Below are 68,730 nucleotides of genomic sequence, written 5' to 3'. Positions count from 1 at the left end.
ACTTGAACTTGATTTAAGCAGATGCATATTCTTTGTGATATGACCATATGGGAAACAAATGATCATTTAGCCATTTATTTTTAGCTCAAAATGACAACATTAACACAGTAAAACAGGTCTCTTTCTTAAACAGAAGCCTGTCATGCTTAACTTTTGAGAATATAAGTAAATCTTTCTTTAAAAGAACTCTGTCCTGCTTAACTTAAAATTATATAAATTAATAGAAAGCAATAGAACGAAAAATATTCTTGTAACAGTGCACATATAGTGCATTTAGTACAATTGGCTTCAGTTGAGGTATTATTTCAGCTTTTCTGATGCTAATCAGCTGCTCCTGTTTGTAAACCCGCTTGTTCCCATGATTACGCATCATAACTCATCATCATTATTCATCTATGTATTACTTTTATGTATTAGTGATCTATTTGTTGTAATCATCTATCCTTGCAGTTGTTTATTACACAAAATAAATGATATTATTACACTTCTGGCCACATAGCGCTGATATTCACTGCACATGCCCATATTAACCTTAACCAGAGGGTTTAAACAACAAACCAGTGTTTACATACCATATCTGCTTCTGCCGTGGCCTGGTGGACAAGAAATTGGTTAAGGGTTCCCCGAGCTTTCACGCCCCTCGTGTTCTTCATGTGCCCACCATTAGAAGCATGCCTATGGAAAAAGTGCGCCAGCACACAGTGCAATGCGCTTTATAGTGCACTTTTCCAGCCAGGTGTTTTCCTTTTCCCATTCCTCCCTGTACTTTTGCAGCCTTTTTTTTCTTTCTCTGAGCGAACAAACATTGCTGCTCTAATGCTGGGCTTACACTGTGCAATTTTTGGCCCATTTTGAGCCGATTTTTGAGTCGTGCGACCGATTTGGTGATCGGCCCGATTTTGGCCTTCATCGTGCATCGTGTAGTATACGTGGGGTAACGAGAAGCGATTAACACCTCACGACCAGCTCCCGATCATCAGTGTTGGGGAGTAACAGAATACATGTACCGCCGTTACGTATTTAAAATACAAAATATGAGTAACTGTATTCCGTTACAGTTACCGTTTAAAAAGGTGGTATTCAGAATACAGTTACTTTGTTGAATGGATTACACTGCGGTACTTTCCTGTTTCATTTTGTCGCGGGTCAGGACTGTTTGGGTTTGTTTGACAGCTACGCTCTGTTGTTCCAGGCGGCAGCGTTACGGTTGCCATGGTTACAGGGCGACACTCTCTCTCTCTCTCTGCGACTGTGTGTTTCCTGGGTGAGAGAGGCCTTTTCGTTGTTGTTGTTGTTGTTGTGCTAAGCTAACAGGCAGAATGCTACAAGCATAGCTCTAAAGAATGTAGCATCATGGGTAGTGTAGTCCGTGTTGCAGGGAGAATGGACTGCCATACACGTTATGTGTCTGTGAGCGAGGAGGGAGAAAAAGGGGAGTGGAAAGGTACGAGTTGTCGTCGAGGAAAAACGGGAGCTGGAAGCATGTAAATATAATAATTACTTCAGCCAATAAGAGTGCCTGACGAGCCCAGTTGTAAGTAAGCTATCCGGTTGTTCAGTGATGACGCGACGAATCCTACTTCCGGGTCTAAAGTAGTCTGCGTTTAATATGGCTTTTGTGTTGTTAACATGTTTAATGTTATGTATTTTCTTCTATTTGATCTCAAAAAGCTCCTAAAACAGTCAGTGATCACTGTTGACCTCCCTCGGCTTTTATTACCACTAATCATTTATTTAAGCTCAGTTTTTAAAACCTTAGGATGTAACTACAGCCCAGCCCATGCAGCAGTATATGAATGACTAACCTCGTATTGTGGATGGATTATCTCAGTTGTTCTCCTGGCTGAAGTTTGGTCCTTTTACAGCATCCTGCCATGTGATTACATTTGTTTCTGACCACCGAGAACACTCACGTTAACTTTTATCGAGTGGAAAAAAAGTTAGCTTGTTTATATTGTAACGTTCACAAGAACCAGACGGTTGGGGTCTCAGTTTGTCCGTTTATTCGGCACATAAGCCAGCGGGTTGTTAACTCAGGGGGAAGCACTCTCGAACTACACCTCTCTTCAGCCTGGCACACACACAGAACAACCAGGTCCCCCCACCCCTTCCTGTACACAACCCTCACTACTTCCTGCAGCCCAACCAAACATGAATCTTAAAGGAACAACAACAGTGTGCAGAGAAAACCAACATGTCACTGTCCAGTAACACTTAACCATCGTTACACTGCCCCCCCAGCAATAAGTTCCTCGTCCCCGAGGGAACGACACAGTCTCTGAGGCGGGGCGGTAGCCTACGTTCCCTCCTTGACCTCCTGAGCCCCTGAGGAGGACGCGGAGCTTCGGGGCTTTGGGGTGAAGAGTCCGAGGGGGGGGAACGCAGCCCCGGTCGGGGGCCCCTCTGAGCAGGGTCATGGACGCTCTGTACACGTCCCTCTGGAAAGGAGGGGAGGGACTGTCCTCTGTAGGGGGCCATCCGGTCTCTGTGCAGCGCTACTATCCTCCCCCTAGGAGGCAACTGCACCCTGTAAACAACCTCCCCCACTCGCTCTAGGACGCTGCAAGGCCCCACCCAGCTGCTATCCAGTTTAGGACACCGTCCCTTCTTCCTCTTTGGGCTGTAGACCCACACCAGCTCCCCAGCACGGAAGTGCCTCCCTTTAGTGGTGATGTCGTAATTCCTCTTTTGGCGCAGGCCTGCCTTCGCCAGCTGCTCTCGGGCGTAGGAATGTGCAGAATCCAGCCGGTCCTGCAGCTTCCTTGCGTAGTCCCGGCCCGGTGGTGCCTCTGGCGCGTCCGGGGGTTTCCCAAAAGCCAACTCTGCAGGAGTTCTCAGCTCTCTCCCTAACATGAGCAGGGCAGGCGTACATTGGGTGGAGTCCTGCACTGCCGACCTGTAGGCCATGAGGGTAAGGGGAAGATGGTAATCCCAGTCCCGTTGGTGTTCTGAGGTAAGGATGGCTAGCTGCTGGGCCAGCGTCCTGTTAAACCTTTCCACCAGCCCATCGCTTTGGGGGTGAAGTGGGGTGGTGCGGGTTTTCTTAGTCCCAAGGCGTTCACACATGGCAGCAAATACCTTGGACTCAAAGTTACGCCCCTGGTCACTGTGGAGGGTCTCTGCTGTTCCAAAGCGGCTGAACATCCCCTCCACTAATACATCAGTGACCGTCTCAGCCTCCTGATCTGGGATGACGTATGCTTCCGGCCACTTGGTAAAATAGTCCATGGCCACAAGAACATAGCGGTTTCCTCTGTCTGTGCGAGGAAATGGGCCCATGACGTCCACAGCTACTCGCTCCATTGGGGCTCCTGCTGGTTGCTGCTGAAGCTGAGCCCGGGACTGGTCTTGTGGCCCTTTGTGTGAGGAACATGCATCACAGCTGCGGCAAAAGTCCTCCACATCCCTCCGCCCTCTGCTGTTGACCCCAGTAATAGCCCTGGCGGAGGCGGCGAAGAGTCTTGGAGACCCCAAAGTGGCCAGAGCCAGTGCTCCCATGGCAGGCTCCCAGCACAGCTGACCTCAGCGACCTTGGCACCACAACCTGCCACCTCTCCTCCCCCGTGGCAGGATCCTTCCAGGCACGCTCCAACACCCCCTCCTTCAGCCTGAGAGCTGCAAACTTGGCCCACAGCCCCCTGGTACAGATGGAAAACCCAGTGACCTCATCCCAAAGGGGTTGCTCCCCCTTCTCCAGCCACTGCAGGACCGGCAGCAGGTCTGTGTCTTGTTCCTGCCGTGCCCTCCACTCCGCTGCATCCACCACCAGAAGAACCCTGCAGGCGAGCTGTGCTGCTCCGTCTATTGTCGTGAGTTCCCGCTCTATTTCCTCTCGCTTCTCACAGTAACGGCAGCCAGCTGCAGCACATGGGCGGCGAGAGAGGGCGTCTGCATTAGAATGGTGCGTCCCTGCTCTGTGCTCCACGGTGAAATTGAAGGCTTGGAGCTCCTCCAGCCAGCGAGCCACCTGTCCCTCTGGCTCCCTGAAAGACATCAGCCACTGAAGGGCAGCATGATCAGTTCTGACAACAAATGCTGTGCCGCACAGGTAGTATTTAAAGTGTCTCACCCCCGCCACCACAGCCAACAGCTCTCGTCGTGTGACACAGTAGCGCCGCTCGCTCCTGTTCAGGACCCGGCTGAAGTACGCCACCACCTTCTCCCCTTCCGGTCCAACCTGCGACAACACCGCTCCCAGCCCCACATTACTTGCGTCAGTGTCCAGGACAAAAGGCAGGGCGGGGTCAGGGGGGGCAAGGACTGGGGACTCTGTCAGCGATCTGCGGAGGGTGTCGAACGCCTGCTGACAGTCCTGGGTCCAGATGAAGTCACGGTCCTTCTGCAGCAGGTGGAAGAGTGGTGCGGCTATGGAGGAAAAGCCCTTCACAAACCTCCTGTAATAAGACGCCAGTCCTAGGAAGCTTTTGAGCTGTTTCTGGTCTGCTGGTGTGGGCCACTCGGTAATGGTGTGAATTTTTTCCTCCAAAGTGCTGATGCCCTCACGACCCAGCTTGTGGCCCAGAAACTCCACCTCCCTCCTCATGAAGTGGCACTTGTCGGGATGCAGCTTCAGGCCTGCAGCCGCCACCCTCTCCAACACTTGTCTCAGGGCATCCAGGGCAGCATCAAAGGAGCTCCCGTGCACTAGAAGATCATCCAGGTAAACCAGACACCGTTGCCGTGGGACGCCAGCCAGCACACTGTCCATGAGCCTCTCGAAGGTCGCAGGAGCGTTGCAAAGGCCAAAACTCAGGACTTTGAACTGCCATAGTCCCCTGTTAGTGCAGAAGGCTGTCTTCGGTCTGGATTCCGGGGACAGTGGCACCTGCCAGTAGCCACTCCGCAGGTCCAGGGTGGAAAACCAGGAGGACCCGGCTACTAAGTCGAGGGACTCATCAATCCTGGGAAGGGGGTAAGAGTCTTTCTTCGTCACTTTGTTGAGTGGTCTGTGGTCCACACAGAAACGCATCCTAGGACTTTTTTTCTTAGGCACCATCACCACCGCGGAGGCCCACGGGCTATCAGAAAGTTCTATGATGCCCGCCTTCATCATTTCCCTGTCTGCAGCCTCCTGATGAGCCAGGGGCAGGCGGCGGGGGCGCACTTTAATAGGCTGGGCATCCCCGGTCTCAATGACGTGCTCTACCAAGTGTGTCAAGCCAACATCACTTTCTTTCAGGGCAAAAATGTCACTAAACTCTTTTAGTACCTGCCATAGACTCTCTTGCTGCTGTGGAGTCAGCCCCTCACAGTTCTTTGACCAGATACTCCTCACTGCTGAGAGCCTCTCCTCCTCCTCCTCCTCCGCTCGCTGTTCTGCTGGCGGGTCTGCAGGGGTCTCTGCGGTGGAGGTGGACGCCGCGGCAGATGCTGTGCAGACCGGGGGAGGAATAAGCGGCACCTTCTTCCCATCAGGGAGTACGAGGAGGCCTTTGCCTAAGTCCAGTACACCACCAATGGCTCGTAAAAAATCCAGCCCAAGGATGCAGGCGTCCTGCACGTCAGCCACCCAGGCAGCATAAGACACACCGAGGTCCCCCACCTTGAACTGGAACACTCCCTTCCCTCTCATTGGGGCCAGATCACCGGTCACAGTCTTAAGTTGCACGTTAGTCGGTTGTACAGCAGCTCCGGTTGGGACAATATTGGGTCGGACCAGCGTTGCATTGGATCCCGTGTCCAGCAGGGCCGTACAGGACACCCCCGCAATCGTCACTGGAACATGGCAAAAGCCGCCAACCTGGGTCCAGCCCACAGTGATGGCCGCACCGGGTGGAGGTGGCGGTGGTGTGGGGATGTCGTTCTCCCAGGCCCATGTACTCCCGCCTACACGGGCCCGTGGGCGTTTCCCTGAACCGCTGCAAGCTTGGGGCACTGCCTGATGAGGTGTCCGACTTGTCCACATCCCCAGCAGCTCTGAGGTCGGCGGTGTGGGCCAGCCCGAGGGGAAGGCGACTGCAGCGAAGCTGTCTGCACCAAACTGCACAGGCCCGCTGGCGTCTCCATCTGTTCCACAGGTGCTGACACAGCCCTCACCACGTGTGCGTCGTCAGCGCCCCCAGAGGATCCTGCAAGCATCTCCCTCTCCAACGCTAGCTCCAGGGCTGCACTGAGTGTGGCCGGCCGAGCAAGCTGAGTTTGCATGCGGAGCTCTTTAGGGCTCAGGGCCTGCAGGAACTGGTCCCGAGCTAACTCCGCCTGCACTGATGGTGGCATGCTGTCATACGCCCTCCGGCAAAGGCACTCGACTTCATGGGCCAAAATGCGGAGGGGCTCACCTGGCAATCTGCGTCTGTTGTGGAACTCCGACCTCAGCAGCACTGGTTGGTTATACTGCCCGAAGCGCCTCTGAAGTGCTCCGACCAGAGCATTATAATCTCCCCTCTGCTCCTCGGTCAGCAGCAGCAGGCATGCAGCTGCATCCTCACACAGGCACAAAGCCAATTGGAGAGCTTTATGTTCCTCAGACCAGCCAGCTGCAACAGCTAACAGCTCGAACTGTGCGATAAACACTTCCCATGGCATCTTGCCGCTGAACTTAGGCGTTTTTATATTCGCTGCAGCTTGCTGGGCGCCGCCATGTTTGTTTACATCACGTGACGGCGCGCCAAGCGAGGTCGACTCCTTCCCGCCGGAATCGCGGCCGCTGTGCGAACAGTTCCCGAGCCTAGTCAAACCTGGAGAAAATCCAGCCTCGGCAGACAGCCGCAACGCCGTTTCCCTCACTCCATGGGCGGGCGAGCGCGGACGAACCTCCCTCTCCTCCGTCTCCTTCTTAATCCTGCCCGGCAACATCCTCGTCTCGTAACGGCAAGCGTCGCCGGCAACAGGGTCTCGGGCGTTATGGGGTTCTTTTTTCTTTCTTCACTTCTGACACCAATGTAACGTTCACAAGAACCAGACGGTTGGGGTCTCAGTTTGTCCGTTTATTCGGCACATAAGCCAGCGGGTTGTTAACTCAGGGGGAAGCACTCTCGAACTACACCTCTCTTCAGCCTGGCACACACACAGAACAACCAGGTCCCCCCACCCCTTCCTGTACACCACCCTCACTACTTCCTGCAGCCCAACCAAACATGAATCTTAAAGGAACAACAACAGTGTGCAGAGAAAACCAACATGTCACTGTCCAGTAACACTTAACCATCGTTACAATATTATGCTAACATAGCTGTGTCGCTAGCGGTCACGTAGCACATCATTATATACCAGCTAGCCAAACTTCAGTAACCCTACAAACGTCACTGCTGTTTAGTTTTCTGTCTTCATTTATGCTGGAAGTGATAGCAGAGCTGTACGTTTTAATTTGTTTCCAAAACCCCACAGTCAGGACATGCTATATTGTATTTAGATAGAAGCTAGCGAGCTAACTTCCTGCTAACTTCTAACTCCGTTAAATCTCATAAATTCCGTTTTCATGGATGCCTGGATGTTAAACTCAATTGTTACACCTGGTAGAGCAGAACGCTGATCATTTTATTAAAGATGAAAGACTTTAGACAGTTTTTCAACTCTCAGTAATCCCATAGTGATCGTTTGATATATGGACCTGCAGCGGAGTTTAGACCCAGACACGGCTAGTGACGTCAGACTGAACAACCGGATTAAGAACTCGACTGTACACCGTGTTCGTGTTTTCCTCCGAAAACAATAAGTTCCGTTGGAGCAGCCTTTCAACGTCTCTCTCTGTCTCTCGCCAGAAAAGTTGACCCACACAACAAAGTAAAGCTATTTTTCGGCTACGAGCCGACAGGGACCCCGCAGTATCAGTCAGAGGTCCCTTTACTACAGTTCGGAGTCGCGGACCTTCAGTAATAGTAATAAATCACACAGCAATAGTACATTCACGTTGTTGTAAAAAGCATGATAATATATTAAGTAATCCAAAGTATTCAGAATTACAGAATACATTTTGGGGCATGTATTCTGTATTCTGTAATGGAATACATTTTAAAAGTAACCTTCCCAACACTGCCGATCATCAATCGCTCGTAAGGGTGTCACCACAGGCGCTCACATTGCTCATGCGCAAACACATGCGAACTTTGGAAAGCTCATCCGAGCCTTTTCGATGTGGCATCACAAAATTATCACGACCACAACAACCGTGAAAATAGTTGGATTTACACTGTTGCTCAATCACAGCTGCCTGATTAATGTTTTTCATTAGCAATTTAGCAAAGTTGATGGTGGCGGTGTGTCTGTGTGAGTGAAAGACAGAGAGAGAGAGCGACAGATTTTCTGTTATAACCTTCATTTTATGGAGGCACAGTGTGCCGTCCGAGACTTGCACCGCAGTGTCGGCGTTTGTTTCCCTGTTGGCCATGCTTCTTGTTGTGGTCATCTGTTGTCTTCCGGTATTTTCTTCGTAAGCGACCTTTCCTCGACCAATGAGATAAGCGGTAATCTGACTTGTCATACTCGAATTGTCATAAGTGTGCTGTCAGCTCATTGGTCACAAAGCAGGAGAGGGGCTGGGAATTATGTTTTCAAACAAAGTGTTAATTCCATTAAAAGTTATAAACTACTTTTGATTCTCACTGTATTACGGGACAAAGTGCGTCCCTTATTAGCTCAATACGGAACGTGTACTTTTGTTTCTAAATACGGGACGATTCCGTTTTTTAAGGGACGGTTGGCAACCCTATATGAGGCAGTCCTCCGGTCTCCCCGTTCCCTGTGCCATCCATAAATAAATGTGTGTGTGTGCCGAGAAAGAGAGCTCCCAACACTAGGTGGCGCTCTTCACTGTATTAACAAAGGCAGCATGGGTCCCCCGTTTCTCAAAAACAGGTCTCTGTAGTCTGAGTATGTAATGTGTTCCATCAGATAGGCACCACACACTTTCTGGATCCAGATGTTACATGTGGGAGGTTCTGGTTTTAACCACCTGATAGTTCTGGTTTTTAGGGCTGCAGTGAGTACTTTATTTGGCTGCTGAGTTTTGGCTTTGCAGTCAGTAAGTTCTGGACTCCTTCCCAACACTAGGACGTCATGGAATATTTACTTTGAAAACTGCCTCCAGTTTAGGGCAGAGCCCAAATATATGGGTATGGTTGGCAGAGTGTGTCCCACAGTTGCTCCAGCATGAACATGTGTTGGGCCCATCTGAGCGGTTCTGCTGTTCTGTAGAATCTGGTGATAATTTTCCATCTAAACTCTCTCCAGCTGACCAAAAAACAGCTGATACAGGATCAGAAAAAGAGCACAGGTCCACCTCAAATGTAAACCTCCTCAGATACTGGGTATATATTATTAATTACCTTAAAATGGGTTTGTTTAACTTTTGGGGGAACAGGCCACTTAACAAATTCCGAAAACGCTTTTTCCATGAGTGACTGATGCCCGTGAAGGCCTGCAGACGTCTACCCAAGTCAAACTCATGGAAAGGAATTGATTTGAAGTTCACACTAATAAACTTATTGTTACATTTGCTATCATTTAAATTACAGTTTCCCATTTTTAAACTTGGCAGCGCTGGTTTGACGTCAGAATATAACAATGTGTTGCATATTAGCTGCTTCAGAGCTAATGGGATAGCGTGACAAGCCTTTCTGTAATGTTTTAGTGGGCAGTCTAAATTGTTTCTCTTCAGAAAAGATACAAAATCCAATAAAGCACCATTAGAGTCCAACAAGTCAGTTACAAACAAGATGCCGCTCAAACCAGTTTCTGATCAATAATAACTTTCTGTTAGTGGTTTAAGTCTATTGTTCCACATTCTCAACATGTGGGGAGAGAAGTTGTGCAAAAATCATTTTCCAGGCGTAAAGAATCTGTTTATGGAAACTAGGTAGTTTAACAGGAATTGTACTGATCTCAGTCACATCCTAATAAAAAATCAATCCCTCGTAATTCCTTGAATGAAGATCTGAGAATACGACACCACATGGAGTCAGCATGTGGGTGACAGATTAGTTGATGAGGTACATTGTAAATAAGCACTGTAGAGCAATGATCTAATGTGATCCCAGAAAAAGGAGTAAAATTCCACCATTAGCCCATCAGTTCCTGCTGATTTGGGTATTTGTTCGACTGCCTTGTCCAGCGCTTCTGTTGCAAGTTTACCCTTCATATGATCCTTCACACTTTCGTCCAATGTTCCAATAAAGCCTCTAAGACTCTCAGGAAACACAGTACCATTCGCTGCTGAATAGTTGGACTTATAAAGGTTGCTGCAGAATTGTAATGTTTCTTCATTTACTTTGTCTTGGTCCTCAGTCAAATCTCCTCAATATCCAGTGATTGACTCTTCTTTTCAGTGTTTCTCTAAATTAAAGACGTAGGAAAAGTTTTTCTCTCCCTCCTCCATCCATCCAGCTCTTGAACGAACATAGGCGCCGTTGGTTTTCTCTAACAACAGTTTGTCACATTGGGATTGAAAATTATTTAGTTGTAATTGTTCATCCAGTGATGAATCCTGTTTCCAGCACAGCTTGTTAATGCCCTCAATAATGGTTTGTTGCTTCTGTCTTTTCTGTTTATTGGCACATTTGCTCATTTGAACTGCCGTCTGTTTCACTTGGACTCTGAACCAATCCTATTTGCTCACTTGTGACAAATCCAGTTGGTCTATTTCCACCATTAGATTTTTCACTTCAATACAGAAGTTGTCATTATGCAGAAGGCTGTTATAAAATTTCCAAGTAAGAGATCGATGTCTCTCTTCAGTTAATGAGATGGACAAGGAAATCAAACAGTGGTCAGTAAGAGGCTGAAACTTCACACCTGGAGATGTCGTTCATCAAACTGTTAGATCTTATAAGATCTAACAGTAATCAGTCCTTGAACATTGACCATTGTTCAGTTGAACCAAGTATAATGAGATGCAGATTATTCAGCCTCCAACAGTCAGTCACACAGGCTGTGTCCCAATCCAGCGACCGCACGCTGTGGAGTACGCGCAGTTCGTGCACTACGTATGGCGCGTGCTAGGAAGTACCAGAAGTGCGGAAGTGAGAGGCTTGTGAAACAGGCCTTCGTCGCGCTGCTCAGGTTGACTAGCAACTATGATACTAACCGCGAGAAACGTTTCATACAGCTTTGTGTGACAGAAATGAAGGAGAAGTGGACTTCCGGTGGCTCGTAGCACCGCATGGCCGCATAGAGAGTGACCTCCGGCACCAACCGTGTGTTTCCCCGGACTCGAGAGCTGTATTAGGGCTACATTGCCATTTTTCGACTCAAGAATGAGTGGGGATAAATCTAAAAAGGGAGGATACGGGCTACGAAACATTCTTGACTGTGAAATGGAGAAGGACGCCGCGGCTAGTGAGGCAAGCCTCGCATCGGGACAAGATGGCGACCGAGGTGAAGGTCTGGGTTGGCTTCGGGATGCTGTGAGTAGCGTACTGGTGGCCGAAATGGCTACATTGCGAACTGAATTGAAGAGTGACTTCAAAGCATTCGGTACGGAATTTCGGGAGGATGTAAAGAAGCAAATGGCCGAACTCTCTAAGGAATTGAATCAAAGATTACACGAGATGGCGGATCAGGTGGAGGAGATGACTGGTCGGCTAAAGCACGTCGAGGACAACATGGCTGACTCGGAACGCTGGGACATTGGTGTTAGGGATACACTTGTGCAGCTGTTGGAAAATCAACGGGCGCTTCAGGAAAAGGTGTCCGATATGGAGGGCCGCGCTAGACGCAAGAACATCCGGATCTACGGTGTACCGGAAAACTCGGAGGGCTCGTCGGTGACTACCTTTGTTGAAAATCTGATCAAAGAACACCTAGGCGAAGATTTCGGCCCGGACCGTGCTCTCGGCATTGAGCGCGCACACCGCGCGTTGGGACCGAAACCACCCCCGAACGCCCCACCACACTCAATAATAGTGCGCTTCCTCCGGTTCTCCGTTAAAGAAGAGATTCTCCGCACGGCGTGGAACAAAGGGGTACATATCCAAAACAAACGGGTGTATTTCGATCATGACTACTCTCTGGAAGTGCAGAAAAGGAGACGGGAATATATCCCAGTTAAGAAGGCTTTGAAGGACAACGGGATCCGTTTCCAGACACTAAGTAAGATGCGAGTGTTTTATGCGTCAGGCAATGTCCTATATAATACCGCGACCCAAGCTGCCGAGGATTTAAGAAAGCGGGGAATAGCCGTGGGTAAGATCACCTTGGGGAACCAAACCAACAGGATGACAGAGGACACGATAAAGCAGCTACTTCCTTGGGAAACGCAGACAGCACACTGCGGGGGCGGCTTCCAGCAGCACGTGCGGGAAAAACTCCAAGCATTCCGGAGGGAGCAAGAAAAAGTGCCAGCAGACGAGTGAACAGCTGATGGCGGGACAACGGTGAGATAGCTGGCGGTAGAGTTTTGATAATCTAACCGCAGGAACACTGACTTTCGTATCCTTCAGAATTCATATTTCTTTAGGTTGGTGCCTACGGACATGGTTAGAGAACCACCACGTTATGTCTAGTAGCGATAAGAGACTGTTTCGTTTATTTTTTGCCCTTTTTTGGCTTTTTTGTCGGTCACTCCCCTCTTGTCGGATGAGGGGCCCCACCCTGTGGCCAGTCCCCTCAATGTCAAAGGATACTGTTATATCCTTTGTATTGGAAGCTCTTGTTAATGTTTGGTGTGTTTGCTGTTCAGTGAGTTCTGGTTGTGATGTTCTGAGGTCTGGGTTGATTATGTTGTATTCCACATATCCACTTGATGGCTTATAATTTCTATAAAATGCTGTCACTAAATGTAAATGGCATGAATAGCCCTATTAAAAGAAGCAAATTAATTTGCCAAATTGAAAAAGGAGACAGTAGACTTGGCATATTGGCAAGAAACTCATCTAGACAATGCAGAACATGAGAAATTAAAAAAGATGGGTTTCAGACATACATTCTATTCATCGTATAGGGCCGGGAAAAAACGAGGAGTAGCTATCCTTATCTCAAATAAAATAAAATTTGAACATATATCTACTATAAGTGATAAGGAAGGTCGGTTTGTTTTAGTAAAAGGTAGAATAGAGAATAAGGCGGTCACACTATTAAATGTCTATGCAACCCCCGGGAAGCAACGCAAGCTTCTTTAAGAAGATATTTGATTTGATCTCTAAGGAAACGGTGGGAACTCTTATTTGTGCAGGAGATTTTAATTTACTGTTAAATCCCAGATTAGACTCAAATAATAGGGACAGGAAAAGCACGTCTGGAGGGAAACGGGTTAAAGGAATGTTAACGGAATTAGGACTTATTGATGTGTGGCGATCTATCCATGGGTCAGCGTCAGGATTCACTTTTTACTCTGCTCGACACTCAGTGTATTCGAGGATAGATTACTGTTTTATGTTTAATAGGGATTTACACAGGATAAAAGATTGCAGAATAGGTCCAAGAGATGTCTCTGACCACAGTGGACTTTATATAACGTTACATTTGGACGGGACACGGAAGACAACTTTGTGGAGACTAAATACCGGTATGTTAAATGACCCCGCTTTTGTGAAACAAATGACAGCCGATCTTAACTTGTACCTGCAGGACAATAATGGAGAGACAAATCACAGTATTGTATGGGATGCAGCCAAAGCTGTCCTCAGAGGAAAAATAATTGCGTGGTCGACCGTGATTAAAAAGAAAAAGTCACAAGAATTGTTACAACTGCAGAATAGATTAATGGCCTTGGAACAGTCAGGTCTAAAGGATAAAAATACTACAGTAACCCACCAGATCAGACCGATTAAGCAGGAGATAGATAAGATATTGAGCGAAGAAGTAGAGAAAAACATAAGATTTATGAAACAGAGGTATTATGAGGCGGGGCCTAAGGCGGCGAAGCAGTTGGCGTGGCGGATTGGAAAACAGCAAGCTGAAAATAATATTTATAAGATTAGAGACCCGGTTGGTAACAATGTTGTAACTGACCTGGATAAAATTCAAAAAGCGTTTGAAATGTATTACAAATCCTTATATAGTCAATCTACTCAGGGTGATGTAAATAAGATGACTGACTTTTTGAATTCCTTAGACCTGCCTACGATTGGTCGAGAGGCAAATAATAAGTTAACGTCCTTAATATCTCGGGAAGAAATAATTAAAGCTATCTCCAGCCTTAAATCCAATAAATCACCAGGTACCGACGGGCTCCCTGCCGAATGGTACAAAACCATGAGGGAAAGCCTTCTTCCCCTGTTGGAAACTAGTTTTAACTATATTTTGAAAGGAGGTCTGGTACCTCCCTCTTGGAAGGAGGCCTTCATATCTGTTTTGCCAAAGGGGGGACAGGATAGACTAAACTGCAAATCTTATAGGCCGATAAGTGTCCTGAACTCAGACTATAAACTATACACAACTATTTTGGTGCGAAGAATGGATGCTGTAATGCCTTCTTTGATTGATGAAGACCAAACGGGTTTCTTGAAAAATAGACAAACCCACGATAATATTAGACGAGCTTTACACATCATCGAACACATTAATAATAAGAAAAGAAGCTCAGTTATTCTTAGTTTAGATGCTGAAAAAGCATATGATTCAGTGAATTGGGACTTCCTCTTCCTAGTGATGAAAAGATTTGGTTTCTGTAGCGAGTTTATAAGATGTTTCCAAGCTCTTTATTCTCTCCCTACTGCCAGAATAAAAATTAACGGTAGCCTCTCCGATACTATTTTTTTAGAACGAGGATGTAGACAGGGGTGTCCAGCAAGCCCCTACCTCTTCAACTTGTTTATCGAACCTCTAGCCCAGGCTGTACGTCAGGAAGCATCGTTGAAAGGGATTGTAATAGGAGGGGACGAGTACAAGGTGTGTTTATATGCAGATGATGTCTTGGTGACAATCACGGATCCCAGCTCAGGTATACCAGTGTTAATGGGGATGTTGGAAACATATGGCCTGTATTCAGGGTATGTCCTTAATGTCAAAAAAACTCAAGTTCTGTCATTTAATTTTTCTCCGGACCAGACACTACTGGCAAAATTCAAGTTTAATTGGGAGGCAACTGCTATCAAATATTTGGGAGTGTTTCTGCCTAGAGATCTGACACAACTGTACGATATTAATTACAGTCATATTAATAGAGAAATATATAGCGATCTCAACATTTGGGCCTTGCTCCCTCTCGACCTTGGCAACAGGATACAGATAATTAAAATGAATATTCTCCCCAAACTACTCTTTTTCTTGCTTTACCTATTCAAATTCCAGAGAAGCAATTCAGGGAATGGAATAAGCAGATTTCGAGATTCATTTGGCTTAACAAAAGACCACGGGTGAAGTTCTCTACTTTGCAGGTGCCGAAAGACAAAGGGGGCTTGGCTCTACCTTCATTAAGGAATTACTACTTATCTGCTCAGCTGAGGTCCTTGGTGTGTTGGTGTAATCCATCTTTTTGTGCGAGGTGGAAGACGATTGAGATGTCTCTCTCAGACACGCCAATCCAGTCTAGACTTGGTCACGCAGCTTCTGATTTGGACGATACCTTGACGCCCAGCCACTGGGTCACTTTTACATTAAAAATATGGAGGGGAGTGGTCAAGCAGGCGCAACTCCAGGAAGAGATAAAACTTCTGAGGTGGCCAGCGTATGACCCTGATTTTTTACCTGCTTCCCACGATAGTAGATTTAAACAATGGGTGTGGCATGGAATCACTGCTGGGTGTTTGGTTATTGTAAAATCTAAATTTATGGCTTTTGATACCCTATGCAAGACTTACGATCTCGAGAAACAAGACTTTTTTCGATACTTGCAACTCCGTGACTATATTGGCAAAAGACTGAAGAGCTGTGTCCGTGGAGACTTCTCGATTGTTAATATTTTCATTGATGCTTATGACTCTGGGAGTAACAGAGCCTTGATAAGTAAACTGTATAAATGTCTGACTAAGCTCAAAGGGCACTCAACGATTTACATAAAGCAGAAATGGGAAAAAGAAATGGACATTGTGATTACAGAAGATGGGTGGGCACAGATCTGGGAGACACAGTTTACCACGACTAACTCCAACATGTGGCGGGACTTCTGCTGGAAGAACATTATACGCTATTTCATAACGCCTAAACAGAAGTCTAAATTCAGTGCTACACCTGCGTTTTGCTGGAGGAATTGTGGGGAAGTCGTGGCTGATTACGGTCATGTATTCTGGTCCTGCCCACTCATACGACCCTTCTGGATGGAAGTTATAAAGATAATTACAGAGGTGTTGGGATTCCACATGTCTTGTACATTTACCTCATTGTATCTGGGATATTTTACAGACGATTTAGTTGCAGATGATGTTTACCTTCTGAAAGTTCTCTTGGCTTCTGCGAAGAAGGCCATAACAAAACGCTGGCTCTGTAGAGACCCTCCCACTGTAACACTTTTTACCTCTATAGTGGAAGACGTCAAATTGATGGAATGTATGACTTTCACTCTGCGACTGCAGGGAGATTTGGGAAGGAGACGATGGAGAAAATGGCTGGACTTTACAGCTTGTGGCAGCACCCTTTGATGCATAGAATTAGCAATGCAGACTTGTTGACGTATGTATGTGTGGATGTGCAGATGTATGTACAGGTGTATGTTATCTTCCCATGACCTCATACTGTTTCTGTTTTTTCTTTTTTCTTTTATCTTGTTGCATAAAAATGTTCCTAAACAAATAAAAAGTGTCAAAAAAAGAAATGAAGGAGAAATAGATTTTAAGTTAATTTTGTTTAAGACATCACTTTGATTAGCTGAGTATCTGAGGCTGAGGCCACAGTAAAAACATGGTTGTTGGGCTTCATTTCTGTGCTGAACAGTCGTTTAAGATTAGCTAGTAAATAACAATGAGCTGATGTTGTTCATGCGACTAAAGTCATCTCACTGTGGTAATGTAAATATAATATGGCCAATATTATAATATTGTCAGATTATTAGTTATTACAGCAGAGCTTGAACTCTGGGTCAAAGATTCAAGTTGCAGTTATTTATATTTCCTATCACCTTAAATCTTCACTCAAAGACGAGTATCTGTGACAGTGTGTATATAGATGTGTTATATATGAGTCAAATATTGTTCGTTTAATATGTTGGCATCACTAAATTTGTCTCAATGTTTACATACATGTGTAAAAATCAAATGTAGGAGCTGTGATAACTGTGTCTGATAGAATGAAGAGTCGACTGATATATGAAATATTCCTTTATTGGGTGAGAAAATCAGACCATGTCATAACTGCTGTAAGTCACACAGAATAGATATCAGAGCCTTAAACAGGCTGACTTCTGCTAAATGGGTCAAACTGGGCAGAAAGTCTACAAACACATAACATCCTTATAGAATATGATGTAACACTATAGATCAACTTAGCTCAGAATATATAAAGCATATAAACAATTACAGCAATATGATGCAACACACACAGCAGCTACTGATCCAAAATACTCAAAGCTTCATAGAACTGGAACCAACATTTATTTTAGCTCCATTCTGCTGCTGATACAGACTTTAGGTTTCTGAACATTAAACTTGTTGCTGCCTTTCATAGTGTGTAACTTGAAGGCCCTGAGTACTCTGAGTACTTTCTCCCACACTGGAAACACTGGGATGATCACATTATTTGAACATTAGCTAATAAGACTGATTCAGCACAGACAGTTATGTTAAACTTTTCTAGCAGTCCTTCACAAACAGGGAACACTCTGTCTATTCTCTCCATCTGTCAGCTGCTGCTGGCTCTTCCTCCTCCTCTTCCTCACACACTGCTGAGTTTGTCCTGGTGGATCATCAGGGGTGCAAAGCCTCACAGATGATGTGCAGCAGTGGCTCCCTCAGTCTGTCCTCACTCTGGACACTTGCAGTTGTCACACATGGAAATCAAATGTGTGATAAGCTGCAGGATTCAGACACAAGTGTAACTTATAAACACATGTTCATACTTTTATTCCACAATCAGAGAGAAAGAAACAGAGAGAGAGTGCAGGACAGACAGACAGGTGACAGTCTCAGGTGTACACACTGCTACACAACAGCACAGAGAAGCAGGATTTAGTGTTTGTGTCATTACGAGTGCTAAACAAGAGGAGTTCCAGATGGTACAGTGGACACATGTGTGACTGCTGTGATTAAAGCATCTTTCTTTCAGCTTAACGAGTGAACCGTCAGCTCGTTCAAACACACGTTAAAGTCCGTTTGGTACTTACTTTTGAAAGTTCACTCTTCGGCCGCTCCGCTTCTGCCGTATTTTTCGGCTAAATTATCCACACCCAGCTATGAATCGTGGGATATATGGGACCAGGAAGTATACACTGGACCACACTTCAAATTTGGGGAAATGGACGGCGCATTTGGAGTACAAATAGCCGTCGTCGCTGTGACGTAATAGGTCTCAAAATGCGTACTCGAAGTGTGCGGTCGCTGGATTGGGACACAGCCATGGACTGACTTTGGAGACCGAATTAATACTTTCATCTAAAGCAGGGGTGGGCAATTCCAGGCCCCGAGGGCCGGTGTCCTGCAGGTTTTAGATCTCACCCTGGGTCAACACACCTGAATCCCATGATTAGTTCATTACCAGGCCTCTGGAGAACTTCAGGACATGTTGAGGAGCTAATTTAGCCATTTAAATCAGCTGTGTTGGTTCAAGGACACATCTAAAACCTGCAGGGACACCGGCCCTCGGGGCCTGGAGTTGCCCACCGCTGATCTAAAGGAAGCACTGAAGCTCCTTTCCTTAGTGTTTGGAACAGCTGATTATCGCTGCCATGCAGATACTTTGGAGCACGTCTCTCAGTGAGAACCCTTCCTGAGCAAAAGGGATGATTGCAATGCACTCAGACGCCACAGGCTCCGCCTTCTGCTGACACCCCCTAGGCTCTGATTGGCTTCTTGAAGTGATAACCATACAAACTACACAAACTAAGTGGAATCACACTGAAAAACTTTATTTAAAAAAACACAAACCAGAAGTTGAAAAAAAAAAAAATCTATACAACAGGTGTGTGTGAAGGGGTGGAGCCTCTTCAGGGCCGTGGGGGAGGTCTCATCCCAGGAGGAGGTGGTCCTGAAAGAGCAGAGCACAAGTCACATTGGTCTGATAAATACCACGATGTGATCCGATTGGGTGTTTCCAGAGTGAAATCTTACCTCTCATGCCCGGCGGAGGAGGCCTCATGCCTGGGGGGGGCATACCCATTGGAGCGCCGCGACCCGGACCAGGTGGCATGCCCATTGGAGGACCCATCGGTGGTCGCATGCCAGGGGGCGGTCCCATCATACCTGCAAAGAGGGGGGAGAGATTAAAATGGACCAATCATCAGGGAACAGCTGACCCTGTAAGAGAGTAAACTGATTCTTGATAATGAAGAGGATGATCACTGATCACATGATCACTGAGCAGCGCTTTGTTTAAGAGGCTCCTCCCCTTGTGCTCACAGAGGGCCACAGAGCAGAAGCCTCACACCTGGGCAGGTGATCACTCAGTCTCCAGGTGAAGAAAAGGAGAGGAGCAACGACCGCACCAACAGACTCCTCAGCTTGACGCTGCATGCCCGCCATGTTTAAACTACGAAACCTAGAGTACGGACTAACGAACCCACATCTGACTCCTCCCACTGATTTCTCCTTCTGCTGTGATTTTGTTTATGCAGGTCATATTCTGATGGTCAGCGCTACAAACTACAGGTCCAGGGTCTCCTTCTCTACAGGTGACAAAGGAACCACTGCAGCACCATGAGGAGAATGCAGGTCACATGACTGAGGAATCTGAACGCACCTGGTGCCTCACCTGTAGCTTCTTGGGATTTTATTTGTTTTTAAAGAAACATCACATCAAACTTGGTCTTGTTGCCAAGTTGTCTTACAGTGACATCACTGACCTGGAGGTGGGGCTCCTCTGCCCATGGGGGGCGGGGCTCCTCGCCCAGGTGGGTACTGGGTCGGCGCCCCAGCGATGCTGGCGCCTGCTGCTGCGGCGGCAACCGTCCCTCGACCCTGCGGCGTCATCACCTGCCCAAACACAGGAAACTGTCATCACTGAGCGTGCTCAGACACACACACACTGAGACCAGCTGGCATCACCATATTTACCTGCTGCGATGGTCCGCCCACACCTCTGACCGGCCCCGCAAGGCCAGCTGGTGCCTGAGGCATCGGAGCACCAGCGGGAACGCCGCGACCTGCTGCCCGCCCCACGCCTGGCCCTCCTGCCACGCCTGCCAATGGGACACGAGCGATCCCCGTCTGTAGGAGAGGGGTCAGAGGTCAGAATTAATTCAACACAAACAAACACAGTTTCACGAAGCTCCTCCCGCAGGGGCCACTCACGTCCTTAGGGGGCGGGCCCTCCACTGTCATGGAGACCAGGTTCTCCCCCCTCAGCAGCACCAGACCCAGAACACGTTTCTCCTCACGCTCCGGCTGCTTCGAGTTCTTTGGCCTGAAAAACACCCAGAAATTAGTCACGTGTGGTTACAAATTCATGGGCTGCATCCTCCTGAGGACCCGGCCTTCGCGGTCTACGTGGGCCGGGTCCTCAGAAGGTCGGTTACGCCGGAAGTGCGAGGCTGTGAAATGGAGCGGTCTAGCCTTCACATTAGCGTCACTGCTGACTCACAGGCGTTTAATAACCTCGCCGTCTGCTCCTTGCTTTCTGAAATATAACAGGACACTGGAGTAAACTCTCAACCGTCTCACACGTCTGTTTAATCAGTTTTCTGTTTGATGTTTATTCAGCTGTGTGAAAACCCCGGAGGAACCCACCGGGGGGATTATTAAAGTTTTATTTAAAATCTAATAACTTTGATCTCAGCCAAACTGATTTACTCAGGAACAAATAAAACAAGTTATCCAAGTGACTTATATATCATGTTTGACCTGAGTAGCGAAAGACGGCTGTGATCTGAAAACCATGTGCCGGGAGTTTGCCTGGCACATCGAGCTGGTGGGTAGCAGACGTCTCCGAAAACGTTGGAGCAGTTTTGCAAATATGTGATGTCTTGATAAACCGAGCAGATATTTGATTTTACACAGCTACTTTCTCGCCTGAAAATATCTTCAAAGTTTATTTTGTGACCCAGAAAGAGTAATAAGAGTAAAATTAAAACTTAGTAGCGGTCGCCATTGTTGGAAACTGCAATTGGCTGGGCCACGCTATGAATTCTGGGATATGGTGGGCCACAAAGGACACACCCGACCCATCCTTCAAAAAACGTCGCGTCGCTGTGACGTCCTCAGGAGGATGCAGCCCATGAATTTGGACACCCCTTGTGTCGTTCAGTTGCAAAGATGAAATCAGATCAGGGTGAATGAATGTGATTGGTTGAAAAGGTGTTCAGGTGTGTGCACTCTGTCTCTATCAAGATGTGGACAGGAAGCTTTAATGTTTCCATGGATACAGTTTAAAGCTACCCCGGTCTGATGTGCAACCATCACCTTAGAAACAAAGAACAGCACTGAGCACGCTCAGACAAATCATTCTCTGTAATTGAAATGTTTATTTTCCCGCTCAGACACTTATGTGACTGTATCAGATTACACTCACAGGGATCGCTGTCTGTGGAAGACACCTTATAAAACCCAGAGTTAACCCTGGCTAGTGACATGCAGCCTCTGGTTCGATTGGTTTTCTCTGTGTGACTTTTAACACCTGTAGCTCCACCCCTTAATCCAGTGTATAGGTGGAGCCAGATCACTTACTTGATCTTCCTGAACTCGTCGCAGTCACACAGGATGAGGTTCATGTGTTTGTCAAAGGCCTTGAAGGTGCCGATGAAGATCCGCCCATCCTGCAGGATGCACCTCATCCTGAAGTCGATGTGCTGCAGCATCTTTGAGCTCTTCCCCACCGTCTGACCAATCAGAAAGAGGGGCTGTGTTACATCATCATCATGACTGACCATTGGAGCCACCACATTACATTATCAATACCCTCATCAAAAACATCAATATTATCAGCATCTGACCAATCAAAGAGACACGCCAGTTCCATCATCAACATCTTCTTTTAGACTCCTCAGGAAAGTCTCCAGTTCTCAGAGCTAAGACAGGTAAGGGGTCAGAAACCAGGGGCTCCCCATCAGCATATCAGAGGTTACGTGTCTTCACCTCAAGGGCAACGTGCTTCAGTGATGAGACGCCCAATGGCATTCAGCCAGAAACAAAAACAAAAACAAAGTGGGCGGTCCCAAGTTGAACTTCACAGCTTTGAGGTGAGCAACCAAACCAGCCAATGAGAGCAAGGCACAAGGCATTACAAGGCAACTGCAGCTGAGGGGACCTCCACAAGACAGACCTAACAGAACAACTTCCTTTGATGACAGAAATATGTCTGTGAAGGTTCTCAGCCATTCAGGTCATCGTAGTCTAAGGAGCTTGGAAAGAAAAGCGAAAGAGGCAGTGTATCAGAGAAACTCAGGAGTTTTCTCCAAGCACGACATCCCGGTGTATTTCAGACCCAGAAACACACTCAGACACAAAGTGGTTTGTCCCAAAGACAAAACTCCAAAACACAAACTTAACAATGTGGTGTATGCTGTACAGTGCAGCGAGGAATGCCCAGACCTCTACATTGGAGAGACCAAACAGTAGGGCTGCACGATTAATCGTTAGAAAATTGCAATCTCGATTCATACTTATGTGCGATCTCATTTCCAAATGACAACCATTTAAAAAAAAAAAAAAGAAAAAAAGAAAAAAGACGACGACTGTACCGCATTTTGATCCGGGACGTACTCTGCATGAAAACAAGCGCTCACTCTTCCTGCTCAACAAATGACAAGGGCGGAGCCTTATACCACGTGATACAGAAGCTGTGCCGTGTGATGCTAAAATTAGCAGGGAAAAAACAACGGAGCAGTGTTGCCAACTTAGCGACTTTGTCGCTATATTTAGAGAGTTTTCAGACCCTTTAGTGAGTTTTTTTTTTTTTAGAAAAAAAGTTGCTAAAAAAGACGTGAAAACGCTTATCGCTTTTACTTTCAACAAGCAGCGGGTGCTGTAACGCAGTCAGTTCTTCTTTTACTCTTATGCTGTTTTGTGGATCACAAGGTTTAAAACTACTCAAACACACACACACACAAAGTAATTCCACCAGAGCGCCTATTTCGGGTCACTTTTGCCGGTCCAAGCCCGGGTAAAGGAGCAGGGTTGGAATTGTGACATTAAAAAAACCAATAATTGCTAAAAGAAATTTAATTTGTAGTTCTAAATAAACTCTAAATGCATTTAGGACGTTTTTTACTCACTTTATGTCTCTTCCACGATGTTATTTCTCTCTCCAACAACATAGGTTACAATTAGATTAGCATGACCAATTATGCAAATTAGGCGATGACGTCATTTAGCGACTTCTAGGACAACCAATAGCGATTTTCCTTACTGAGGAGTTGGCAACACTGCAACGGAGAGCACGTCAGGGATGACGAGAAAGTGACAGGAGAAAATCCGTTCCGGTCAACCACCCAAACATCAATAACGGGAACCTTATACAGCGCTTCCCTATAAGCGGTTGCCCCATGATCGGAAGGTCAGGGGTTCGAATCCCCTGAACGGCTACCCTGAGGTACCCTTGAGCAAGGTACCATCCCCACACGCTGCTCCCCGGGCGCTGCACTGGTGGCTGCCCACTGCTTCACTGAGTGAATGGGTTAAATGCAGAGAAGAATTTCCCCACGGGGATCAATAAAAAGTGTACATTATTTTTATTATTAGTCCCTCTTTGGGGGGGAAACTCCCACGGGGTTTAAATCTGGGACTCTCCACCATTTGACTCTAGAACTGAAGAAGCTTCTCGGATGAGAGGTGAAACGTCTTCAAGCAACTTAAAGAAGTCCAGGCGCTTTTCTTTCTAAGCTTCTTAGACAATGACAGAAACAAAGCTCAAACTGTGACCGGGACAGGAAGGAAAGTGGTCACTGTCCCACCGGTTCAGAATAAACCCTGCTGAACTAACAGAGACTACAGTAAACTGAAGCTCAACTTCTGTGGGAATGCTACATTCTAACTGATGTTACTGTACACTCCTTTTATTCCTACACCGCAACCTTCCACGCCAAGTTTATGCCAACCCAATGTGTAGTTACATTTCTCAGGAGGTGCACATCAGGTTATGGCTTAAGTTACAATGCATAACTGGAGAATAATTCACCTGTAACCTGTGTCAGCACGGGTCGATAAGGTGTTAGAGCACACAGGTGCTTTCATAATAAAGGGTCAGCACATATCAATAAAACAGTAGAACTCTAGATAGTGTCTTCCATCTAACCTGCAGGCTGATTGATAATACTTTATTCATGGAGTCTCCAAAAGTTGATTCTGTTCATCTGGACGTAGCGTTTTGTGGGAGAAACGTTTCATCACTCATCCAAGTGACTTCTTCAGTCTCAGCTGACTGCAGGTTTCAATCTTATAAACAGTACGTTTGCATGACTGAAACCAGCCCACTGAGAGAACAATGGGCTGAGTGCTCAGTTCCTTAATCATAATTATGCAAATTCTCATAACCATTGATCAACAACCACTAACCAAAACCCACTGATCAATGGCCATGAGTACCATTTACAGAGACTTGGGGAATGGCTGCAATCACAGCATTGTAAGATGGCGAAAGATGTAACCTTAGGCCTCCTCCTCGATTCAGAGATGGTCTTTATTCATGGAGCTGGACTGGAGCAGCAGGGATCGAACCAGCAACCTTCCCATGCCCTGCTTTGTTCCTGTCAGTGCGCCCCAGGGTGGCTGTGCCTACAATGTAGCTGCCATAACCAGTGTGTGAATGTGTGTGTGAATGGGTGGATGACTGGATATGTAAAGCGCTTTGGGGTCCTTAGGGACTAGTAAAGCGCTATATAAATACAGGCCATTTACCATTTTATTTAAGCTACAGCCACCCAATGCTGCAAGCCCCTTTCCCAATAAAAGTGCACCACTCTGACCTATGACCTGTCTGTAGCACAAGTTAAATATAGTTATTTCAATAAAGTTAGCTCGACCCTGTTAGCCGTTAGCCTCTCTGTTTGCCACCGAGTTCGCTCATCGTGTGCGCCACTCCAGCAGCTCGGGAAGATGAGGCCTACCGGCACGGAGACCAGAAGAGTGTCCCGGTAAAATCCGGACTCTGCCCCCGGAACCCCAGGTATCGGTTACGCCCCGAGGTGGACTCGAACTCGGCATTGATGATAGAGCCGGGTCTGATCAATAACACCCCCCGCCTCCCTGACGTCTGTGCGACGTTCCCTCTCCCCGATGTAAACCGTTAAATGAGCGGTAACTGAAACGATACCGCGCTGTCCGCAGCGACAGGGACCCGAACCATCGCCGGAAACGGTACTCACCATGTTTGCGATTCCGATGGCTCTGATTCACACCGGATTAAAAAAATTCTGACCCGCGGAGATCCCGCCAGGCCGCCTTTAACAGGAACTACAGGAAATGACGCACAGCCGACCGGAAACTGTGGCAACGCCGAAAAGATTCCCCCTGTGCGAGGAACAAAAAGTTCCTGCGCGAAGACTGAAATTGTTAATCACGTTAATTAACGTTAACAAGTTCAAATAAAGTTTCACGTTCACCGCTCACGGATCGTTTGCATGTACATGCTTTCTGACGTCATTAAAATAAAGAAATCTTCTGCAGTCAGCGAAGCAGCTTCACTTTGATACTGAATCACCAAACAGCTGGCTGCTGGTCTGAGATCAGCTAAATGATTTTACTGCTGCAAATTTTGGTACCCGTCTGATACCAGGTGAACCCAGGGCCAGCACTGATGTAAGGAGAGCAGTGCGTCCTGATTTATGAGATCTAAGGCACTCAGCTCGGCTGCTGTAGTTTTAAATAAGATAAGATAAGATAAGATAACCTTTATTAGTCCCACACGTGGGAAATTTGTTTTGTCACAGCAGGAAGTGGACAGTGCAAAAGTTATGAGGCAAAAATTAGAATACAATAAGAATAAATACAGTACACAACTGTACAGAATAGAATAAAATAAAATACTATATACAGTAGAATAAAATAAAATAAATATACAATAAGATAAAAATAGAATACAAATACAAATACTATATACAACTGAGTAAAAATACAAATGTGCTAAATGATGTAAATAAATCAGTGCCCATAGACATGTTTTATGTTCTTTTTTTCCATTCAAACCTTTATTTAAACCTTTTTTATTTTTATTTTATTGCTATGTCTGGTTTTATTACTATGTGCGTATTAGTATTGTACAGCACTTTGGTCTACCAGGTGTGTTTTTAAAGTGCTATATAAATAAATAAATAAATAACTGATGATTTAAACCTCAGTGCAATACAAAATAGAATTAAACAGTACCATATTAATGGTGTTGTACTTACAAAAGAATTGCATACCATAGACAAACAAATAAAAGAACAATTTCAGAACCTACAATATAAATATGTTAGGGGGAAAGTAACTGATCAAGCCAAAGAATAAAGTGATTGAAAGATCTTGATTTTTTCACAAACACCAATAGTTTTTATAGCTTTTGGGTTAGTGGAGTTCTTAATTGAATTAAGATACTGTTCAAGTTCAAAGGAGATACATAAAAAGAGGGATGTCTTCCTAAACACGTGGACTTGTGAATATGAAATTTAGCCATTAAAATTAACAAGTTAATCATATATCTGTTATCAAAGTTGAATTGTCTTTGGTTTTTGTGTAGACCAAATAAAACATATTTCCAAAACAGTACAAATCCTTTAAATATATTTTCTGATATAAAAACACAAATTCTGCCAAAAATCTTGCACACGGTTACAAAACCAAAAAAGATGTATCGTATATTCCTTGGAAGTTTTACAAAAGCTACAGCTTGTATCAATGTCTAATTTGAATTTGCTTTGAAGACAATCTTTAGAAGGATAAATTCTGTGTATTAATTTATAAGAAATATCTTTAATTTTGTTGGTAATTAAAAACTGATTAGGGAGTCTCCAAACTTTGTTCCACATAATACCATCTGACAGCCAGTTCCAGAAAAAAATGACATATGGTAGCGTGGTTATGCTACTCTGAAATAAAGATCTGATAGATTTATTGTTGTCTTTAGTTTGCTTAGAAAAGCAAATCTTGCCAACAAAAGTTTGTATGGGAGATCTCAACGGCCTGTGGAATGAAGTGATATTAGGTTGATTCTTAAACAGCATACAAACCCCTGATGGTATTAAGCCAAATACTTTTGTATAATCATGACGATTTATAGCTAAACTAAACAAAATTCTTCATAGGAGAAAAGCGTACCATTTGAATCAAATAATTGGTTGACTAAAATAATGTTATTCCTAAACCAACTAAGTTTTTAGAGTGTTGAGAGATTAATCTGTAATCCTCTGTTATAAATGGTAAATGGCCTGTATTTATATAGCGCTTTTCTAGTCCCTAAGGACCCCAAAGCGCTTTACATATCCAGTCATCCACACATTCACACACTGGTGATGGCAGCTACATTGTAGGCACAGCCACCCTGGGGCGCACTGACAGAGGCGAGGCTGCCGGACACTGGCGCCACCAGGCCCTCTGACCACCACCAGTAGGTAACAGGTGAAGTGTCTTGCCCAAGGACACAACGACCGAGACTGTCCAAGCTGGGGCTCGAACCGGCAACCTTCCGATTACAAGGCGAACTTCCAACTCTTGAGCCACGATCGCCCCTTAACCCCATTTATCATTATTTTGCTAATATTGTTTATGCTTGAGTGTTTCTTTTCTAAACTGAAGAAATAATGGGAATTACGCTCACCTTCTTCAAGCCATTTAGAGCTTGATCTGATAAAGGCTCCTTTTGCTTTGTCTGAGTATAAACGATCTAATTTATCTTGTAATTTAGCAAGGTTCAATTTATCCTCTTCAGTTAAAGTGTCAGTTTGTTTATTAGATATGTTTTATGTTCAGTGCATACATGAACTTACAGGACAGAAACACAGTATGAGTCCTGTCCGGATAGCATGGATCTCATGCCTCACTGCTCTCCACCACATCAGCTGCCTTAAACATACTGGCCTGGTACTTACTGTAGCGGCTCTACTGCCTTTACAGATTAGACAGGCTTCTTCTCTCTGTCTTTAAGTCACTTCTGAAAACCCATCTCGTCACCCTGGCCTTTGACACCTTGTGAAATGTTTTGTTTAGTTTATTTATATTAGTTTTTATTAATTTTAATTTTATGTATTATGTGTGTTTTTTTCTGTTTTGTTTAATTCTATTGTTCTTAACTAATTTACTGTTCAGCATTTTGGTCCTGTGCTGGGTGCTTTATAAATAAAGTTGTATTGGATTGGTCTGTATTTACTTTTGATTGGGCAATCCTGAAGTTTCTGCTCTCTGATTGGTTTATTTTGGTGTTTAATATTTAAAATCACCGGGGTGTCATCCGTCCAATCCACGCTGAGCCTGTGAAGGCTGAAATGTGTGACAGGTAAATGAACCTGCGATCAGATTATCGATCAGTAGATCGATCCTGTTCGTCTCGTCCAGTTTCCCGTCATTCCGCTGCTGAACGGTTTCCATGGTAACCGTGACCGCGCCGCCGGACGCGCGCCGCCGCGATACGGAGGCGAGACGGTGAGTCACCGACAGAAAACAGCTCCGGTAACCGACGAAGCGACAACAGCAACCGACACACCGGGACGGGTTAGCACGTTAGCATGTTAGCATCCCGCTGCCGCGTGAGCCGGAGGCGCGAAACGGCTACGGACTGTCAATGAGGCTGATGACGGCAACTACCGCAGTGACATCACAGCAACAGACAGCAGCAACAGCATCGCCTACTGCAGGGCAGCGGCAACATCGCCCTACAGTCTGACTGCAGAGCAACTACACGAGAGCAACCGGAGACAGCAGCAACAAACTGACGGCAACTGTGCAGAATTAAACACGTCCTGATTTGTTTCTGCAGCAAACAGCAACTGATCCTACGCCAACATGTTGCTTAAACCTTCTGTCTTCAGCAGGGACTGCAGCAACTAAAACCTACAACATCTGCAGCAGCAGCAACTCCGGCAACCTGGAGTTTATCCAGTTGACATGTGAGCATCAACACGTTGCTTCAGCTTGGGAGACAGACAGCAACTTCATGAAGAGCAACCAGTGACAGAGCTACGATTTCACTCACAGCAACGCAGCCTACCACTACAGCAACTGCCAACAGCAGGTGAGCAACATGCGAGTGGGGGGGCGTCTGATAATCAATAATCTGATCAGAAATCAGTGAGCACAGTTGTTCGGGCAGATGTTTGAAAACTATTACAGATCCTGATGACTGATTTTTAAAGCTGCAGCTGGTGCCTACCTGTAGTCATGGTAACAGGTAGCATGTACCTGTAGTAAGTGTGTTTGCAGAGCTCATCCTTAAACATCGATCCATCAGAAGATCAAAGAGAATCAATAAACCTCAGCTTAAACTATAGGTGAGTCACATGGTTAATATCAGTCAGGCAGGACAGGAATCATCAGGTGGTGACATCATCTGGCCATCCAGGTGAGGGAAGGATAAAAAAAAAAAAACAAAAAAAAAACCTTACCTGTCTGTGAGGAGGCGGAGCTTGAGCAGAACACTTCACCTGCTGTGAATACTGCTTTGTTATTGGTACAAACAAACACACCTGAGCAGCGTTCAGCACAGATAGAAACAACAGAAGCTCCGGTCCAGCTTTTATTCTGTTCATACTTTATTTTTTCACTTTGATCGGTAAATAACTAATCAATAACTGATCAATGAGAGTGACAGTCCTCGTGCTCTTATTTTAAAAGTAAACGGTTGTTTCTCTCCAGGAGGACGTCTGCTTCTGACTGGACGGATGGACGTCCTTTCAGACTGTCTCGCTGATCAGATGACCTGGACTCAGGTGTGTTTCTACCTGCAGATGAGGAACGCAGAACTGTAGCTCGGTCATAGTTACAGTACTCGACTTGTTTAGTAATCTCTTTCATTGTTTGTCTCAGTCAGGTAACAGCCTCAGTTAAGCCCCACCCAGCACCCACCTCCCCCTCACGTCAGGTGAAGACAACAGTCAGCGAGATGAGCCTGTTGAAGGAGGTGGAGCCAGGACAGGAAATGGAGGGAAAGGTGAGTCTACCCATCATGCATCCCTGCGGTGTCGCAGAGAGAGAGAAAAGATTTATTTAGTGAAGACATTTCGAATAAAGTTTGGAGAGATCGAACAGAGACCGCGATGTGTTCGGGGAGACTTACCTGTTGCTGTGCTGCATTCAGGTGCAGACCTGGGCTCAGTCTCTGGTGTACACGCTGGAGGAACTCGAGTGTAAAATCTGCTATAATCGCTACGACACGCGCAGCCGGAAGCCCAAACTGCTGGGCTGTCTGCACCGAGTCTGCGCCAAGTGTCTGAAGAAGATGGTCGACATGGGTGAGTTCACCTGGCAGGTAGACACACAGCACAGTCAGCTGCTGGATCACGCAGATGCCAGCATGACCGTTACCTGGTCACATCACCTGTTGTATCATGTGATTCCAGGAGAGTCTTCGCCGTCCATAATCAGCTGCCCATTCTGCCGCCACGAGACGTATGTCCCCGACGAAGAGGTGTGGCCTCATTTCCTCCTCTTCGACGGTCAGAGTCTGACAACCTGAACTCACACTGTCTCCTCCCCCTCTTCCTCAGGTGTGGCTGATGGAGGACGACCGGCACATCCTGGCGGTCCTGTCGTGTCAGGATCGTGCTCGGCGAGGAGGTGGAGCAGGAAGTGGCAGCGGTGGGGAGGTAGTGCTAAGTCCCAGCAGTCTGACAGGTAAAAACCTGAGAGTTAGAATGAGATAGTCAGCCAATCACAGCCAGCCGGTAGATTTATCCAATCAGGAATCTCCGCGATAAAGTGACCTGTTTGAGGTGATTGAGCGGTATTCTTCGCCGTCATTGGTCAGCGGTATCCTTTATTGGACACCTTAGATATTGATTACTGGTTGGTGTATCCATAGTTTTCACATGATGTCAGCGCTCGGGAGACACGCCCACCTGGAGGGTAAAAACAGTACTTTGCTCTCCAGCCTTCCTTAAAAAGGAAAATAACAGTGTCTGGAATTTCTCTTGGTAAAGCTCTGCGTCTGTTCCCAGGGGGCGGAGCTGCAGGCAGCGGCGAGGAAGCATCCCACCGCTCCTCGGACTGTCTCGTCATCACCATCATGGAGCTCCCAGAGGAGTCGCCATCCTCAGATTCACTGAGCATGCTCAATGTAGTGGGTCTGTACCATGCTCCCAGTCTGGACTCGCTGCCCTGCAACCTCCCAGGTCAGAAATGCCGTGCCTGGACATCCCGCAGCTTCCCACGCTGCCTGCTGGGGGCACTCTGCCTGGTAAGTACCAGTTTAACCAGTTTGAACATAACTATCTAAATCAGAACCAGTGTAACTGGTGTGTGCGGCTACTCCCCCTGTGTGTGCAGGTGTACTTTAGCTCGCTGCCATTGGGGATCTACCTGCTGATGATTGGTCAGCTATGGCTGGGCGTGGTCCTCGTCAGTCTCGTCCCGTCCACGCTGCTGCTGCTCGTCCTTTACGGCTTCTGTCAGTGTCTCTGCCACGAGCTAATGGAGGCGCTTGCTGCCCGCACGCACTCGCTACCGTGACAACAAAATGTAGCCATAGAAAAGCCTGTAGACTGAGCCATCACACTCTGACATCACTCTGACCCTGCCCTTTGTGAATACCAGCAAGTCCCCCTCACACATCCCCTTGGTGGAAATACGGCCAATCAGTGTTGAACTACGTGATGACATCATCACATATAGGAAGTGGAGACAGTCCTCTCCAGTCAGAAGACATCTGCTGACTAATCAGAGACATGTTACTGTCCTGGGCATGATCATAAAACTGTTTTACCTGCTGATTACAGAACACACCTGTACCTGTATCACCTGTTTATCCCACAGTCACATGACCTGACAGGCTGTTAGCCTAGCTTAACACTTACACTAATCACAGAGGGAAAGTGCTAGCCTAGCTTAGCATGTGTATTTAGCTTTGAAGCTGTGCTTATTCTAAGCTATGCTAACAGTCCCGATGTCCTGTCTGTAAAATGATTCATGAACCCTGTGATGATGATGAGTGTCACTTCCTGTCCGTGTAGTGGGCGGAGCCTTTGGAGAATCAACTGTTTAGTTTTGTGATGAAATAAATAAACATAAGTGACATGAAGTGTTTGAATCATTTCCTGCTGCGAGTTCCTCTCAGGTGAAAGGTTGTCACATGAGTGACACCTTTGGGACCTGTGGGTGGAGTCCCAGGAGCATTTGGGCATCAGCTTGTCGCTGCGTGTTAATTAAAAACACGCTATCCTCAGAGAGAAGAGCAAGAGTGTTTATAGAAACCTGGCAAGAGCTGCTCTCCACCACAGAGGAAGAAGCTGCAGCAGGTACAACTTCTTTCATACAGGTGTTCTATAAAGGCACATCCACAGGTGGGTCATACAGGTGATTTTACATTTACTTGTCTAAGCATCACCCAGATTTAGATATTAAGTTTTAGATGTTTGAACAGCACCTGTCCTACCTCTCTCCTCCCTCCAGGCGGTCGACATAATGAGTCGTTGGCATCGTTCAGTGGACGAGCTGGCGGCACGGCGGCGACAGCATGAATGTGAGCGCGCTCAGGATGCACTCAGTCGGGTCACTTCATGTTTCCAGCAGCTGGTTGCGTTGGTCGGTAGCTCAGCCGACGGCAGCTTCCTGCGAGATGAGTTGGATGAGACGAGAGCTGTGGCTCACCGGATCTGCAGTGGTAACACCTGTCTGTGGTTCACCTGTCCTCACCTGTGTGTTTCTCGCTGTCTCACGTGTTCACCTGACTCTCATTGCTCCATCTCCCTTATGTGTCTTCAGGGCTGTCCTGCCGGCTGCTGCGCTCGCTTTCAAACTCTGACTTTGCCCCCTCAGGTGTGCAGGACAGGCAGGTTTTGGAGCGTCTGTGGGTTCTCTTCCTGTCAGCATTGGAGCACTTCCTGTATGACCTGCGTAAGGCCTGTGACCTAATTGGGCAGTTCCCCCTGACTGAGCACAGCAACAGGCGCTCGCTGGTCAACACAGGTCAGCTGATTTTAGTTCTGATGTGAGATTGGCTAACTTTGTGTAAAAGATGTCTGTTGTGGCCGAGTCGTGAACCGGTAAATCACCTGCAAGTGTTTTTGCTTGAATGTCTAAATCGAGGAGTACTCGAGTAGGTTTAAGAACAAGTTTTTATTGCAATTCAAGTTGTTCAGTCCAATGAATAGCTTGAAAAGGTACAAAGGTAAGCGGTGAACTGCCAGAGGTTAAAGGTAAGGTTAGATAAAACTGAAAAAATAATGCACATTTCAGAATTATACATAAAGGCCTTTTTCAAGGAAACACACAACGTGTTAAAATTTTAAAGCTGTTCTGCAGCAATGGAGGCTGGTCAAGCCTTGAAAGCTGGTGCTACTAATTCCTACAGGTGTTCCCACTTTCCTGGATTACTTCCCCCTCTGCATAAAAGCAGTGTTGGAGCACAATGATGTACCCTCGTGACCATCAGCTGAACAGTAGTGTGTTGGTACAAAAACGGGGAGAAAAAGGTGATTAACAATGGAAGAGAGACGGAGCATCATAACACTTATAAATGTTTGTCTTTCCAAACTGTGACAGGAAGAGGTCTGCAGACCCAAAAACACAACTGAACCAGAAGTTTCTGAGAGTTAACAGCTTGATAGGCGGCTCACAGGACAACAGCTTCAAGCACAGAGTAATAGTGGTCGTAGTGAGCAAGTCTCAGTTTTCCCTCACCTCAGTCTCACACTGTATATTTATTTCTTACTCTTCCTATATTTATTGTTTTTCTTTTGCACTGAATGGAACTGGAGCCTCGTTGTCTCGTCTCTCTATGTACTGTATATCGCAGAGATGACAATGAAGAGAAGACTTCGAGCTGCAGGTTTGACAGGACATCACTAAGATGTCAGAACAAGACAGAGGTTTGGCTGTGCCATGAAACACCGCCATTGTAATACTGCAGACTGGAAGAAGGTTTTATGGACTGATGAGTCATCACGCAGGATCTTTGTACGCTGCCGAGTAGGTAAAGGATGGGTCCACAGTGTGTGGCATCAACTGTCACACATGGAGGAGGACGTGTGATGGTCTGGGGCTGTTTGCTGATCCAGAGTCGGTGACTCGTACAGAGTGAGAGGCTCCCTGAACCAGAACAGCTGCCACAGCATTGTGCAGCACCATGCAGGACCCTCTGGCATGCACCTAGTTGGTCAGGGGTTCATCCTACAGCAAGATAATGACCCATAGCAAAAGTGCCAGAACTACCTCAGGAACAAAGAACAAGATGGTGAGCTTGGAAACATGGAGTGTGCAGCACAGTCTGCAGACTTAAACCCCATCGAGCTGGTTTGAACTGGACAGAAGAGCGAAAGCAAAGCAGCCTACAACGTCCACATTTATGGGAACTTCTGCTACAGATATGGGAGAATATTTGATTTCTATTGTATTCCATTGCCAAAGGAGGCTACTGACGAGTCAAAGTTTACAATACACTTTGGTCTATAAACTGATTCCATTATTTATTCATTTACTTTTTACTCTAATTGCTTATTTGTGCTGCGCTTTCACTTCAGAGTGCAATGAGACATCAGAAAAACTGGAGAAACTTTTAGCTTGTAGTAGAGCTGGGCGATAGAACGATAACGATATGTATCGCGATATAACTTTTTCTCGATAGAAAAATTCAACTATCGCGATAGACCTCGCCGCTCTTGTCCTCTTAAAAAAAAAAAAAAAAAGAACAGCCAATCCAAATTACGTAGCGCAGAGCTGAACCAATCACAGCCGCAGCGTCACGTCGCGTGACTTGTTACGTACAGCACAAGTGCCAAGCCGCACATGTGTATTTGTTTGGGAAGCAGCCAGCCACCGTACCGCCCGGGTAATGGAGGAAATGAGTGTGCCGACTAGAAAAATCAACCGAGCGTGACCGAAGGTTACCGAAGAGAAAACAGATGATGGTTCCAACGCCGGAGAGATTGTCGAACGGAAGAGCCATAGAAGTTCCGTAGTGTGAAGGTATTTCGGCTATTTCAAGTCTGACAAATAACAGAGTAGCTGCACTGTAAATTGTGCCGAAAGCAAGTCTGGAAATACAATAAACTGGTGCATGCGCTACGTCCACACGTACCCGGGTATTTTTGAAAACGCAGATTTTTCTATGTGTTTGCACCTTTCGTCCAAACGTAAACGGCGTTTTTGGTCACTGAAAGCGAAGATTTTTAAAAACTCAGTTTTTGCATTTAGTGTGGACTAGAAAAACGGAGAAAACGCAGCGTCAAAGGTGTGCGCATTTTTTGACGTCACACTGTGCGCCACGTTATTGTTTCGGTGAAATGAATTTCTACAATACTGTTACTGTTAATTCTACTCTCTGCAGTGTTTAAATGCTTAGTAACTGTGTGTATATACACACAGTTACTGTCCCTCCACACTTACGACTCGGTTCTGCTTCTATGCCGCAGCTTTGTTTACTTTTTTCCCACCGAGGCTTCTAGACTTCTGATTGGCCAACATTTCTGCACGGTTAGGAATCTAGCGCCACCTGCTGCTTTGGCATGTTCATAGCAGCGTTTTCCTTCATTTCTGCCTTTATGTGTGGACGGGATTATTTTTTAAAACAAAAACAGAAAATCTCAGTTTTCAAAAATACCCGTGTACGTGTGGACGTAGCCTCAGTCTCTGACTGGAAGCGCTAATTCGTCATTCGGCTTTTGTCAGACTAAAGTAACTGTTAAAACTGTTTGAAAAGCTCAGCTATACAACAAGGAGAGATTGAGAATTTCCTTTTAGTTCTCAGTTTATTTGATATTGACAAAAGTTAGTCAGTTTTGTCTGTTCTTCTGTAAAACAAACTAAGATTTATTTTTAGAATTAATATTTTGTTTCTAAGTGGAATTGACAATTTAGTCTGTTTCGTTTGTTCTATTTTGAAACTTAAACGCTTTAGCGGCTGCCTTTTGTGTAGTTTGCAATATTTGCCTTTATTTACCTGAAAAAGTCTCATGTTCCTTAAGTACATCTACCCTGTTGAACTTATTATGGGAAATAAATATTTAAATCAAAACAAGCTGCTGATTATTTCACATTTTACTTGTGAGCAACGGCACATTTAAATCTTACAAATATAGTTATTTGGCTTATATCGTGATATCGTTATCGCCTGAAATGAAAAAAACATATCGTGATATGAAAAAATCTTATATCGCCCAGCTCTAGCTTGTAGTGTATGTGTAACCTGCGCTTTCTTGTCCAATGTAGGAACGTTACCATGGAGATCTCAGGGTTTTTTTATAGGCTAACGCGTGTCACAGAGGTTCTTTTTCTGCTATAACCGAAAGCTTACCTAATGCTGGGCATACACTGCGATTTTTGTCCCATTTTGGCCAGAGTGTCGCCTTAATCGTGTGTCGTGCGTCGTGTAGTATACATAAGGTAACGAGAAGCGATTAACACACAATCATCAATCATATGGTTGCAAGAAAATCAAACCTGTTTGAAATCCTGTCGCCCCTCGTGAGGGCGTCACTGCAGCCTCTGCGCACGCGCGGAACAACAGTGCAGCGTGTGATCTGGACACAAGCGATGGAGGCACAACTTGTAGAACTTTGGCTCATCTGAGCCTTTTCGATCTATCGCGACCACACCAACCATGAAAAGAGTTGGATGGAGATCGCTGCTCAATCACAGCTGCCTGATCAATGTTTTTCATTAGCAATTTAGCAAAGTTGATGGTGGTGTGTGAGTGAAAGACAGAGAGGGAGATTTTGTGTTATAAGCCGACGCACAGTGACTGGCAGTGTTGAACCATGACAAGCATTAGTTTTGATTGTCCAGGAACAACACGAGCACGGGGACATCAGATTGTGCTCTTATCGATCCGTTACTGACCCGTTATCGACCTCTTACTGATCTACTTTATGTTGCTCCTCCCCTTTTGTGAGTGTGGACGCTTCATCTCTTTGCTCTTAAATGCTTTGCTTCTTTTATTGATTTTTATGCTGATTTTTTCCCTTTTTTCCGTATGAGCTTACCTGCGATAGCTTCTGGACACTTATAGATCATTAGGACTAAAGTGTTCTTAACAGAAACAGCAACATTTTTATAGTGACCTTATCCTCAGCGCTCCGTGTGTCTGTGGCCTAGACACAGCTGAAGCCTGATTACAGCGTCTGGGCACCGAACAGCCTCAATAGCCTGGAAAGGTGCTAACCGCTAGGCTAACTAGCAACAAGATGCCTTCCCTCTCCACAGATGACTACCACAGCCTCCTGCAGAAGATTGCAGTACTGGAGACAAAAATTCATCGCTTAGAAGTAAACGTGGAGGTAAATGGACTGTGTGGAAATGAAACAACCTTGCCTTTGATTCAAAACAATGGCGATGAGCAAGCTAGCACATAGCTAAGGAGCACAGATAACATGACCAAGAAAGTAGACTCTGTGCATTATTATAAATCCTCAAGTGATGATCCCCTCTTGGACTGTCTTGGTGCAAAACCAAGACATAAATCATGTCTCCTGGAAGGGGGAGGACGTATCACGGGCAGAGCACAGCGAGCTGAAATCTCTGAAACCGACTGGCCTTCACTTCCTACGAGACAGAGAAGCTCTTCTACCCCTGTATACGAGAGGAAACAGGACTGGACAACCGTGAATAGGAAGGTTAACAACAAACCTCCAAAACAACTGAATGTGAAACTGCAGAACAGATTTGCTCCACTATCAAAGGACCCTGGATCGATATCGGACAACCATCCATCTAAAAGCAGCGAAGTAAGGTCTGAAAATCTGTTGAAAAGTGAAAGGCCACAGGGAAAGCTAAAGGCTAGGCCTGAAACTCTGATTGTGGGTGACTCTGCCGTAAAGGATGTACAAAGGATGTGCGGTAAGAACACTAAAGTCCTCTGCTTTCCTAACGATATGGTCAACAACCTGAAGGAGAGAATTCTTCAAATTGCAGATGAACATCCAACTGTGACAAACATTGTTCTGCATACAGGGTCAAACGATGTGTCCAAACAACAGTCGGAGGTTCTGAAACGGGACTTTACTGGATTATTAAACACTGTAAACTCTCTGAATGCAGCTGTATTCATCAGTGGACCTGTACCGCCGGTCAGAGGAGGAGAAGAGAGATTCAGCAGGTTGTTTACACTGAATAAATGGCTTATATCAGCATGTGCTGACCACTCAGTGCATTTTATCAACAACTTTAATATTTTTTGGGAACGCAGGCATCTGTTTAAAGCAAATGGATTTAATTTTAACAAGTCAGGGGTGAAACTGTTCACCTCCAACTTGTTTTATTCCATACGTCATCCATCCGTGCTTGGTGCCAAGGCTGAGATAAACGAGGAGTTATCTCATAAAGAGGAACAAACAGTACTCCAAGAACAGACAAAGCCCAGCAGAAACCTTGAGGAGGAGCTCCATCTGCCCCCACCCGGGAAGAGCCTCAGAAAGGAGAGACATCTGAGGCAAGAAGAGGGGTCCCTATTTGCCTCCAACTCCCTCAACAACACCAACGACCAGGACCAGGGACCACGACCTTCCCCAGTCCCCCAAACCCCTGACAGGCCATCACCCTCCTCCCCCTCCCTTTCTCCCTCCTCCCCACACCTGAAATTCACTGAGGAGATGATGGAGCAGGTCAATGCTGGGCTCAGATCTACCCCCCGGCCCAATCCCTTTTTGTCCCCCATAAACCCCCCACCAGAGCGGCCAAAGGTTCGCCATCGAGCCCCACCCTCAACAGAGCGATCGAAGTCACATTGCTCAGCCTCACCCCCCTTAGTTCCTCCTTACCACCTTCATGCTTTGTCTCCACAGTCTGATGCGTGATGTGTGGAGGGTCCGGGCTGCGAGGATTATGGCAGTGGTGACTTTTCCCAGGAGAAGCTGGGACCCTGTTTACTAGAAGGTTTTAAAATCTCTGTACTTTTAGGTGACAGGAGACATGTGGCCTGGTCAAAACACAGAGAAATGCACTCTAAAAGATCTTTGAACATAGTAAACATACCTTGTGTGCCACAGACTGCTCCCAAACACGAGGGGACAAGTAATACCTCTAAAACACTTAAGTTGGCTTTATTAAACGTTAGATCTTTAGCTGGGAAAACATTTTTAATTAATATCAGGCGTGTTTCCAGAACCACTAAAAACTGCTGTAATAAAACCTATACTGAAAAAGGACAATCTTGACAAGACACAAATGAACAACTACAGGCCGATCTCAAATCTCCCGTTTTTAAGTAAGATCATTGAAAAAGCAGTTTCTCAACAGCTCAATTACTTCTTAAAACAGAATAATTGCTACGATGCCTTCCAGTCAGGTTTTAGACAGAACCACAGCACTGAAACCGCTCTGACCAAAGTGTTTAATGACATATGTCTGAACACAGACAGTGGAAAAATGTCAGTCTTAGTTTTACTGGATCTCAGTGCAGCATTTGATACAGTTGACCACAACATATTACTCAAACGACTGGAGAACTGGACAGGTCTTTCAGGAACTGTACTAAACTGGTTCAAAACATACGTAGAAAACAGGAAATACTTTGTATCAATAGGTAACTTCACATCTGAGCAGACAAGTATCACATGTGGAGTTCCCCAAGGTTCCATCTTGGGACCCCTTCTGTTTAACATCTACATGCTCCCACTGGCACAGATTATAAACAACAACAAAATAAACTACCACAGCTATGCAGATGACACACAAATATATATCACAATGTCACCAGGAGACCGAGGCTCTGTACAGGCTCTTGGTAAATGCATTGAGGAAATCAATGACTGGTTGTGCCACAATTTTCTCCAGCTAAACAAAAACAAAACTGAGGTAATAGTCTTTGGCGCCAAAGAAAAACGATTACAGGTCACCAGAGAACTTCAATCTATACATCTAAAAACCACAAACCAGGCAAGAAATTTGGGTGTAGTGATGGATGCAGACCTAAACTTAGAAAAACACATTAAGACAATAACAAAGTCAGCTTACTATCACCTCAAGAATACATCAAGGATAAAAGATCTGATGTCTCAACAGGACCTGGAAAAACTAGTCCATGCATTCATCTTTAGTAGGCTTGATTACTGTAACAGCATCTTTACAGGTCTACCTAAAAAATCAGTCAGACAACTACAGCTCATTCAGAACTCTGCTGCTCGAGTCCTCACTAAGACCAAAAAAGTGGACCCCATCAGTCCAGCTCTGAGGTCCTTACACTGGCTGCCTGTCCGTCAGAGGATAGACTTTAAAGTTCTGATGCTGGTCTATAAAGCTCTGAATGGTTTAGGACCAAAATACATCAGTGACCTCCTGACCCAGTATGAACCTTCCAGATCCCTCAGGTCATCTGGATCCGGTCTTTTATCAGTTCGCAGAGTCAGAACCAGACACAGAGAAGCTGCATTCAGCTTTTATGCTCCTTATATCTGGAACAAACTCCCAGAAAGCCTCAGATCAGCTGAAACACTCAGTTTATTTAAATCCAGGTTGAAGACTCACCTGTTCTCAGCTGCATTTGAATAAAGCACCAAAATCCACACTTTTAAGCTTAAATTTCAAAACTTACATTTAACTACTGATTTTATCTACTGTTCTGATTTTATCTGATTTTATCTGTTTTGATTTTATATACTGTTTTGTTTGTTTGTTAATTAGTTTGTTTGTTTGTTTGTTTTAATCAATTTTAAATCATGCTTTTTATTTGTTTTTGTTTCTAATGTCTCTGTGAAGCACTTTGAACCACCTTGTTGTTGAATTGTGCTGTACAAATAAACTTGCCTTGCCTTCATAAATTCCAGGACCTCAGTCACCAAGAAGCTGAACTTACCTGAGGAAGTGTTTTTCTCATCCACCTGACCATCTGTTTCTCACCTGTCCTTCTGAATTTATAGGATGTGTTGATGGCGTGGTGGGCGTGGCAGCTCGGGTGGCCTCAGTCCAGTTGCCATGGCTCACCTCGGAGGTGGAACCAAGCCCAGATCTGACCAATCACATCACAGGACTGGAAACTATGATGAGCGAGATGCAACAGAGGGTGAGGGGAAGCATATGGAACACTTCCTGTTGGACTGTGAGGTTTAACTGTTGCAGAGTCACCTGTCTGCTCTTTAGGTTGCTTTATAAACGGCTGAATTCTGTGCCGCTGCTTTGTTTTTTGTTCTGAGTGTCTCACCGTTGCTCTGCAGGTTCCCGTGGCGTTCTGGTCGGTGGAGGCGACCCAGCCGGCGTGGGCTGAAGCCCGCGGTGAGCCAGATGACCTGGTGGAGAGCCTGGAGGACCTGATGGAGGTTGAGGTCATTGCCGGTTCCAAGAAGACGGCATGCTGTGGGCTGGGCTGCGTCGGGTAGATGTAGATTTAAGTGTTTCCATTAAGATGGGAGAATCGTGTTTTAGAGGAAACAGAAGAAAACCTGGGTTCATTTGTCATTGTGATGTTTAAACAATCAATATTAAATAAGTCTAAATAAAGCTGGCAGATCAATATCTGCAGTGATTAATTATTAACATGTCACAGAAGAAAAATGCCACTGGATGGTTGAACTATCCTTTAGGAGGTGATAGACAGGTACATACTGAGATAAAATACACAATGCATGGATTCACCTGCAGCATAACTACAGGAGGATTCAGGGTCACCTGGTCCAGCCCTAACTATATGCTTTAGCAAAAAGGAAAGTTTGAAGCCTAATCTTGAAAGTAGAGATAGTGTCTGTCTCCTGAATCCAAACTGGAAGCTGGTTCCACAGAAGAGGGGCCTGAAAACTGAAGGCTCTGCCTCCCATTCTACTTTTAAATACTCTAGGAACAACAAGTAGGCCTGCAGAGCGAGAGCGAAGTGCTCTAATAGGGTGATATGGTACTACAAGGTCATTAAGATAAGATGGGGCCTGATTATTTAAGACCTTGTATGTGAGGAGCAGGATTTTGAATCCTGGATTTAACAGGAAGCCAAAACAGGAGAAATCTGCTCTCTTTCTAGTCCCTGTCAGGACTCTTGCTGCAGCATTTTGGATCAGCTGAAGGCTTTTCAGGGAATTTTTAGGACTTCCTGATAATAATGAATTACAGTCGTCCAGCCTGGAAGTAATAAATGCATGAACTAGTTTTTCAGCGTCACTCTGAGACAGGATATTTCTAACTTTAGAGATGTTGCACAAATGGAAGAAAGCAGTCTTACATATTTGTTTAATATGTGCGTTGAAGGACATGTCCTGGTCAAAAATGACTCCAAGGTTCCTCACGGTGTTACTGGAGGCCAAGGTAATGCCATCCAGAGTAAGAATCTGCTTAGATACCATATTTCTAAGCTTTTCAGGGCCGAGTACAATAACCTCAGTTTGATCTGAATTAAGCAGAAAATGAGCGGCCGTCCAGGTCTTTGTCTTTAAGACATTCCCGCAGTTTAATTTCCATTGTCAATATTATTCAATGAAATTAAGGGCAGTGTCAAAAACACACTGAGACTGAGCTGTGATGTCATCAAGTACTGCCTTTCCAATCAAAGGATGAATTCACTTGCACTCAGGTGAACTATAAAGTGTACTTGAGTATTGATGTCATGATGCAGCAGCAAAGAAGAAAAAAAAAAAAAAAGAAGAAAAGACCCCACCCAAGGCTCCTCCTTTTCCTCCTAGTCTTTCAAAGTAAAACCAGCTTAATTTTGAAAAGAGAAGCCCAGCCTGCATGCGGTGTGTCAGGGGAGGACAGCATATTTCAGCTGCTCAGATCAATAACACACTGTGTTGAATTAAGAACTTTATTGACAAACATAAAAATATGATACAAACACGGAAGACAGACGAACATGAGGAGGCGGAGCTTCAATTTTGGAAGGTCGAGCGTAGATGAGTTCTGAAAGCTGAAAGAAAAAAAAAAAAAAAAAAAAACAACCATCAGTCCTGCTTCACGCAGCTGTTAACGTGTTTGCGCACAGCGGGGTGTTTACGTGGTCTCACCTTCCTGGTTGTCCCACAGTTCGGCCGCCACACCATTAAGAGGACTGTCGTTGTTCGGCTCTGAGGAGGAAGCAGAGTGACAGTGAGGTCAGAGGGCAGAGCTTGGACAGTGCTGGGGTGATGACGCATTTACCTCCCAGCAGGCTCTGGATGGACAGCAGGATGGAGCGAACGTCGTAGAGCGCTGACCATTTGTCCTTCAGGATGTCGAGGCAGATGAAGCCGTGCTCGTCTACGTTGGGGTGGAAACATGGTGTGACAAACTTTACGCGTGGGGCCTGGTACGGGTAACCGGCAGGAAACTCCAGAGAGAGGCGGTACCTGAGGCCCTCGTACACCTGAACAGGTAAGACAGAGCAGAATTTAACTTTCTGCTGAGAGCAGAGTAACCCAAATGATCCGTGTGTACATACCGTCCCCTGAGCGCCATCGATGGTTCCAACCCACTTAAACAGATTATCTGACTCTGGGAACGCAGAGATCCCCTTATCACCTGACATCTGCACCAGAGAGAGAGACTGTCACATGACTTCAGGACACATGGAGAGTGTCACATGACCTCAGGTGTTACAGGTTAGAACAGAACACTGATGAAGACTGGACTCACCATGAGCGTCATCAGCTCCTGCTGCAGCCTGCAGACACAAACAGGAAGCTCAGAATCTGCTGCACATGCTCAGTTCAGTGTTTCACTTTTGGCTCAGATTAAGGAGGAGCCTGCCTCCTTTGTTGTTCTGGTGTTTCCTCCTGAACTCAACTCAGCCCTTCATGAAACTGCAGCTCAGACAGGTGCTGTGCAGAGAGGATCAGGTAAACTTGCCCATCTGTATGACTCAGACTGAGGCAACTGTGATACTAAGTTTGCCTGTCACTCCACACCTGTAGGAGCTGCCCCCACCCATCACCTGCTGAACAGCGTCACTTTTAGCCCTTTCACACAAGTACCTACTCAGCACGACTCTAGTAGTTTTCCGTTTCTGGGGTTGTTGGTTTCCCCAGTTGCCGGGTTTTAAATATGGCGGCTTTGATTTTCGTGAAGGACACGCCTTCAGGCCCCATCGATCGACGCTACTGACTAGCCAATGGGTGGCACCCAGTCAGTTGATGTCACATTTTAGGATAGCACGTACTATTAAAAAACAAACAAACAAAACCCCTAAAAACCTAGCCGGTACTAGTGGGACAGGGCCACTGGTGTAATCGAATGGCGGCACAGCACACGGAAACCAAGCGCATCATTGTTTACCAACAGCTGTACTAATAAAGTTTAATCAACCGTGAACAGGAAGTGTACCTGCTAACACCTGTCCGACAGGTAGAGTCAGAAATTGGCACAGAGCTGACACAAACACCCAATATGAAAACACACAATAGGAAAAGTCTCTCTCTCACACAAACACACACCGTTTGGACACAGAGCCTCTGGCCGCGCTGCCGCCGCTGTCGCTGCCTTTCAGAGCGGCGGTGCTGGAAGCTGCAGCCGCTGCGGGGTCCATGTTCTGGGAGGCCATGAGCGTTACCGTCCTGTTCTGCTGAATCAGACAAAGTGAGGTTAGAAGGCCCGGGTTCCTCTGCGGCTCACCTCCCGTGTTTCTCCCTCTAAGCTAACAGCAGCTAAACGCTGGCACCGGATCCAGCTCCGAGGACTCGTCTCCAGTTGTATCCGCCTCTCAGGCCACCGTTCGGGTATTTTACTCAGACCTTACCCCGTTAACAGACGAGGCTCACCTTCACTGTGACGACGTCGTGCTAAAGGTGCTAGCTGTTAGCTCCACCGGTCGGCTAAGCGTTGGCTCTGCGGCTAGCCTGTTTATTACCCAGAGGAGACTATAAACAAACAAAAACTCTTCCCGGTACGGACTCACCGGTTGTCGGTCGGGGTTTGTCGGCCAGAGTACAGCTACTGTCTGTTGGATTCAAACGGAACACGCTCCCGCCCCCGATTTAAACCGACTGTTTCTTACACAGTCGGCCAATCAGCGCCCGACCTTTAAAAACAAGCCAGCTTTGGCTGGCCAATGGCAGGCCTGCCAAGTAAAGGGAGGTGCGTTGTGATTAGGCAGCGTGAACGACGAAATGATCCAAACGTCTTTTAATGCTGACGTCATAACAGAGCCCAACAAGTCAGAAATCGGTTTTAGTAAACAAACAAAATTACATAAATATACATTTGTGTATTCACTTACCTGTCATAATAAATATGCCTGTAAATAAATGTTTTACCTTCTGTTTATGATTACAGCTCTGTTTCAGGATAACTTAAATTAAATATCAGACTGCTGTCTCTTCAAGCCTAGCTTAGTGAAAGGTGACCACCAGATGATGTCACGCGGAGGCTCTGACAGCACAGATCCACAGTGAGAATGATGTAATAGCTCAGTTAAACTTTGGTGGGAACCACTCGGAGAGTTTCCATCAGAAAATGAAATGCTGTTAGCTCGCAGGTGGTACAGCTGTCTTCATTAAAGATGAGTTCAAAACAAAGATGATAAACTGCATTAATGCTTTCTCTGGAGTATCAGGTCTGACTTTAAACATGAAAATGTGTCCCGTTCCTGTCGGAGAGGCTTGTGTCCTTACAGAAGGTTTTCCTGTCAAAGAACAGATGACTTATTTGGGAACTAACATCTGTCGAGATCAGTCTGAGAGGGTCATTTCTAATTTCCAGCATTTAAATCCAAAAATGAAAAACAGATTTGATCTGTGGCTCATGAGCGATCGATCACTGATCCTTTTATCTTAAACAGGGATATTCACACTCAGTGTATCCTGCAAAAGTAAAAATGTTCCTAAATCATTCGTAGAACAGTCGATGCTGCACTTTATTACTTTGCGTGGGAAAACAGAAATAAATCAATATTATATAAGGATCCAAAATAATATTAATGATGTGTCCCAGCTAGTGAAGGTAAAAAGGTCATTTTCTTCCATATCCTGTGTTTGTGAGGACCTGTGATGTTCCCGTATCTGTAAGAGAACACAGTACAGTGTTTCATGATGACACAAATGGACCAAATATACAGACAGCACTGAATAAAGATGTTCTCAGAGATGCCATTAATATACTGGATAAAACATATATGATTCATTGTCCTGTAACCCCTCACTGTCAGTTTTACTGGAACAGTAACTTTATGAATATTAATGAGCCATTGATATGGACTTACAATAAGAAGTATTTAATCACCAACAAGGTCGAATAACAAACCAATTTATTAAAACTATAGAAATGATCTGGATGAATCTTGTACTGTAAAACTGTCAAACAGTCAGTGAAACAATTCCACATCTTTTTGAATGATGTATTTCATTTTTTAACACATACACTACATTTAATGTTTTCTTTTTATTTTCATTGTCTGTGGAGGTTCTCAGTCATCCAGGTCATTGTAGTCTAAGGAGCTTGGAAAGAAAAGCGTCTGGACTTCTTTATGTTGCTTGAAGGCGTTTCACCTCTCATCCGAGAAGCTTCTTTAGATCTTGGGTCAAATGGTGGCGAGTCCCAGATCTCAGGCTCGTCATTGGTCAGTTTACAGAGTAGCCGCTCAGAAAGCAGAGCAGATGTCCTAACAGAGGTTCAGCAACACTTCACAGAATACACATGACGGGACTTACAGGCGTGTTTTTATGGATTCCAGCTCACTGTGGAGTCAGAGCAGATGAAATGGCAGACAGAGCTGCAAAGGAAGCCACAAAACACGGGATAGTCGACCTGGGTATTAGCTAGACAGAGATAACGAGTATGGTAAGGCAAGAAATGAAGAAAAGATGGCAAAACAGTGGGAGGAGGAAAAGAGGGGACGTGATTGGATGAAATCCAAAGGAGGGAAGGAGAAATGAGGAGCTCAGAAAGGAGTAGGAGAGAGGAGGTGGCCATATCGAGAATAAGATTAGAACATACTGGTTTGAACACTACACTATTCATGATAGGGAAACATAATACAGGGAAATGTGACGACAGTGGAGAAGAGGAAACGATAGAACATGTTATATTCGGGTGTCAGAAATATCAGGTGGAGAGAAGACAACTGACCCAAAACGTCAGCGAATAGGGGTTTGGGTTTTTTTGAGCGACGGTCCAGTTCACACTCCACACCAGTTGGAGGCGGTAATGCACCATTCAGTTGTTTGCCAACCGACAATAAAATTTAGAGGAAGCAGCAGCAGCAGCAGCAGCGAACAGGTAAGATGAACGCGCCTCCCGCTTTCGAGTCGTTCCTGCTGTTCGAAGGGGAGAAAAAGATCAGCATCAGCAAGGACACCAAAGTCCCGAACGCCTGCCTGTTCACCCTGAACAAGGAGGACCACACGCTGGGCAACATCATCCGAGCGTAAGGCCCTGAGACACGGCCGCAAAGGCATCACACCGCTACATCCAGGCTAACAACAGGCTAACTAACAACAGCCCGCTAAAGTCATCCGAGCGTAAGGGTCCCAGACCCGGCTTCACAGCTGGCTAAGTTGAGGCTAACAGCCAGACAAACGCTAAGCAGCGGCTCAGAGACAGATGCTAGCACGCAGCCTGCAGGTGGTTCCGTCTTACAGGTAGCTAGGAGGTTTTTTCAGAAAACCAGAACATAGTCTTGTAATATTTGATCTCTGCTTGCTTTTTGTTTTTTAATAAACCATGACATGCTGCTGATGGGAAACAGGTCTTAGTGTAAGCCACCATAGGCGGCTGTCCCAGTGCCTGATCATAAAGTCAGCAAAGTTAATGAACTGATCCTCAAATATTCTTCCTGTGAGCTGCACACACATCATTCACACTAATCTGCTCATCCTTACAGTCTGTCCACCAATCAAATGACTTTCTGTGTGTGTGTGTGTGTGTGTGTGTGTGTGTGGTCAGTCAGCTGCTGAAGGACCCTCAGGTTCTGTTTGCTGGTTATAAAGTTCCTCATCCTCTGGAGCACAAGATCGTCATCAGAGTGCAGACCACACCTGACTACAGCCCACAGGTAACACGCACACACCTGTGGGATATTCCAGGAAGTATGTTCATCAGACTCTGAGTTTCCTGTTCCAGAAGGGTGATTGGTTAGTTCATTCAGCTCTGAGCGTGTTCCCACTGGGTTATGTGCATACTATTACAGACGTCTCAGCTTCTACAGGATCAGGATGTATCAGGATAGTTTTGAAAGAATGACACATTTTAAATCAGGAATGCAGATCAGAGCAGAGCTGTGAGCGGATCCAGATGGGATCAGCTGGGACATGACCAAGCAGACCTGGATCTGGGATTTATCCGATCTGAATCCCTGATCAAAAATCTGTTTGGATCCGTCCTGCTGTGCAAATGGACTTGGTTTGCTGATCCGTCACAGAGCCCATGTTCTGGCTGATCTGGTTCTGGGTCGACCTGCCGAGGCTGACTCAGGTGATTTTCAGTGGAAAATCTGCCGAGGCTCATTTTGACTTTAAATGACCGAACCTCAATCTGATTACATTTCACATTGAAATGTAATCAGATTACAATCAGACTGTCTGCAGTGACTTTAAACACATTTAGTTCAGCTTTAGTTTTAAAGCCATCTCAGCCTGAACTTCACTCGAATAAGATCCATTTATCCATCAGAGTGATTGATTATAATAAGTGTTACCATGGTAACTGCCTTTCTGGAACAGCAAACCCGAGTTTCCCTCATAAACTAAACTTGCTTCTTGGAACACACTTCTGATTACAGCTCTTAGTTACAGGAAGTGAAATTAAATGACAGGAAATGATGTCGTTCCTGACAGGAAGCGTTCACGAACGCTATCACTGACCTGATCAGCGAGCTGTCACTGCTGGAGGAACGCTTCAGAGTCGCCATCAAAGACAAACAGGAAGGCATAGAGTGACCCCGCCCCATCATGATGTCACTTCCAGTTACCTGTCCTCTGTTTGTCTTCTGTTTCTTTTAAATAAAGCCTGTGATGCCATATCCTGATGAGTGTGTGTGACATACCTGTAGCTCAGGCGGTGGCTGCTTGCAGCTGATTGAAGTTTAAAGTGCTGGTCAACATTTTCCTGTGTTTGCTTTAACAGATCATTAGACAGAACTGTTTGCAAACAATAACAGAAAGAAGAAATACTCTGATCATTGTCACCCTTCCAAAAACAGCTTTTCCTTCATCTACAGCACAAACCTGCTGTGCAGTGACCTGATTAGCTCAAAGCTCCAGTTCAGTTTTTTTCATATATAAGTATATTTACTTAGGAAAATGAAGACAGGTTAATTGTATTTCGGTAAGTGCAAGTACTGTGTTGTTTTCTTTTTTCAATGAAAATATTTGCAAAAAAAAGCTCCGGTTCATACTGAGTTTACCAGTTTATAATTTATATTTGCGTTCGAGTTATGAAAATGATTAATTAAATATGTTTTCATAGAAGAAGTCCAACTCTTCCCACTCGGGTTTTATTTATTTACTTTTTAGGTCAATTGTGTTTATACTTTATGTCAAAGTGAAAAAAATAACTATAAAGTGAAACATGAGGTTGTGCTGAAAAGAATGATAGCAAGGCAAGGAAAAACAGTCAAGGTGAAATCAAAGCAGTCAAAGACGGGCAGTTATTCATGCGACGCAGAGGGTGAAGAATATAATCCACCCACTGTTATCATCTTCAATGCCCTGTACCAACACAGAGCAGCTACCTGAACGCTGCTCCAACAAAGGTCGATCATCTTGTTAATAACTTTACCTCCTCACTACGTACGACTCTGGATACTGTCGCTCCTGTGAAAACTAAGGTCTCAAATCAGAAGTACCTGACTCCGTGGTATAATTCTCAAACACGTAGCCTAAAGCAGATGACTCGTAAGCTGGAGAGGAAATGGCGTGTCACAAATTTAGAAGATTCAGTTTTGTTTATGTAGCACCAAATCACAACAGTCGCCTCAAGGCGATATTGTAGAGACCCTGCAGAGAAAAACCCTACAATCATATGACCCCCTACGAGCAGCAGTTTGGCGACAGTGGGAAGGAAAAACTCCCTTTTAACAGGAAGAAACCTCCAGCAGAACCAGGCTCAGGGAGGGGCGGGGCCATCTGCTGCGAGAGAAGGAAGACAGAATAGAGACATGCTGTGGAAGAGAGACAGAGATTAATAATTACTATTTAATGCAAAGTGTCTGTTAGCATTTTAGCTCCTGAAATGTTCTCAGGTGTTCTCAGGTTAGTTCGAGGAGGGTTTTTGGCTCACTGGTGCAGTTATTGTGCAGTCGTTGTGTGGAAACTTTCAGACCTGAATGAGAGTCCGGATTTGTTCTTGAGGTTCCTTAGTAAGTCCAACTGATTGAGAGGAGGGATCAACCTGCAGACACAAATTTCACGAATAACAAGTGTGATTCAGGTCTATTAACACATAGTGAGTGAAGAAGAAACACCCAGTGCACCATGGGAATCCCCCAGCAGTCTACACCTATTGCAGCATAATTAAGGGAGGATTCAGGGTCACCTGATCCAGACATAACTACTTTAGCAAAAAATAAACCGTTTCTCTGCGGATGATCAGTTTTCCACTTCCTGTTCCTTCTGGTCAGTTCAGATCTGCTACAGTACACTCGTATGTCTGTGTGACTAAACCGAGTCTTTACAGAACAGTGTGTCTGGGTCACTTCTTTCTCCAGTCTCTATATATTTTTTGTGTTTTTAATTGTTGCTAGCATTTTTCCCAGTTGTGCATCCCAGAGTTCTAGTTTAGTGTTAGTTTTTCCATTTTAAGATGTTCTTGATGATCTCAAAGTATTGATCATTTGTTTGTGGCTCCACCTTTTCCAAGAGATTTTAAAAAAAGTATGGCATAATTTCTAGTGAAATTATTCTAAATCTTCTTTACAAACCCACACAGGACGCACATTATTGCCTGATGAAAAAAATCACAGGGACAACATTTTACTCCAAAATCCAAAACAGGAACAATTTCAACAAAGTCTGGCTGTAATAAAACTGACCCTGTTGCTCCACAATTTGACAAAAGTTCTGTTTTTAAGCCGCATTGAAAATGTCATAGAGCCCATCACATTTCATTCACTATATTTTTCCACTGTGATATTGTGGGAGGCCCAGGAGGGAGCCAGCCTTTTTGGCTGCTTCTCTCAGAAATGTAAAAAGATATTTATTTGCTAGGCCCTGCAAATTATCAGAAGTTCATAATAATATGGTGGAAAATTGGAAAGATATGTTATTTACTTAAAATATAGTGATTAAAGATTTGTGGAACTCAAGCCAAAAGGGTTTAATCTTCAGGCAGTCCCCAAATCTTTGCCAATGCTCCACATAACCTCTGACAGCTGAGCGTACCTGTGTCCAGGTGGACCATTTGCTGTGGTGTTATGAAAAACTGCATCAGACATTTCCAGCTAAAGTCCTCCCATATATTGGAATTTGTACATTTCCACGAGGGCTTACATCCAACCAGTCTTCATATTGGAATGTTTCCCTCATTTCTTTAACATAGCGCGTAGAGTGAGGCTTCCTGGTCAACAACTCTTTGTGAAATGTACCCATAACTAAGTTGTTCCCATTAGCCTTCAGATAACGATCAGTATTCGATCATCTAGATCAGTTTTGGTGACAATGTTCTGCTGCAAGTAGTTCCTTAATTGCAGCTATCTAAACTAGTCTGAAGTTTTAAGCTGATAATGATGATAAAGTCCCCTTAAAGGATCAGTCTTGACAAGATGACAACGTCTTTTACTCTTTTGTTTTGTGTGAGTGAAGAAAAGGTCTTCACACTGTGTTTAAATGTGCCATCTAGGAGGTCAGGCCTAAACCCAGGGTCAAATGTGCACCATTGAAGTATCTGAATTTTACCATCTAACTTTCCTCTTTTGCTTTGTCGCATATTTTCAACTGAGTTTTGACCCGGGGGTTTTGGATCATGTTTACATGCATAGCCAAATATGTACGAGCCACAACTGCTTGGGTTGGTGGGTCTTTCAGTGTTGAGTGTCGTTCCATCTGGCAGGACAACACGTATAAACAAGAGGCTTGATTTGAGCCGCATAAAAATACGCTTTAAGGTTTGGTAAGTCAGGGAGCGCACCAATCACAGCGACAGCTTATGCAAAGTTCACTCCCACCGCAATGATGGCTGGAAGTGGGGTCGGAGGTCACCTTGGTTACGCTTACCTCTCTTTTCTTTATAAAGTTGTAATGGTTTATATCTATGAAGCGCCTTGAGGCGACTTTTGTTGTGATTTGGCGCTATATAAATAAAACTGAATTGAATTGAATTGAGCCCCAGGTCTTCTACTTTGCCAAATAAATCTGGAAATGATTTTATCAATTGCTGAAAATCCTTCTGGGTGGTTTCCACTGGGAGCGCCTGGAACAGATAGAGATACCACAGAAGCAAGTTCATGTTCACACAATGTGGCTCAAACTGAGGAAGGAAACTGAACTCCACCTTCTTTTATCTTCTTTAATCTTATTGAGTAAGGGAGCACATTTAGCTTCTGCCAATCGAGAGATGTCTTTTGGCAAATAAATACCCAAACATTTCACTGAATGCTGATCCATTAAGTTGTTTCAGAGGTTTGTAGTTCAATGTTAAGTTGTATCTTATGCACTTTGTAACCAGAGGAAAATGTTTTATTAGGCTCACATGTATATTTTTATGTACTAAGACATCATCCGCACTCAAAGCCACTTTGTGTTCTTCTCCATTTATATGAATACCTTTAATACTTTCTCTGTATATAGAGAAGCAGAGCAGCGATGGGGGGCAGCCTTGCTTCGAACCGCGCTGCAGTGTGATGGATAGACAGATGTCCAGTCATTTTAATCCTGGAAGATGGATATTATAGAGTACGAATCAGCTGAATACAATTATGAGGTGTCCCAATTTGTTCCAGAACTTTCTATAAGAAAGCCCAGCTGACTGTATCCACACTCACCAGTAAAGCCTCTAGTTTGGTTTGTTGAATATAATGTAAGATATGTGACGAGCATTTAATGTTGTCATGAGCTTGTCTCTGCAAAACAAAGTGTATATTGTGTATAAGATGTGGGAGCATTTGTTTCGCTTGGGAAGAAACAATTTGTGATCAACGTTCGACACAGAAATCGGCCCATATGATCCACAATAGCTCGCCTTTTCTGTCTTTAGCGATGATTGAAAGGACCATTTCATTCCACGAAGGTGGCATTTTTGATTTGCACTACAGGCCTTTAGTGGGCATGGTAATAATTCATTCCAGAATACTCTGCACCGTTCTGAAGGAAAGCCTCCAGGTGTCTTTCTAGCTTTCAGCCTGGAGATGGCGCCATTTAGTTCTCTCTCTGTGATCTCAGCTATCAAAATGTTATGTTGTTCAGCTGGAGCAGGGAAGTCAGGCGCTGCAGGGGGGCGCACCTGAGCGGCATCGACAATCCTGGCTCGCCGGCTGAACTGGGTCCTGTAGTGTTGTTAGTGTGTGTGGCTGCGAGCTGCAAAGCTGCAGCCGTTTGTGCGTAGATGCTGAAAAGCGTGGAAACGTGGTCGGGTCTGTCGTGCATCTATTACAAATGCCTTTTGTGATTCCTCTTCTTTATGCAGTATCTGGGTCCTTAATGTTGTATCTTGTATTATCCAGAGACAATAGTCAATGCTTCATACGTCTACTTAGGTAATACTTAGGTCCCTTCACCTCCGGTGTCCACTGTCTGGTTCGGGAGTCACCACCACAACAGGTACCAAGTACCTCGCAGCTCCTTGCAGCAGCTTCAGCAGGTTCATTAGGACTCAATGTCCTCAGTGTCCCTCAGAATGCTGTCAAAGGTCTGATGGAGGTGTGAGCTGAAGATCTCGCAGACCGAGGCCTCTGCCAGGTGTTCCCAGCACACCCTCACCATACGTTTAGCTGCGTCTATCCAGTTTCCTCCCCCACCACCTGCACTCGAAAAACTAAAACTGACATTTACTTAAAATTTTTGAGGCAACACTTTTACACTTAAAAATATTGAGTAGATTGGAAACCAGTCAAATCTGGTCAATATACTTGATCAATTGAATAGCTAAAGCTTAAACATATTAAGTTGAAATGAATAATTGTAGTTTTACACAAACATGAAAAAATTTAGTAAATAACACTGACATGCTTGGTCAGTGTAAATGAAATATAGACGGTCAGTTAATCCAAAATTTTGTTCCATTTACTTCATATTGTAAACTGAACATAATCAAAATTGTATTTAATATTAAATATGGTAAATGGCCTATATTTGTATAGTGCTTTACTCGTCCCTAAGGACCCCAAAGCGCTTTACACACCCAGTCATTCACACACTGCTGGCAGCTACATTGTAGCCATAGCCACCCTGGGGCGCACTGACAGAGGCGAGGCTGCCGGACACTCAATTCAATTCAATTTTATTTATATAGCGCCAAATCACAACAAAAGTCACCTCAAGGTGCTTCATAGGTACAGAGAAAAACCCAACAATCATATGACCCCCTATGAGCAAGCACTTTGGCAACAGTGGGAAGGAAAAACTCCCTTTTAACAGGAAGAAACCTCCAGCAGAACCAGGCTCAGGGAGGGGCGGGGCCATCTGCTGTGATTGGTTGGGGTGAGAGAAGGAAGACAGGATAAAGACATGCTGTGGAAGAGAGACAGAGATTAATAACAGATATGATTCAGTGCAGAGAGGTCTGTTAACACATAGTGAGTGAGAAAGGTGACTGGAAAGGAAAAACTCAATGCATCATGGGAATCCCCGGCAGCCTACGCCTATTGCAGCATAACTAAGGGAGGATTCAGGGTCACCTGGTCCAGCCCTAACTATATGCTTTAGCAAAAAGGAAAGTTTGAAGCCTAATCTTGAAATTAGAGATAGTGTCTGTCTCCTGAATCCAAACTGGAAGCTGGTTCCACAGAAGAGGGGCCTGAAAACTGAAGGCTCTGCCTCCCATTCTACTTTTAAATACTCTAGGAACAACAAGTAGGCCTGCAGAGCGAGAGCGAAGTGCTCTAATAGGGTGATATGGTACTACAAGGTCATTGAGATAAGATGGGGCATGATTATTTAAGACCTTGTATGTGAGGAGCAGGATTTTGAATTCTGGATTTAACAGGAAGCCAAAACAGGAGAAATCTGCTCTCTCTTTCTCGTCCAGCCTGGAAGTAATAAATGCATGAACTAGTTTTTCAGCGTCACTCTGAGACAGGATATTTCTAATTTTAGAGATGTTGCACAAATGGAAGAAAGCAGTCTTACATATTTGTTTAATATGTGCGTTGAAGGACATGTCCTGGTCAAAATGACTCCAAGGTTCCTCACAGCGTTACTGGAGGCCAAGGTAATGCCATCCAGAGTAAGAATCTGGTTAGATACCATATTTCTAAGCTTTTCAGGGCCAAGTACAATAACCTCAGTTTTATCTGAATGAAGAAGCAGAAAGTTAGCGGCCATCCAGGTCTTTATGTCTTTAAGACATTCCTGCAGTTTAACTCATTGGTGTGTGTTATCTGGCTTCATGGACAGATAGAGCTGGGTGTCATCTGCATAGCAGTGTAAATGTATGCTATGTCTTCTAATGATGCTGCCTAAGGGAAGCATGTATAATGTAAACAGAATTGGTCCTAGCACTGAACCCTGTGGAACTCCATAATTAACCTCAGTGTGTGAAGAGGACTCTCCATTTACATGACTTCCATGTGAGCTTTAAATGAGCATCCTACTTTTAAATCTAAGCTCTCTTCTTCCTCTCCTGTCCTTCTTTCTTATCTTCCTCCATGTCTGAGTGAACGTAGCTCTTTGTCTTTTCTCTGCAGTAACAAAGTATTTGTACTTTGTGCATGTTGCAGTTCTGGACGTACTGGAGCCTCTCCAGGGCTTCGGTGTAAATCCCAAACAGGACTCACTGCAGTAATCCAGGTGGCGGGAACAGTAACAAAGTATTTGTACTTAGTTACTTCTCACCTCTCCTAAACATCACCTCTCTCACTTTACCTGCCCCTGACCTCTGCCACAAGTTTCTGGACTTGTTCCTAGAAAAAAAACATCACCCCCACCCTCACAAATCTCCGTTGGGTCCTGGTTAAGTCACGCCTCCCTTCTTTCAGTGCCCCGCCCTCAGGACCTGTCTCAGATGTTGCGGCCTCAGCCAGGTGTGCGTTCTGTCCCTCACACCAGCCGCTACACCTCTGAGGACAGAACCCCACCCTCTGGAAGTCTTTCCCATACGAGCATCACACCGCCCATCACTGGAGTCCTTCAAAACTACCTCTTCAACCTGCACCTTTTTCCTGTTGTTGTTCTTTCTGACTCTATAAAGCGTCCTGGGGTAATTTATCATTACTATTATATTATTATTAATATATGGAAAGCAACTCTTTCATATCTTCATACCATTTGATCTTAACCAGTGAAACTGCCAAATATTTAACTGTTATTCTACGTGATGAAGAAAAGCTGCTGTGACAGAGAAACATCTGTCAGCACGACTCTTTAAACTGCAAGGAGCTCGTTGACTGTCCAGCTTTTTTTCTTGACTGAACCTGTGAAATTCCTGTTGTAGAAGGTGAAAATGTTTCTGTGTGTCGTGTGAATGCCGTACAGCATGAGGCCACACAGGCTGAGCTCAGACCTGATGAACTTCCTGTTACTTGAAACTGTTTTTAAACCGCTTAAACAGACGGATCACCTCAAAGACTCACAAACATTTTTTAATTTTTAAAAACAGTACAAATAAAAACAACTGGTCACATGATCGCCGTCCTGCACTCTGATACGGCCATCTCTTATTTAATCTGTGGTTACTACAGATGTACGGGGGTGCCAGGGGCATGAGGGTCAGGGGTCAGCATCTCTCTGAGCTTCCATGGCTCTCTGCATCTTCTCCACCATCCACTGAGGAACCGAGAACGGCTTCAGCTCGTCCATCCTGACGTCCGGACAGTCCCTGAATGCACCACGCAGACACACACACACACAGGTCAGATTTGTTACTGAATGATCGTGTCTGTTTGAAATCAGCGTGGCGCCTCTGATCAATATGTATCAGCTGATATCAGTCAGAGTGGTGTGAGTGCCAAATAACAACAACAGTCGCCATTAAGCTGTTTTATATCATAAGGTAGACCCTACAATAACACAGAGATAGCCCCAATAATCAGTTGACCCCCCAATGAGCGAGTGTTTTGGTGACAGAGGGAAGGAAAAACTCCCTTTTAACAGGAAGAAACCTCCGGCAGAACCAGGCTAAGGGAGGGGCGGGGCCATCTGCTGTGATTGGTTGGGGTGAGAGAAGGAAGACAGGATAAAGACACGCTGTGGCAGTAGGGCGGGGCCATATCATACCGTTCACAGTGTAATGTTGGGCAACGATAAGAAAATGAAACATGGCGATAGAATATGGGTAAAACGCGCATGCGCAGTGCCTTTGTTTTCATACGCACATGGTGGAAAAAATCATGGCGGCGACGGAGAATAAGAAGGGCGAAAGTGGATCATTGAATGAAACAATGAACCTGGACTGGTTTGTAAAAATGCTGCAGCTTCACTGGTGTGGAACTGGTTTAGCTTTCGTCCGTCAGATACACAACAAAGCACTATTTTTGGTAGCGCATGCTAGCGGGCCGTCGTTATTACCGTATTGTTTGGAAAATACGGCGCACTTAAAATCAATCCTTTGATTTTTCTGAAAGTCGACAGAGCCCCTTATAATCCCGTGTGCCTTATGTATGAACTCTGGTTGTGTTTACTGACCTCGAGACGATTTTATGTGCACGGCGCTCGAAAATCTGTCAGATGTTTCAGTACGACTTTGCTGAGCTACGAAGCCGCACCGCTTGATGGATTGTCGGAGCGTTACGGCTATCGTAGGCGGAGCCTCGCGGAGTGATACGTGCTGTGCTTCAGCATAATGTTACCGTACTGTGTGTGTTTAACCTCTTTTAAAGTGTTGTGGATGTTATACATGGTTATGCTGAGGATGTGCGATGGGCGATCGTGGCTCAAGAGTTGGGAGTTCGCCTTGTAATCGGAAGGTTGCCGGTTCGAGCCCCGGCTCTGACAGTCTGACACTTCACCCGTTGCCTACTGGTGGTGGTCAGAGGGCCCGGTGGCGCCAGTGTCCGGCAGCCTCGCCTCTGTCAGTGCGCCCCAGGGCGGCTGTGGCTACAATGTAGCTGCCATCACCGATGGGTGGATGTGTGGATGTGTAAAGCGCTATATAAATACAGGCCATTTACCATTTACAGGCCATGTGTCGGCCAGTTTCCACTGAAATGCCTTTTGGTTAAACTGTCAGCGAGGAATTTGCATTTGCACTGTTAAATGTTTATATAACTTTAATGCAGATAAAAAACAGCTGCTTGTTGAAGTGGAAATACATTGATGTTGTTTTGCACTAATAAAGTTGAGGAGTTGTAAAGTATTTTGTCTCGCGTCAGTTATATCGTCAGTTATATCGTTATCGCAAATTTTCAAACGTATATCGTGATAAATATTTTTGGCCATATCGCCCTGCGCTATGTGGAAGATTAATAACAAGTATGATTCAGTGCAGAGAGGTCTGTTAACACATAGTGAGTGAAGAAGAAACACTATCGCAGCATAACTAAGGGAGGATTCAGGGTCACCTGATCCAGCCCTAACTGAACTTTCAAGTGAGCAACTAAAGCATCTACCAATTAAAGACTTACCAAGGCAACCAGACCCTGACACACCTGTCCCTGACCTGCAGAAATCAGGAGTCTCGTGTTGGTTTGTGCAACGTTTCCCTCGTTGCCGGGTTTTAAATACGGTGTTTTTGATTTGTGTGAAGGACATGCCCCCCTGACTCTTCAAGTGATGGCACCAACTAGCCAATCAGTGACATGCAGTCTGTTGATGTCACATTTTCTCATCACACGTACTTAAAATAAGAAAAAAAAAAGCCCCTGGTACCAACTACTACCACCTAATAGAAAACCCCAAAACGGGGCCGTGACAGAACAAGCCGGAAAGGGCTGAAAGTCGTCATCAGGTCTCCTTCACATCTTTACTTCACCATTGAGCAAAGTTCTTGAGAGCAGGAGGCGACGCACTTACCGGTACTCATCGCTGCGGGACAGATCCTGGATGTCCTCCTCTATCAGCAGGTAGGCCTGAGCAAGACACAGGAAGTGGGTTAGCATATAACCCTAACTATATGCTTTAGCAAAAAGGAAAGTTTGAAGCCTAATCTTGAAAGTAGAGATAGTGTCTGTCTCCTGAATCCAAACTGGAAGCTGGTTCCACAGAAGAGGGGCCTGAAAACTGAAGGCTCTGCCTCCCATTCTACTTTTAAATACTCTAGGAACAACAAGTAGGCCTGCAGAGCGAGAGCGAAGTGCTCTAATAGGGTGATATGGTACTACAAGGTCATTAAGATAAGATGGGCCTGATTATTTAAGACCTTGTATGTGAGGAGCAGGATTTTGAATTCTGGATTTAACAGGAAGCCAAAACAGGAGAAATCTGCTCTCTTTCTAGTCCCTGTCAGGACTCTTGCTGCAGCATTTTGGATTAACTGAAGGCTTTTCAGGGAGTTTTTAGGACTTCCTGATAATAATGAATTACAGTCGTCCAGCCTGGAAGTAATAAATGCATGAACTAGTTTTTCAGCGTCACTCTGAGACAGGATATTTCTAACTTTAGAGATTTGCGACCCACAGTCGACGCGTTTCATAGTTTCTCACCATCTTTCCTCCTGTCGCCCTCATGTGGTGTCTCTCTGCCAGCCACTGTTTATCCTTGGCATCAGCTGCGTACTGACACACACACACACACACACACACACACACACACACACACACACAGGTGAGGCAGACTCAGCATGGCCTTCAGACCACAGACTGTATACCAAAGATGGATGCAGATGTCAGATTCCTGTTACGTCATGCAGCATTTTACCTTGAACAGGTCGGCGTGTTTGATGTAGATTCGTCCTCTGGTCCCACCCATTCCGAGCGCCCTGCAGTGACATCACAACATAAGATGTTTGTTATTTTAACGTCGTATCGCTGTTATGTGGAGGTTTACGTGTGATTTAAACGTTTAAGTGTTGTGTGAACGCCGTTTCCTGTTGGCGTTGCTGCTGCGGACTCACTTGTTGGCTCTTGACCCGAGCACGAACGTGCTGCTCTCGCTGAGTCTGGACGGATCCCACTGAAACACAGACAGCGTCACTGTGACATCATCACAGCGGCGACTTTACACCCCCGACATGAAGGCAACGCTGTAGAGCACAGCGCCCCCATCGGGTCACACTGGGTCACTGCCACCGTGTTATTGGGTCTGATGATGATGATGATGATGAAGACATTTATTTCAGTTGAGTTCACCTGTCAGTTCAAGTAACCACTCACCTTGGGCCCCTCCTTCTTGATGGGCTCAGACTTGGGCTTCACCCTGAGGACACAGATGGACATCGGTCAGGTGTGTTCATCTACCTGTGCACTGACGATGATGTCACCTATTAGATACTCACACAGAGAAGGTCAGAGGTCGATCAGATGAGGCCACGGGACCTGGACGCATCTTTCTCTAAGGACAGGAAGTGATCAGAGTCAGTGATCGCACTCGTGTGTGAGTGTGTGTGTGTTGGGGGGGGTGGTTACCTTCTTGTGCAGCGGGCTTCCTCTCTGGCTGCAGTCGTCATCAGCAACTCGTTGCCTCTGCGGGAAACAAACAGGTGAGGCACGGGACTACCTTCCCAGGTAAGCTGCCTGCTCCTACACCTACCTTCATCATTGCCTCTGGTACCGCCCTCTTCACCTCAGCCTCCGGAAACAGCTGCTTGGCCTGGAGATGAAATCATAGGGAAACAGATCAGGCTTTACACTCAACACAGCTAATCCGGCTTCACAGGTACACCTGTCAGGTGAGTTCAGGTGGTCTCATGAGCATCAGAATGCCTCACGTGTTCGAGGACGTTCCTGCACGCCTCCTTGATCAGGTGATCGGTCTGAATGTCGTCTCCAACGTTCTCCTTCACATTCTCTGCTGCCTTCTCGAAGAACTGCAACACAAACACACTTGCTCGAACCCCTGCACAGGTCAAACCAAATAACTCCACCCCCTCCCCTTTTAGTGCGACTGCTAACCTTCTGATATTTACTGAACACGGCCATGATGTCTTGGTTGAAGCTGGGCTGGAGCACGGCACGCAGCAGGTCCATGGACACCTGAGGGTCCGTGTAGCTGCACAGACAGGTGAGGACAGATGAGCAGGTCTGTCTCTACGTCCTGCTCAAGGTGAAACCCTGACACACCTGGACTCCTGTCGTCTGAGTGTTGTTGATAAAGTTTTTTAAAAACAAACTGAATGGCCGCGTTTACGTTTCCCGTCCTGTGAGCTCAGAGGTCTGCGCTACGAAGCCTGGCTTATCCAGGTGGTTACCCCTGGTTTTCATCACCATGGTAACTAACACTGTGAACCTCACCTGCTCCAGAGCAGGTTAAGATCCGGATCAGAGATCAACAAGTACGACATCACTTCCTACTGATCAACGAGCGCTCCAGAAAATAGTGTCAGCATCCTTTGGAAGATGCCTCGGACGGCTGCGGTGACAGTGGGAGGGGTCTAAGGATTTTAACAACAATGTCTTTGTGTTTCCCTGACGACCATCAGTAACCAATAATAAATCACCTCAGCTTCAGTTCTTGATTGTTTTCTGTTGGCAGTTAACAGTTTTGGTCTTCGAGCATTAATATGTGATCCTGAAACAGCACACCTGTACTGCACCAGCTGACCCCAGGTCAGATTTGTATTACGCCATACACAGCAGCAAAAACTACCGCTGTCAGGAGCGCGGGACGTTTCCACTCGTTCTGTTATTCACGAGAGGCCGTACTTTAATAAACCAACCGAATGAAGCACAAACCCTGCGTTGCATTGTTTCCTCCATCGGGCTGTGGGACAGGAAGCTTTAATGTGCAGCCGCCACCTTACAAACAGACAGCAGTGTGAGCGCGCTCAGTGACAAAACTATTAACTAGAAGCAAGATTTTTACTGTGTGCGACAAAAGACTGAACAACTGTCTCATTTGCATTTTACTGATATGGCGCTCATGGGGATCGTTTTCTGTGGAGGAACAGTGATGTGAGACATGAAATGCCAGTTTGCGATTGGTCACAATCACAAAAAACCCGCCTCTTTCATGTGAACGTGCAGGAGAAACCCTCTGTGAACTTAGGGCGGTGATAACCAGCTTCGTGTGACCTCCAATCCTGATCGCCAAACTCAGGGTACGTGGATCCAGCCAACAGAAACATATCCTGGATGCTGCACTCTCGTCATAGTACAGAGCCACAACCATCACAGAAAGTACGAGCCAATCAGATCCAACGGTCCACTTACCTGACCATCATGTGAGAGCGCCGTCCTCGTCTTTGGATCTGTCTGTGTTTGATCATCAAGTTCCACGGCTTCTACACACACACACACACAGATGAGTGTAACTGTATGACGTGTGAACAGGTAAGAGCACACCAGGACATTTTCAACCCAACGTTATTTAGAAAACAGAGTGTACAGGTGTTCAGGTGAAGCGCACCTGTGTTTCCCGACAAACATTAACACATAGTAAAAGATTGCTGCCTATAGAGTAATGGATTACTTTCAACTGAGCAGGTGTTTGGCTTATCCTGACAACAGACACGTGACTCAAACCACCTGAGAGCCAACTCTGACAAAAACACACCAAAAAGCGGGGACCGGGGCTCCGTCTATTTCCTGGAGTTACCCGGACCACCGTGTTTAGGTTTATTCCGTGACTGTGACGTCACCAGCTTTCATGAAAAAAATATTCACGGTGTCGTGTAACAGATGTTTGTGCGGTGGCTCGCGGCCTCACCGGGCTCTGCTCCGGGTGGTCCGGCTGCTCCGGCCCGTCCTGCTGCAGCCAGTCCCGGCCTCCGTCACTGCGGTGCGCCCCCATCTGTTCCGATCCGGGTCCAACCGGGCCAAAGACCGCGCTAACGGCAATCAGCGGCCGTAAAGGTGTTTACGGTTACTGCCCCGAGCTGACCGACGATCAACTGATACTCAGCAAACAATAATCGATACGTGGCTACCACTTTGCCTGTTTATTGTCTGTTTCGCGGAAACTTCGCTGCTGCTTCTTCCACTTCCGGCAAAACCGAATACAACCGCACTTCCTGTCACCGCTTCACAATAAAAGCACTGACTTCCGGAGGATTTGTGATCGTAAGGAGGTCACCTGTGCAGACAGGTGTAGAGGTGGGTTTAAAAAATCGATTTCCCCATTCAAATCGATTTGAGTTTGACTAATGTCATATCGGATAAACATCGTCACACGTTTTCTCTGACTTTCCTCCAAGACAAAATCAAACTTCCTGCACAGCTCTGTCTCTCAGTGTGCTCTGCTTCCCTTCAGCAGCATCAGGTAATGTTCACATGTTGATTCATGGTTTTCTTCAGTTTTTGATCTATGGCAGAATATTTTTAAGGTTATTTGTATTTGGGAGTCACGTGGGACCGCCAAAGAAGATGGCCGCACACTAGAGGCGCTCCTAAAGCCTGTTGATTAATGTTCTGAATCTGGAAACATACACTCCAGCTGTAGTCGTAAATTGGACGCCCTTTGTGGACTTTGAAGCTTTTCAAGGATTACCGTCTTTGGAAAATGGCAGGTAACAACAAAGCAAACTTTTTTAAGGGAGCTACCACGAGGAAGAAGCAAGCTAGCATTAGCCTCGCTCCGGAACCACCCGAAAGTGCATCTGCATCTGAGGCCGCCTGTCCAGTAGTTGAGGACGGTATAGGGAGCGAGAGCAAAAAAGACATTTTTGAAGAAATTAAGAAGATGAACGCTACTCTTCAGGTCGTAGCAAAAGATGTCACCACTATTAAAGAGGCCACTAAAGAATTGAAAGATTCGGTGGAAGATATAAAAGTGAGGTTAGGGGAGGCGGAACAACGTATATCAGACATGGAAGATGCCAGCGTGCTTACCGAGGCAAAAGTGGACAAATTCCAGAAGAGGATGGACGCGTTGTGGTCGCGAGTGGAGGACCTTGAAATAAATAATTTCCCCCAGGGATAAATAATTTCCCCCAGGGATCAATAAAGTATTCTGATTCTGATTCTGATTCTGAAAACCGTAGCAGGAGGAATAATGTACGGATCATTGGACTCAAAGAAGGTGTGGAGACACCCGGGAACGTGGACAAATATGTGATGGAAATACTGGCCAAAGCATTTGAGCTTTCTGGAAGTGAATTTGAAATTGAACGTGCCCACCGTTCCCCGGTACCAATGCCGGAACCTAACGAGCCTCCCAGGGTGATACATGTCCGCTTTCTACGTTCATCTGCTAGGGAGAAAGTGCTTCGGGTGGCCAGAGAGAGGCGTGGAGTCGATTGGCAAGGCTCCAAGCTTTCCTTTTTTGAAGATGTTACAAAGGAGCTGGCGGAGAAGAGGAAGGCATTCAATCCGGTGAAGAGGCGTCTTCGGGAGCTACAAGTGAAGCATAGGCTGATGTATCCTGCAACGCTCGTTTTCACGTGGAACGGACAAAAGAAAGCATTCAAAGACGGAAAAGAGGCCGAGAAATTTCTGCAGGAGTCGACTTAGAGGAATGCGGGACATGATGTAACAGATCGGAGTAGTGTATGTGGATTTTAAAATAAGGTAACAAACAAACAATGGGCACAATGGGGCTGCGGCGGTGGTGCTGCTGTCGGATGATTAGCGTGTCTCACGGACCACGAGCAGTTTGGGGTCTCAAGCTAAAGTTAGTTAGGCTTGGGTAGGAGGGGAGGGAGGGGGCGCTTAGCAACGTTGTTCAGAGTTGCTATGCAAAGAAGGGTGTTGGTTTTGTTCAGGTTTGTTTGTTTTTTTGTTAGTTTTTTAATGACGGCTAGTTTGATAAGACCAGATGGGTTTTGTAATATTGAGTGCCTATGCATGTATTTGTGTTGTGTTGTAAAGCGCACAAGGTGTGCCTTACCCCATTTCTGTTAGAAAGCGATGAACAGGTATACTAAAATAATATCGTGGAACATAAACGGATGTGGGGACCCAATCAAGAGGAGGAAGGTTCTAACATACTTAAAATCTAAAAATGCAGATATAGCGTTTATTCAGGAATCCCACATTGCGGGGGAAGAAGAGGCGAAAAAATTTAAACGAGACTGGGTGGGCTCCGTTTTTCATAGTTCATATTCGAGTAAACGAAATGGTGTATTGATCCTTGTTAATAAGAAATTAAGCTTCGTGTTGCTGAAGAAGTATAATGATGACGAAGGACGCATTATATGCTTGGAGGCCTTAATTAATGGGGTTCGAACAGTTTTGTGCAATTTTTATGCACCTAATAAGGAAGAGCCAGTTTTTTTTCACAAAATTAATAAGATAATAGGGGATCATGTGGGGCAGGTGATATTGGCTGGGGATTTCAACCAGGTGATGGATGGGATAATTGATAAGAGTAATCCCAGGGGTACGTCTACACCCAGGGACAGAGAGGCTGTTCATTTACTGACAGAGGATCTTTGCTTAACGGACATTTGGAGGTTAGTTAATCCCAGTTCAAGGGAATACACGTTTTACTCCAACTGTCATAAAACATATTCGAGGATAGATTTCGCCTTAATATCAAAGTCTCTGGTCGAGTCAGTCGTAGACTGTGAGATTGGTGCCATTGCTATTAGTGATCATGCCACAGTAGAGTTGCAAATTGACTTGAACACGGATAGAACGAAGAGGGGCCGCTGGAGGCTTAACACGATGTTGTTGCAGAACAAGAGTTTTAGTGAGGAGTTAACAAAGGATCTCAAAAAATTTTTCGAAATCAATATGGGTTCCACAGACAAAGTAGCTACAGTTTGGGAAGCATCTAAAGCATATGTAAGAGGAAAGCTGATTGCATACGCATCAAAAGTTAAGAAAAGTGATCTAGAACGGGTAGAAACCTTGGATAAAGAAATACGGGAGTTGGAGAAGGACTTAGCGAGTCAATATTCAAATTATAAATATCAGACTATATGTAAATTAAAATACCAGTTGAATGACATTTATAACAAAAAGGCGGAATATGCCTTATTTAGGCTCAAAACAAAATTTTATGAAGGTGGCGAAAAGAGTGGAAGACTATTGGCAAGACAACTGAAGCAGCAAGATAATTTGAATAATATATCTATGATTAAGAAGGACGGCCAAGTGATAACCTCATCGAAGGAAATAAACTCAGTTTTCCAATCATTTTATCAAGATTTGTATACGTCTGCTGGTGCGCTTGATGAAGAGGAGGGGGAGACATTTTTTTCAGGTCTACAATTACCTACTCTCTCTGGGGAACAGAAAACGAGACTGGATGAGCCTATAACGGAAGAAGAGGTCAGGGCTGCGATCTTATTAATGAAGAATGGGAAATCGCCAGGCTTGGATGGCTTCCCGATTGAGTATTATAAGAAATATATCGATATTTTAGCCCCAGTCCTGCATAAAGTTTACCTTGAGGCATTGGAGATAGGTTCCTTGCCGAGTACGTTTAATGAAGCACTGATCTCCCTTATTCCTAAAAAGGATAGGGATCTGTCGGACCCAGCAAATTACCAGCCTGTAAGCCTTTTGGGCGTTAATTGCAAAATTTTGACAAAGGTTTTGGCCTCCCGCGTGGATCAAATATTACCAGATATCATTAATGGTGACCAGGTTGGCTTTATTAAAAATAGGTCCTCAGGTGATAACATTAGAAGACTTCTTCATCTCATGCACAGAAGCGAATCTAACCTAACCCCGGTTGCGGCCTTCTCGCTAGATGCTGAGAAGGCCTTTGATCGGGTGGAATGGGGCTTCCTTATGACGACCCTCGCAAGGTTCGGGTTTGGGCCTGGGTTTTGTAATTGGGTCAAAACTGTATATGCAAGTCCAAGGGCAGCGGTTTTGACAAATGGATTGGTGTCAGGGTTTTTTCATCTTACTCGCGGGACCCGACAGGGGTGCCCTTTGTCCCCGTTGCTTTTTACAATATTTCTGGAACCGCTGGCCTTGGCTATTCGAGCAAACAGGGGTGTCAGAGGTGTTCATGCAGGGGGTATGGAACACAAGTTGTTTCTATATGCTGATGACATCTTAGCAGTATTGACGGATCCCATGCAGTCTCTACCAGCGCTACTCACGTGTGTTGAGTCATTTTCAGGGTTGTCAGGTTATAAGATAAACTAGGACAAGTCAGAGGGCATGCCATTGTCAGCATCATGTCATTCTGGATGCGTTACTCCATTCAATTTTAAGTACTCACCTTCAGGTATGAAGTATTTAGGAATATTATTAAAACCCGACTTGGAGGATATTATGCTTTCAAATGTGGAACCTCTCCTCCTAAAGATAAAAACAAATCTGGATAAATGGGGTGAATTGAATCTTACACTATGGGGTAAAGTTAATGTGATTAAAATGATGGTGGTCCCACAGTTCAATTATGTTTCCATGATGTTACCTGTACGAATTCCTTTGCACATATTTGGTCAAATTGAGAAGTTAATCAAAGATTTTTTGTGGAATAACAAGAAGCCGAGAGTGAATATAAAGAAAATGTGGGCCTCTAAAGACATTGGGGGAATGGCCTTCCCAAATGTGAAGTTGTATAATTTAGCTTTTGAATTGTCAAGACTGGCCAAATACTGGACAGGATCGGGCTCTGAGCTGAGCTGGATGAAGATCGAACAGGAACTAGCGAGCCCCTTCACACCTTTGGATGTTCTCTCGCAGGGCGCGGCAACTAATGGACAAGACTCTCATGATAACCCAGTGCTCGGGTATTCCAAAGCTGTCTGGGTGGAGGTGCACAAGTTGTGTGGAGCATCTCATCTAAGACAACCTTATGCCTCGCTATGGAACAATATTGCTGTAAGGATTGGGCGGAAAACTGTGTTCTGGAAGGAATGGCTTGTCAAAGGCATACGCAGGATAAGTGATCTTTACTCAGGGGGAGTGTTTATGTCATTTGCTGAAATAACCCGAAAATACGGTTTGATAAGAGAAAATAATTTTTGGAAATATTTACAAATAAGGGATTGTGTTACCAAAGGAAAATTTGCTCAAAGCTCGAATATGGTGGTGGAGTTTTTAGAATTGTCCAGTACAGCACATAGGGCAGCGGTTTTCTACAAACTGTTTAACAATCCAAAAAAAGAGATATGTGAAAACTTGAGGATTATATGGCAGAGGGATCTGGGTTGTGCAATTTCTAAAGAAGACTGGCGCAGAATTTTGTCATTCTCTGATAAATATATAAGAGAGGCCAGGGGTAAATTTACTCAGTATAAATTAATACACAGGTGGTACTTCACTCCATCCAAACTTTATAGAATGGGAATTAGTCCCAGTAATGTATGCTGGAAATGTAGTTCAGATCCAGGGACATTTATGCATGCTATTTGGGAATGTGGGAAAGTTTATCCCTTTTGGCAAAAAGTATTGGACAAAATAGGAAGGTGGATTGGTTTGATGATACCCCTGTCACCAAGACTGTGCTTATTAGGGGATCGGTCAGTATTACCTGGGGTTTCAAAATATGACTTTGTGGTTATAAAGGTGGGGGTGATCGCAGCGGCTCGAGTTATTCTCAGTGTATGGAAGGAACCATCTCCTCCAGAATAGAAACTATGCTGAAAATGGTGTCGTATGAAAAACTCTTGGCTAGGATTAATGATGATAGGGAGGGTTTTGACAAATCGTGGGGACGTGTTTTTGGCTGAGATGGTTGGAACTTATTTGGTCAGGGCAATTATCTTTAGTCATGTTGTACGCTTGCTGCACTGTTTGTATGTGTAGGCACTCAGTAAGGGAATGACTTAAAGATTTGAGTTAACTGATTTGTTTTTTTTGTTTGTTTTT

At 45.3% G+C, this 68,730-nt stretch overlaps 6 protein-coding genes across 13 annotated transcripts; 3 read left to right on the top strand and 3 right to left on the bottom strand.

Annotated features, from left to right (window-relative positions):
* Positions 1–18,865: 18,865 nt before the first annotated feature.
* Positions 18,866–25,411, bottom strand: snrpb (small nuclear ribonucleoprotein polypeptides B and B1). The gene is made up of 7 exons (XM_026166630.1): positions 25,256–25,411; positions 21,621–21,772; positions 20,250–20,361; positions 20,013–20,165; positions 19,802–19,931; positions 19,071–19,202; positions 18,866–18,987 (listed from the first exon to the last, which is right to left on the bottom strand). The coding sequence occupies exons 1-7, from the start codon at positions 25,256–25,258 to the stop codon at positions 18,947–18,949; spliced, it is 723 nt and encodes a 240-aa protein (XP_026022415.1). The 5' UTR covers positions 25,259–25,411; the 3' UTR covers positions 18,866–18,946.
* A 2,954-nt stretch (positions 25,412–28,365) lies between these two features.
* Positions 28,366–32,094, top strand: LOC113021843 (E3 ubiquitin-protein ligase RNF182). Of its 4 annotated transcripts, none has more exons than XM_026166625.1 (9): positions 28,366–28,803; positions 28,895–29,094; positions 29,715–29,788; positions 29,890–30,009; positions 30,157–30,310; positions 30,419–30,486; positions 30,566–30,692; positions 31,016–31,254; positions 31,344–32,094. In XM_026166625.1, exons 3-9 carry the CDS (start codon positions 29,741–29,743, stop codon positions 31,524–31,526), a joined length of 939 nt encoding a protein of 312 aa, XP_026022410.1. In that variant the 5' UTR covers positions 28,366–28,803; positions 28,895–29,094; positions 29,715–29,740; the 3' UTR covers positions 31,527–32,094. The 4 variants fall into 4 exon arrangements, with proteins under 4 accessions (XP_026022410.1, XP_026022409.1, XP_026022408.1 ...); XM_026166624.1 differs by having other exon boundaries at positions 28,892–29,094; XM_026166623.1 differs by having other exon boundaries at positions 28,366–29,094.
* A 51-nt stretch (positions 32,095–32,145) lies between these two features.
* LOC113021844 (regulator of G-protein signaling 9-binding protein) lies at positions 32,146–41,454 on the top strand. 3 transcript variants are annotated; one of them, XM_026166627.1, is made up of 5 exons: positions 32,146–32,356; positions 32,466–32,676; positions 32,778–32,981; positions 40,865–41,007; positions 41,159–41,454. In XM_026166627.1, exons 2-5 carry the CDS (start codon positions 32,478–32,480, stop codon positions 41,318–41,320), a joined length of 708 nt encoding a protein of 235 aa, XP_026022412.1. In that variant the 5' UTR covers positions 32,146–32,356; positions 32,466–32,477; the 3' UTR covers positions 41,321–41,454. The 3 variants fall into 3 exon arrangements, with proteins under 3 accessions (XP_026022412.1, XP_026022413.1, XP_026022414.1); XM_026166628.1 differs by having other exon boundaries at positions 32,146–32,369; XM_026166629.1 differs by having other exon boundaries at positions 32,147–32,356; positions 32,832–32,981.
* Positions 41,455–42,715: 1,261 nt separating this feature from the next.
* On the bottom strand, positions 42,716–44,913 carry LOC113021841 (ubiquitin-conjugating enzyme E2C). 3 transcript variants are annotated; one of them, XM_026166619.1, is made up of 7 exons: positions 44,657–44,913; positions 44,333–44,457; positions 43,536–43,563; positions 43,342–43,428; positions 43,062–43,266; positions 42,929–42,988; positions 42,716–42,831 (listed from the first exon to the last, which is right to left on the bottom strand). In XM_026166619.1, the coding sequence occupies exons 2-7, from the start codon at positions 44,437–44,439 to the stop codon at positions 42,794–42,796; spliced, it is 525 nt and encodes a 174-aa protein (XP_026022404.1). In that variant the 5' UTR covers positions 44,440–44,457; positions 44,657–44,913; the 3' UTR covers positions 42,716–42,793. The 3 variants fall into 3 exon arrangements, with proteins under 3 accessions (XP_026022404.1, XP_026022405.1, XP_026022403.1); XM_026166620.1 differs by having other exon boundaries at positions 44,333–44,460; positions 44,794–44,913; XM_026166618.1 differs by having other exon boundaries at positions 44,794–44,912.
* A 2,091-nt stretch (positions 44,914–47,004) lies between these two features.
* On the top strand, positions 47,005–48,852 carry polr2j (RNA polymerase II subunit J). The gene is made up of 3 exons (XM_026166621.1): positions 47,005–47,259; positions 47,778–47,886; positions 48,668–48,852. Exons 1-3 carry the CDS (start codon positions 47,117–47,119, stop codon positions 48,767–48,769), a joined length of 354 nt encoding a protein of 117 aa, XP_026022406.1. The 5' UTR covers positions 47,005–47,116; the 3' UTR covers positions 48,770–48,852.
* A 7,694-nt stretch (positions 48,853–56,546) lies between these two features.
* LOC113021839 (deoxynucleotidyltransferase terminal-interacting protein 1) lies at positions 56,547–63,034 on the bottom strand. The gene is made up of 13 exons (XM_026166616.1): positions 62,720–63,034; positions 62,224–62,294; positions 60,967–61,063; positions 60,783–60,881; positions 60,605–60,664; positions 60,481–60,537; positions 60,351–60,406; positions 60,229–60,271; positions 59,970–60,028; positions 59,774–59,834; positions 59,560–59,631; positions 58,931–58,986; positions 56,547–56,798 (listed from the first exon to the last, which is right to left on the bottom strand). The coding sequence occupies exons 1-13, from the start codon at positions 62,801–62,803 to the stop codon at positions 56,690–56,692; spliced, it is 924 nt and encodes a 307-aa protein (XP_026022401.1). The 5' UTR covers positions 62,804–63,034; the 3' UTR covers positions 56,547–56,689.
* Between the last annotated feature and the right edge of the window lie 5,696 nt (positions 63,035–68,730).

This window comes from Astatotilapia calliptera, chromosome 5, assembly GCF_900246225.1.
Source record: "Astatotilapia calliptera chromosome 5, fAstCal1.2, whole genome shotgun sequence".
Lineage (NCBI taxonomy): Eukaryota > Metazoa > Chordata > Actinopteri > Cichliformes > Cichlidae > Astatotilapia > Astatotilapia calliptera.
This window is presented reverse-complemented; position numbering and strand designations above follow the sequence as displayed.

Excerpts from the sequence above, each read along its gene's own strand:
- snrpb (XM_026166630.1), bottom strand. Across the intron at positions 19,203-19,801 it reads CAGAGGAGCCCCACCTCCAG|GTATGATGGGACCGCCCCCT; the intron begins GTCAGTGATGTC and ends CCCTCTTTGCAG. Across the intron at positions 18,988-19,070 it reads TCCTCCGCCGGGCATGAGAG|GACCACCTCCTCCTGGGATG; the intron begins GTAAGATTTCAC and ends CTGCTCTTTCAG.
- LOC113021843 (XM_026166625.1), top strand. The coding sequence starts at position 29,741 with ATGGACGTCCTTTCAGACTGTCTCGCTGATCAGATGACCTGGACTCAG. Across the intron at positions 30,311-30,418 it reads GAAGAAGATGGTCGACATGG|GAGAGTCTTCGCCGTCCATA; the intron begins GTGAGTTCACCT and ends ATGTGATTCCAG. Across the intron at positions 31,255-31,343 it reads TGCTGGGGGCACTCTGCCTG|GTGTACTTTAGCTCGCTGCC; the intron begins GTAAGTACCAGT and ends CTGTGTGTGCAG.
- LOC113021844 (XM_026166627.1), top strand. The coding sequence starts at position 32,478 with ATGAGTCGTTGGCATCGTTCAGTGGACGAGCTGGCGGCACGGCGGCGA. Across the intron at positions 32,982-40,864 it reads GCGCTCGCTGGTCAACACAG|GATGTGTTGATGGCGTGGTG; the intron begins GTCAGCTGATTT and ends CTGAATTTATAG. Across the intron at positions 41,008-41,158 it reads TGAGCGAGATGCAACAGAGG|GTTCCCGTGGCGTTCTGGTC; the intron begins GTGAGGGGAAGC and ends GTTGCTCTGCAG.
- LOC113021841 (XM_026166619.1), bottom strand. The coding sequence starts at position 44,439 with ATGGCCTCCCAGAACATGGACCCCGCAGCGGCTGCAGCTTCCAGCACC. Across the intron at positions 43,429-43,535 it reads AGGAGCTGATGACGCTCATG|ATGTCAGGTGATAAGGGGAT; the intron begins GTGAGTCCAGTC and ends TCTCTGGTGCAG. Across the intron at positions 42,832-42,928 it reads ACTGTGGGACAACCAGGAAG|CTTTCAGAACTCATCTACGC; the intron begins GTGAGACCACGT and ends TTTTTCTTTCAG.
- polr2j (XM_026166621.1), top strand. The coding sequence starts at position 47,117 with ATGAACGCGCCTCCCGCTTTCGAGTCGTTCCTGCTGTTCGAAGGGGAG. Across the intron at positions 47,260-47,777 it reads CTGGGCAACATCATCCGAGC|TCAGCTGCTGAAGGACCCTC; the intron begins GTAAGGCCCTGA and ends GTGTGTGGTCAG. Across the intron at positions 47,887-48,667 it reads CACCTGACTACAGCCCACAG|GAAGCGTTCACGAACGCTAT; the intron begins GTAACACGCACA and ends CGTTCCTGACAG.
- LOC113021839 (XM_026166616.1), bottom strand. The coding sequence starts at position 62,803 with ATGGGGGCGCACCGCAGTGACGGAGGCCGGGACTGGCTGCAGCAGGAC. Across the intron at positions 59,632-59,773 it reads AACACGCCGACCTGTTCAAG|TACGCAGCTGATGCCAAGGA; the intron begins GTAAAATGCTGC and ends TGTGTGTGTCAG. Across the intron at positions 56,799-58,930 it reads TCCCGCAGCGATGAGTACCG|GGACTGTCCGGACGTCAGGA; the intron begins GTAAGTGCGTCG and ends TGGTGCATTCAG.